The 69,701-nt window shown below is 39.4% G+C and overlaps 7 protein-coding genes across 17 annotated transcripts; 4 read left to right on the plus strand and 3 right to left on the minus strand.

Moving 5' to 3' along the window:
• The first annotated feature begins 833 nt into the window (after positions 1-833).
• Positions 834-3,518, plus strand: LOC120294621. Its single transcript, XM_039314913.1, has 2 exons — positions 834-960; positions 2,954-3,518. The coding sequence occupies exon 2, from the start codon at positions 2,975-2,977 to the stop codon at positions 3,353-3,355; it is 381 nt and encodes a 126-aa protein (XP_039170847.1). The 5' UTR covers positions 834-960; positions 2,954-2,974; the 3' UTR covers positions 3,356-3,518.
• A 116-nt stretch (positions 3,519-3,634) lies between these two features.
• Positions 3,635-4,765, plus strand: LOC120294321. The gene is made up of 2 exons (XM_039314365.1): positions 3,635-4,267; positions 4,358-4,765. Exons 1-2 carry the CDS (start codon positions 4,127-4,129, stop codon positions 4,763-4,765), a joined length of 549 nt encoding a protein of 182 aa, XP_039170299.1. The 5' UTR covers positions 3,635-4,126.
• Positions 4,766-11,370: 6,605 nt separating this feature from the next.
• On the plus strand, positions 11,371-22,512 carry LOC104448473 (germinal center kinase 1). Of its 11 annotated transcripts, none has more exons than XM_010062300.3 (21): positions 11,371-11,656; positions 12,289-12,508; positions 14,305-14,361; positions 15,502-15,529; positions 15,601-15,723; positions 15,924-16,035; positions 16,228-16,265; positions 16,393-16,446; positions 16,968-17,036; positions 17,150-17,266; positions 17,394-17,462; positions 18,322-18,401; positions 18,668-18,793; positions 18,861-19,122; positions 19,845-19,937; positions 20,039-20,206; positions 20,621-20,751; positions 20,827-20,959; positions 21,426-21,550; positions 21,639-21,821; positions 22,167-22,512. In XM_010062300.3, exons 2-21 carry the CDS (start codon positions 12,414-12,416, stop codon positions 22,204-22,206), a joined length of 2,103 nt encoding a protein of 700 aa, XP_010060602.2. In that variant the 5' UTR covers positions 11,371-11,656; positions 12,289-12,413; the 3' UTR covers positions 22,207-22,512. The 11 variants fall into 11 exon arrangements, 10 of the variants coding, with proteins under 10 accessions (XP_010060602.2, XP_010060605.2, XP_039170983.1 ...); XM_010062303.3 differs by having other exon boundaries at positions 12,310-12,508; XM_039315049.1 differs by having other exon boundaries at positions 12,377-12,508.
• A 265-nt stretch (positions 22,513-22,777) lies between these two features.
• On the minus strand, positions 22,778-27,342 carry LOC104448475 (PRA1 family protein H). The gene is made up of 4 exons (XM_010062309.3): positions 26,789-27,342; positions 25,748-25,884; positions 23,437-23,508; positions 22,778-23,359 (listed from the first exon to the last, which is right to left on the minus strand). Exons 1-4 carry the CDS (start codon positions 27,217-27,219, stop codon positions 23,292-23,294), a joined length of 708 nt encoding a protein of 235 aa, XP_010060611.2. The 5' UTR covers positions 27,220-27,342; the 3' UTR covers positions 22,778-23,291.
• A 1,870-nt stretch (positions 27,343-29,212) lies between these two features.
• Positions 29,213-32,413, plus strand: LOC104448477 (ribosomal protein L11 methyltransferase). The gene is made up of 7 exons (XM_010062313.2): positions 29,213-29,572; positions 29,733-29,816; positions 30,200-30,340; positions 30,641-30,706; positions 30,943-31,110; positions 31,473-31,799; positions 32,035-32,413. The coding sequence occupies exons 1-7, from the start codon at positions 29,300-29,302 to the stop codon at positions 32,146-32,148; spliced, it is 1,173 nt and encodes a 390-aa protein (XP_010060615.1). The 5' UTR covers positions 29,213-29,299; the 3' UTR covers positions 32,149-32,413.
• Positions 32,283-35,442, minus strand: LOC104448476 (G patch domain-containing protein 8). Its single transcript, XM_010062312.3, has 3 exons — positions 35,193-35,442; positions 32,840-34,570; positions 32,283-32,699 (listed from the first exon to the last, which is right to left on the minus strand). Exons 1-3 carry the CDS (start codon positions 35,256-35,258, stop codon positions 32,634-32,636), a joined length of 1,863 nt encoding a protein of 620 aa, XP_010060614.2. The 5' UTR covers positions 35,259-35,442; the 3' UTR covers positions 32,283-32,633.
• Positions 35,443-57,641: 22,199 nt separating this feature from the next.
• LOC104448479 (protein yippee-like At5g53940) lies at positions 57,642-60,516 on the minus strand. Its single transcript, XM_010062315.3, has 5 exons — positions 60,213-60,516; positions 59,835-59,878; positions 58,672-58,780; positions 58,093-58,148; positions 57,642-57,978 (listed from the first exon to the last, which is right to left on the minus strand). Exons 1-5 carry the CDS (start codon positions 60,306-60,308, stop codon positions 57,888-57,890), a joined length of 396 nt encoding a protein of 131 aa, XP_010060617.1. The 5' UTR covers positions 60,309-60,516; the 3' UTR covers positions 57,642-57,887.
• Positions 60,517-69,701: the final 9,185 nt, after the last annotated feature.

Here is a 69,701-nt window from a genome sequence, read left to right on the forward strand (position 1 = left end):
TTAAGTATAATCTATTTCATTAGTTGAATACATTTCACTTTAAAAAGGCATATGGAAAAATGCGATAAAGATGATAATAAAATAATCAAAAAGATATATCTTGTCAAAAAAAAAAGGAAAATAAAAAAAAATGATATAAATATATATATATATTAAAAAATACGAATTATTATTATGTGAATAAAATACATTGTATAAGAACATGTCGCTTAAATTTAAGACAAAAATCAAATTAATACAAAAGTATTAGAAAGATATTATCTTATTTCACATGGGACTTTGTAGTTTTTAGCTTATCAAAATAATTTATTTATAAAATAACGAAATTGAGAAAATTCAGCATTTACTTTATAAATAAATCTTTATAGTAACATTAAGATAAATAAATCATAGTGAAGAAAGAAAGGAATTCTTGTTAGTGGATATGTTATTCCGCATGAAAAAAAGGAAAAAAGAACGATTAATCCCATAATCGAATACCCAATTTCAAAATTCAGAGTTTTTTTTTTTTTTGTCGGTATCTATTCCTACTCTAACTAAATTTACTATTAATTTTTATTAAATTTTATTGGATTTGAATGACACACTAATAATTGACAGGTTATAAATTCGAGGTTTTATTCTTCGTTTATTACATGTGTACTAATATGTATATTTTCGTGGTATTAATCCAATTTTACGGAAACTAACGAAAATAAAATTTTTAGCACACAAGTATACTAGTTCAAGAATTTTGATGGTCAAAAATTTAATTTATGATAAATTTATCACAGATAACCCAAAAACAAAAGAAAATAATTGTTGGGCTACAATTATAATTAAGCAGAGATTGGGGACCATCCTAGCAAGAGCCCAAAGTTCAGGGCAAATGAAAAGTTCGCTCCAGCCTGCTTCTGATTTCAAGTCGATCGAGAGACGGCGCAGCGAAAGCGGTCGTGAAACCCTCCGAACATCTCTCAGGTACAATCATCTCTTCGATCGCGAACATCGCTTGCGCTTTCCGCTATTTCCATCGTCGCCGTGTTGTCAGGTTCGAGGAGCGAGCAGCTCTTCGTTGCGCCTGGCTGCGATCTTTTTGCCGGTGCGATTTTGGGTATTACGTTCGTACTGTTGCGGATGATGGGACCGAGCTGGGGTGGAGTCGTGAGCAATGACGTGTTAAGTGCTGGTAGTCATTTGTTGAGTGAGGGTGAGTTAGCAATGCGGTGAGTGTGAGCTGGGGGCGCGGGTTTCTTGATGTGAATGGCGAGTGCTGGAAAATTTGAGTGTGGCACAGCAAGTGTTTGGTTTAATGTCTGATAGAAACTTGGTTACACGGGCTGTCGATGTGATTTTTTTATGAACAGATAAACTGCGAGGTAATGTAGTTGCTCTACCGAATGTACTACTCTGATGAAGTATGATCTTGGTTCTAGATCACGCCGGAATTTCATTTAGGACACACCCATTTGCTACCGCTACTCCTACCCATTTAGAATTGAGGGTTCGGAGATGGCAGGTAAGGTTCAGACGTTGTCTGAATGTTTGGCTGGGAGGTTGATGTCCCAACCTAGGTTGATGTCCCAACCTGCCATTGTAAGGATATGTCATTCTTTAGTCGATGGCGGTCATTGGCAGCGGAGTAAGCCTTGAGCTGGCCAATTGTGCATATACCATTTCATACATTTAGTGTAGCTATGAACACCTATGAGGCTATGACAGTTTCGTTGGAGATCAAATCGAAGAGTCGAAAGAATACTGATCAAAGAGTGTTGATAATTTACTCCAGTGCTTCCCCTGGCCAGTGGCATGCAGAAGCTTAGTCATGTGAAATTGTGTTTGCCAATTGTTCTTGTCACTATTTTCTTTGCCATGTTGTTCTCTCTACTTTATTTTGAGGATATGCTGTACGATTCTTTTCTTCAGAAGGGCACAAGGTATAAATACTATGCTTTTTTTTCTTGGAAGAATTATTGAGCAAGTGATAATTCTAGTGTATGTTCTGCTACACTGTGTTTCAAGTGTCTTCACGTTAGTGAGAAGTCTCTACTGAAGCATTGTCAAAGCATTCATTGATTCATAGAATGCGCGATATGAGACCATGATATTTGGTTGGTGATTTTTCTTTTATTGGCCAAGCTCTAACTGGATACATAACAGAGTTCCCACATTTTTTTTGGGAATGTCCAGTAAAAGTTTTAGAAAAGGGATCAATCTCCCTCTAGGACCCGACACCAGGAGCTTCATCAAGAACTGAAAGACAAAATGTACTAATGAGAGTGTCTACTTAGCATCTGATTCGATAGCAATAGTAAATGGCTCCTAGGAGGTCAGAAGGGGCCTTTACTCAGTCTATATTCAAATTTTCTTAGTGATTTTCCAATAATTTCCAGCTTCTAGCTCCAATGTATTCCAATCCTGGAGAATATTGAGCCTTTCGTGGTATTATCAGAGTGGCCTGAGGTTAATTGGGGTGAAATCTAAAATAAACAGGCTGAAGCAATTTGAAAATTGAACATACTATGTTATTCTTCCTCAGATTGATGCTCTTTATTGGAGATGTTTTACTCATACCAATCATGAGTGGTAATTTGGCATCAATTGTAGACAGAATAACATTTAACTGCCCTAATTGGATAACATTTACTTTCTTGAACTGCTTTCTGCATGCAAGCCATGTTTAAATGATCAATGGCACTGCTTTGGAATAGCAAATTCATATTGTGGGCATGTTCATATCAATCCAATAATTCTAGAACCCTCAAAAGGGTTGAAGCAGTTCTTTCATCTCAAAATTTTCTATTGTTTTCTTTAATTTTCGAAGTCATGTTGGAAAAGCTTTGATTTTGTGACTCCATCTGTGCATAGTTTGATACTTAGGTTCAAATTCCTTGTGGATTATCACTTGAAAGGCTAATTTACCGTGCTTTTGAGGAAAAATAATTTTTTTAAAATTTTTTGTTATGGTCCATAGAGAAGCTCAACACTTGGGCTGATGGCTGGTAAAGCTGCCCAATCTGTGGTGAAGACGATTGCAGAGTACCAATACCCGTGGCGGGAGAAGTTGGTGAAATACAGGAGTGAGCTATCCAAGGGCGTGTGGGGGTATTGGGAGTTGGGAGCATGGAAGCCACTGGGAATCAGCGCACGTCGCCGAGCTAGGCTACGCAAGGAAGTCCTACTTGCAGGTGAAGATTGGCCATATGACCCTGAGAGGAAAGAGATGAGAACCAAGAGGAAAGGGCACAAGTGCGATAGGATAGCCGCCGAGAAACGGGAGAACACCGCAAGACTGATGGAGAAAATGCCGGATTTGTTGCAGGCGTACAAGAAGCGGAGATGGGAGAAGAAGATGAAGGAAGAAGACAAGAAATAGTCACAATTTCGTTCAGTCTCCTCGCTTCCCGGCTCTTGTGATGTTAGCTGTATGGTAAAAATCTTTGGTGATAATAATCCTTGCTCACTCGGACCCAATTTTGGCCTTTTATCTTGTGTTTTCAGATCTATAGATCAAAAATTAACTGAATGGATTAGGCGTAGGCTTCTTGTCATTCGAACGAAATGTTCACCTTTTTCTTAATCAAAATGAAGTTTTTAATTCGGATTCGCGATTTTAACTTGATTTTGTGCTTTTGGTTTTCAAAACTGTACGTATACCCAGCATTCTGCAGCATGCTTACTGTGTGATGTGTAAGGCATAGCATTGTCTTGATGGTGTTCCTAAAACGCACGAGACATTGGATCCATGTTCTTGCCTCGGCCTAAGGCCTTTCTAGAGGGCACTGAACTAGGATCGGGAGACTGCCAAAAGGACCGGGCCGTTGTCCTGTCTCACTCATTTTCAGCTTAATCCCTGCTACGAGACAAAAAGTAAACGGGACAAATCGTTTGAAGTGAAGAATAAACATGTGTCGAGCGCATGAAAATCCACCACCATGGCATTAAAAGTCCATGCATACTCAGGCATGTCCCAGGAGAAAGCGCCACGTGTCCGATTCTTGCCATCGTCCGCTCACTAGACCTTGCCACCTTTCACTCCCTGTGCTTCCTGCGGGCGGTGGCTACAGGCTGACGTTATATTTCCAGGACGTGGGGAGGAACAAGATGGGGAAGGCAAAGGGAAAGCGGACAGACGAGCTGAAGAGAGATGGCCAATATGTTCAGGGCAAATAGAGCTCTCCTCAACAACAGCTTCAGGGCTTCGTCCAGAGACCCATCTTTCTATGTCCAACGCACTGTCCGGCCGTCTAGGGCTTGCTTTCTCTCCTCTGCTTTTGAACGTGCAGAAGTATACTTATATTTCTTTTCTATCCTCCTAGGATTTTATTTCAATTAGGATATCCTGAGTGATGTGGTGAGTTTATCCTTTGAATCTCAGGGCAGCAATGCTGTGGCCGAAACGAGCCCCGGAGATCGTGGGACAGGGATCCCGGAAACGGGGTCTGACCCGGTGAGGGACGGGATGTACGAAGCCAAGCAAGAGGCCCTCGACCCCGATGAGGGCCGGGCCAGTGCTGTGACAGGATATATGGCCGACAGAGCGAGGGACGGGCCCGAGAAGGCGAAGGAGATGTCCAACCGGGTGGGCGAGACGGCCAAGAAGACGATGGACGGCGCCTGGAAGGCAGCCAGGGAGACCACCGAGGAGATTAAGGAGGCGGTGGCGGCGGGCGGCCGCAGTCACAGCGAGGAGGAGAAGAGAGGGCCGAATCATGAGAACTCGGAGGGTGACGAGAACGTGGACGATTTGAGGAGGCGTGCAGGAGGATACGATAAAGCGGAGTGAGATTATAAAGAAGCTCTGAATGCTGATTCTCTTGTTTAAATGTAACTGAACAAACTTTTGTAATTTCGAGTCTTGAATTAGACATGGAAAAAACGTCACTTCTGATCTAATATTTGTTGAAACCATAAAGAAAGAGGGATCCTCGTGATTAATGACGGTGCTTATGTTGCGCTATGTAATTGACAAAATTTCTGGTCATTTCTCTACCATCAAAATCATGAGAAGCCCTGACGATCTTAAAGTTGTAATACAGGCCCGGTCCGGCCCAACATTGACTGGGCCTCAGTAAAGATTCCAGGCCCTCCTCCCTTGACGGGCCAAATTTTCGGTTCAACCCCGCCCAATGAGGAGGTCTACCCTGCAATTATATAACTAATTTATATAGTTTTAGGAATCTGAAAAAAACTAAGTGCTAAAAGTAAGGGAGAATATATGAAAATTGTCGAGGATCGTGACAATTAAAGAAAATGATTAATACCACAAAAAATCTAAATAAATATACTTGTGATACTCTAAACTAATTTTTTAATTACTAAAAACCTTAAACCGGTACACATGTGATAAATTTACTTTTCGTTAGTTATTGTCAAATTAATGAGTTAGATGGGTATATTAACTTGGGATTTTACCATATTTTCCTTTCTTTCTTCTAGAAGAATGCTTTTGAAAATGCTTCTTTTTCTTGTTTGGAAAATCACAAGAAAAATCTCTATGGCCACATTTGATTTGGAGGCCTTGCCAAGCATCCTGTTGCTTTATGATAATTCCTAGAATGCTTTTTTCCTTAGGCATAATTCATCAATGGCTTTGTGAATCTCTTGTTGGATTTCTCCAAGGGAAACATCTAGGATTATCCAATTCTTTGATTGGAAATATTTGTCAACCATATTGCCAATTTATTTTGGCACAGATGACAAGAAAATTGATTTGAGAGTTGGATCTCAACCGAGGGCATAGTAGAGCTTCATCATTTCTTGGAAATGTCGATCAAGATCTTTTCGCTCATAAGGATAATATTTTCTCTCAAAGAATTATTTCCCTTTTTGCTCTATGATGTCCTTCAGCCTCCCGAAAAAGAAATGGTGGAGAATATGAATCATCTAGTCAAAATCTTATGCCAAGAAAGTATCTAATTTGTTGGAGCAAGAGCCAATCACCAATCTAACAAATTGCCTATAAATCTGGCAGTGAACTCGAGGAGAATATGCAACTAGTCATTTTCTAGATTAATAGCTTTGGTGTTCATCTAGGTATAGAACTCTTGTAGTCTAGCATGTCACTTGTGATATGGGATATCATCAAGTGTGAAGGTGAGATTGAAGGTCTTATTCCCATAATCGATATTCTAGAAGGGAAAATATATCATATTTTCTTCATTTTCTTCTTTAGGTTGCATCATGAAGCTAATGGGGGCTTGTTCAAGAACATGTTGAGCCTACTCATCGTCCATGGAAGCAGATGACAAAGTGTTTAACTTAGACCCAAAAGCTTCAAAGTATGAATCTTGTATAGATTGGATTTTGTCACAACCTATCATGGTGATACTCGTCTTAACATGTTCTCTTAGAATTGACTCAAGGGGGTTGGAGATTATGTGTGAAGATGGAGGGTGAGTTGGTGGAGGCTCAGACTGTTTTGATTTTGTCGGTTCTTTTGCCAGTTTGGCTGCAGATTTCAGTTTTTATTTTGCTAAGAACCTTTCTTTGATGGCCCTCATGTCATGTCTACGAGTAGGAGTGGTCCAATTTAAACTAGAAAGTATAAACGGAAGGGATGGATTAGTGGTGAAACTTAAAGGAAGAAATGAAGATTTTTCCCATGAAGAGGAAAATAATTGATCAAAGATAGAAGTAGAAGAAGAGGGGTTGTGATTCCTCTCTCGGCTTGTTTCGAGTTCCTTGATCTATTTCTAAAGTCTTTTTACTTCAACTAACCATCAAGGAATGTTTTGGTCTTACTAACCCAACTTTTATTTTTTGTAGTTTCATCCGGTAAAATTGAAGAAGCTTGTTTTGGATCACTGAGGTCTAATCTAGCTGTTGATGGACATGATCTAGTCAAGTTTTGACTTCTTCCACTTCGGTCTGGACTTTAGCCGCTCAAGTTTTGAGAGCATTAAAGCCTGCTTGTTGTTCGCACCTCAATATGGTAAGGGCCTTGTTTTGGACTAAGCATTTTCCATTTGCCAATTTAGGGCAGATTCCAAGGGACCAAGATCTTTGGTAGTTCCATTAGAATTAATTCCGATGGGATTTGGGAATCTTGGGTTGATTGATGTACCCAATTGGACTTGTGAATTTTTCCGAAGATGAAAAATCATACTCATTAAACATGCAAATGCAAGAAGGGGTAAATGGCTTAAGGGGATTTGTTTTTGTTAATTTGCAGAATTGAAAGATGTCTGGATCACAGGTTGGATTTTTCTTGGCCAATTTGAGGATAGGTTTGTAGCATAGTTTAATAGGAGAAAGAGGTTGTGGTCTTCTCTTCAGAGGGTTTTTTGAAACCAATGATTCTGATTTTTGGGAAAAGCCATGATACACAAAAAACTAATATATTCCTTCATCCTCTCTAAGTGGCCCAATAAAAGGGTCCTTCTCCTAACATTTATGGAAGAATGGATCTTTAGATTTCCATTTTTTTTTTTCGAAAGGACTATCATCAACATTCGGATTTGGTATCATACAGACTTGACACTAGTAATCTACATCCCATGGATAATGCCCCGAAATAGGGTCTTTGAAATAAACTATAGGACGTCCTTTAGAATCAAAATCTTGTATTTCAAGCTTGTCTCCTTCTGAGCTTTCTAGTTTGTCTATAACATATGGGCTCATGGTAAGGATGGTTGGAAAGATAGAACTTTCTGGCTTCTCATGAGAGTGGTCTAGTTTGATGACTATAGAGCCATCTTTGTTTTTAGCGAACTTCAATTCTATAGCTTAAATGAGTCTGGAATTTTAATGGAGCTTTTCATGGTTAGTCACCTAGGTATTAAGAGCTTCACTAACTCGAAGCAAGATATTTGTCTAGGCACATGGATGTAGGATGATGTTTGATTATTGTTGACAGAAATAAATAAAGCTTCTTACGTGGAAGATAGCTTTAGATCCAAGGTGTGATTTTGGACTCGGTATGAAGGGCTATAGCAATAGTATTAACATTTTAGAGTGCTCAAGTTATTTGCAATTGGACCTTTAAGGCATCAAGGACTTGAGGATTAGACAATGCCATATTGAAGTTAGGAAAAAGGGTAACAACTATGCTAACATTGAGGGTAATCTCAACTGTATCTATGCAAGCATGTTGGTATTCAAGGAACCAAGTGTCAAGGAGTGTCATTCTAGCAACTACTAGAAGGTCTTTTCATCCTTGAAAGATTAAAACAAGACGAATTGCTCAAGTGGAGACGTGTATACCCTTGGGAATGCCTTTGTTGGAATAGTTCATGAGGAAAATGGAGATCAACAAAATGTTCTTCTTGAGTAGTGGGAATAAGATGTTGATCAAAACGGATAGATTGGATATACTCCTTGATATCTTTTGGAGTATGTTGGATGAGTTTTTTGATGGAACGGATGGAGAAAAAGGAGTGGGGTTTTGAAAATGTAGAATAGGGATTTATTAGAGGGAGTTAAGTGCTATAAATCTTGTCATCCTCATTGAGGTAAGTAACCTCATAAAGATAATCAAATTTTGAGGAAGTAGACTTTCTGAAAATAGAAAAATCTAAGGAGAAGGATGCATCTATCATAGTAGGTTATTGATTGGTCATGATGATGATAAATTCTTTCCCCTCGTTATCATACATTATCAAAGAAGAATGATGTTAACACGGTATCAATGGTAATATGACTTTGATAGCAAAGGTAGAGTCTCAAGAACAAAAGGTCGAAACAAGTATGCATTCCCAACTGACGGGCACCACAGGCCATTCCTCAAGAGACCACCTCTTAATTTCTTGACCCTCGAAACATGTATGCATTTCCAACTAATAGGCATTGTAGGACATTCCTTATGGGACTATCTCTTAGTTTCCTATTCCTTTACTCTTGAATTTGGACCTTAGAGTCTTAGATTTTTTGATCTACAGAATCCACAAAGTGGCAAATTGAGAGCATACTTAGAATTATATCATCTAACCAAGTTAACAACAAAGTTCTTAATAAGAAGAAGCCATTCTAGGGGAGGAAGAAAAAGGACTTAGAAAGCCATGAGAGATATCACTATATGAGTTTATTTAGGGAAGGCTAATGTGCATTTTTAATACACAATACATTACCTTATGTAAGTATGAACTACATCAAACATCATGAGGCATCTAGAGGACAAGTCCCTCTAATGATGTTACAGACAAAAGTTACAGAGCACGAAAGATGCTTAAAGTACTACAAACAAAGCACACTACACGCCAAGCTTGCTAAAGCATGTGGTAAGGCATAAATCACACAAAGCACACTATCCTATCTTATTACCGAATCCCTTTACAGTGTTGTATGCCGAGTTGTCTGAGCTGTCTCCATCTTTTGCTTTTCAAAATGTGCGAATAAAGTTGTCGATCTCCTACTGTGACAAAAGTAGATCAACAATAGGGTTGTGAGAGAATCTCGATGATGATCGACCATCTGTTCTTCTTTTCTTAGAGAGAGAGACTAATCTGCCTAGGGCTGTGGCTAGTGGGACCAATCTTCAAAAGTAGTAGAAGCCAACTGTAAATCGGTAGATATGGATTCAGATGAGTATGAGTTTTGGGCTAGTGGCCCTTCTTATGGTCGGAGCTAAGATCCTCTTCATGATATTCTTTTAAGGCTTGACAAATTTGGTGGCTTACTTCAAGGAACTCCAAATTAGTGTGTTGCTAGGATGTATTTCCTTCTCACTAGATCTCTAGAGGAATCACCTTGTTGTGTTGGTCTAAAGTTCCTTGTATTCTTGTGGGATTTGTCTGATTTTTGCTAGACGGTTTTGAAAATTTCATTTGTTCTCGGTTGAGACTTGAAAGCAAAGACATCAACCTTTGTTGGAGTGTGGTGGAGATCTCCACTTGGCCTAAGAAATATCCACGGCCAGTGAAAGATGATTAAGGTGTGAAGTTCAAGATTTGGCCGACAAACTTTCAATTAATCTTTGAAAACTAATCTCTAGATTCCTAAAGGCTTAAATCATGACAAGAATTCTCCCAAATGTGCAAAATTTGACCGTCCTTGGATAATTTGGCTAATGATACAAGACATTTGAGTTGTAGAAAATTTGACAGCTACTGTATGTAGATTGAGTAGAAACCAAAGGAGCCATTTAAGGTCTTCAAGAAATGGTTCTATAGGCGAGATGGTTAAAAGATATATGAATGGATACTTAGGATGTAATCCCAAAGGTCTTAAACATAATAGACCATATATGCTAAAAATTCTTAGCTAACAAATCCATAATAGATCAATTAAGTTTTCAAAGATAACATTACCATGAATGAGTCATGGGATTTTAGGAGGATATTCCTTGCTTGGCCACTTTGGTAATATTGGTTGAGCTCAAATTTGGCCACTCGTTGTTGTACATGCAAACATGTTGATGGAACTCACTAGGACTTGATCTAGCCCGGATAGAAAATTTGCAAGCATGTTCTTTTTTCCTTCAATGTATTTGATTTCAAATGAGTATTGGGAAAATCATTTTGGCCATTTCAAAAGCTGTGGGTGTGGAATTGTCTTCTGCTTGAATTTCAACATCTAGGGAAAGGAAGACATGTCCCATTCAACAAGAAAATGGTAACTTATGAGACGGAATTCGAATTTTTTAGTTACATACTTTAACAACCAAGATTTATTTGAATGTAATAAGGTAATAAATTTATGCTTGGGAGAATTTTCCACTCTTGTATCCATAAATTCTCCTCTTATGTTAGACTGTTCTTCAAAAAAAATAGTGCCCACTATTTGTCATTAGCACCGGTCTAAGAGAATTCCTCAATGTAGAGAATGTAGCTTTTGCTTGAGTGATTGGACTACCTTAGTTTGTGAAAGTCCCCAAGAAGTATACCGGTTTATGATTTTCTGTTGAGTAAATTTGCTACAAATGTACTATGTTTTTATTTTTTGTTATTAAAAAATTAGTTTTAAGTGAATTCATCATATATGTACCAATTTTGGGTTTTAATATGGTCAAAAAATTAGTTTAAGGTAAATTTATTATAGGTGTGCCGGTTTGGGATTTTTAGTCGTATTAATCCTAACAAAAACAAACTTTTCTTGCTAAGCTTCGGCAGACTTTATAGTATCATTGGATAAGACTTGACTTAATGGGGAAAAAAGACAAAGGTGGCGCTGAGATATCAAGAAAGGGAACTTGTTGGACAGAAAATGAACAAGAATTAAATGCAAATAAATGGAAAAGTAGATGCTTAGGCTTCCATCAAAGCGAAAGCTGTCAAGATTGTCAAAAATTAATCGGCTCCAGCTCGCTTTCCTTACTTCATCTCTTCCCTAGCATGACGACCGCCCTAATATTGAGAATTCCAGACACTAAAAAAGAAAAGAAATTGCTTTTCTTTTTCTTTTTTTTCAGACAAATTTCATGTTTTTACCGGACGGGGCATCTGAAATCCGAGAAAAATTAAACCGCGACAATTCCATTGTCCCCCGCGAGAAAATTTTAATTTTCTTTTAAGGGAAAGAAAGGAAGCAAAAATCCGGCAAAACCTCCATTGACATAGCAACAGGCACTCTCTCTCTCTCTCTCTCTCTCTTCTTTCTCTCTCTTCCTTCTTCTCCTTCCTCGATCCATTGAGCCGTCCGGAGCTTCTGCAAGGCGAGGACCTCCAATGGCGGACGAGGCGCGGTGAACGAGATCCCGTCGCCCCGAGCCTTCGAGAAGCGCGCCGTCTCCCTTCGATAGGTAAGGGGGCCTCTCCTCGTCTTCTCTCTCTCGCCCTCCGAAATCTCCTGTGTTCGCGACGCGAATGTCGAAGCGGACGAGTCGAATCGTCGGGTCCCGCGTGGCGGGCGCCCAGCGGGGAGGAAGCCTCGGCCCGAAGGCACTCGCGCGAGTTGCTCCCTCGCTTTCACTGGCAATTGGACTTTCTCGTTCAGCGCTGAATCTCCAATCCCTCGGTGGTTTTTTTTTTTTTTTTTTCGGTTGGGCCGTCGCTTTTTTTTTTGGGGGGGCACTGTTTCCACTTTACCTAACGTAATCTACGGGGGAAATTATGTGGGCCGCCAGCTATTATCCTTTGCTTCCAAGTGCTTCTCCGTCGTACTTGGCGTGTATAAGTCGAATCTCGCCTGAATTTGCTGATGTTTCTCTAGATCCTTAGATTAAGGTTTGATCTGTGTATATGCTGTGTCGTTGCCTGAGAATGGTTCTGGGTTTGATGATGGCGATATTGGTCGAGGTGGCTGTGCTGTGAGATTCTTTGTCGAGATCGCCGGTTGAGCTTTTCGGGAGTTTGTGTATTGTTTGGAGGTAGTTTTGCGAGAAATGTAGGACATTGATGTCGTCGTTGAGTTTAATAACTTAGTTCTGTTCAGTTTCTTGGTTTTCCGTGGCAGAACGGCGAGTGTGGAAATGGCTGATGTAGCGGGTCGTCATTGAGTTTATTAACTTAGTTCTGTTCAGTTTCTTGGTTTTCCGTGGCAGAACGGCGAGTGTGGAAATGGCTGATGTAGCGGGTCTGACTGAAGCGGCGGGGTCCAGATTCAGTTCGCTCGAGTTGATTGGGAGAGGATCTTTTGGAGATGTCTATAAAGCGTAAGTGTCTTTTCCGAATGTGTTTTTGCATCTTCTGCTCTATGCAGAAGGTGCTCTTCTTACCCTGTTTGATCAGGAGAATGCCATTGCGCAGTGCTAGAGATGTATTATGAGACAACTGGATAGATATACTGCCGTTAGATGTGATTTCTTGGGGCATTGCTAATGGCTGGGTGGCGTTTGTTCTGAGCAATTATTGTTTAGTCCTTGCTTTTAGACATCATTTTATTTTGGAATCTTTCAGTGGGTTGGTGAGGATATTGGATACTGGAAATCTCTTGAAATTTGCAAGTATATGTAATTGATTACTACTGCAGGATATTGGGGATCGGTTACCCCATGACATCCTCATCTATACTGGATCACTTGATCTGAAATCATGAAAAGGGGATCATAAGCTATTAACTCTTTCTTTAACTTTTAGGTAGATCTTAATGCGAACAGAAGGCATTTACCAATGCTTCTAGGTGTCTGTCTGTTGTTTGACTTTTGAACATAAACTAGTCTTAGTATCTGGTTTGGGATTGGGACTTCAATGTTTTCTATCCAATAGAAGAAGTTAACTTTGAATATAATATGAATATTGTAGGAAGATTATATCAGAAATTTAAAATGTGGCATTACTTGATCTATGGACATTACTAAGTCTTGAAGGAATAAGGTGAGAATGGAAGGAAGGAAGAAAAGTTGAGGATGGCAAAAACTTTTGGTCAGGTTTATTTTATATACACTAGCTATGTACCAGCTTTTGAGAAAAGAACTATATTCTCTTTTGGCAAGCAGAATATTGATGACAGTTTAGGCGCCATTTGATTCCCTAGAATTCCCACAATTTTCTATCTTCATTTCCCTTTAATTCTGAAAACGGTTTAGTAAATGCTTTGGCAACTGTTTGAGACATTTGAGAAAATAAGTGAAACTATTTTCAAAATTGAAGCTATAAATGAAAAATAGCTATTGTGGTGTTTTCAGTATTTTCTTTCCTTTAAGAGTAGAAGAGAGGGATACAGATATAAGGCCTATTTTGTTCTTCTGATAGGATGCAAGCATAATCTTGCAATTTTTTGTTTGTAAGAAAATTCTAATGACCCAAACGTGTTTCCAAGAGAACGAAAACTGAAAATAGAAAACTCTTTTTTTTTCAATTTCTATGATAGTGAAAATCAAAAATGTTTTTTGAAATCAAATAGCCTCTTAATTTTTCTTATAACCCGTGGTCATATAATTCTTCAAAGTAGACCTGCTTTACTAGTTTTTGCAAAGTTGTTTCCTTTAGTTGCGTTATGATTGGACCACGTGATGTACTTTATTGAAATTTTTAGTGATATGATACAGTTGGAGAATGATTACAGTTGCTATGAATTATAAATTGCCAGTCAGTTGCCTTTCCTGCCCTTACATTATTAACGCACTTGTGGAATTTGTTTCTTTTCCATGTGAACTGTCTTCAAATTATTATTGTGAGAAGTTTGTCATGAAGCTTGTTGTGGCTTTGTTTGAATTTTCTGTTATCAGTAGTCAAGTGCATAATGTCTTATGGGTAAGGCAGGGCGACCTTTCATCTGATCTACAGAAGCCATCTGTTAGTCCATGTGTATATGTCTGAATAATTTCCTCAGTGTCCCTGGATGATGGCATATTTAGGAAAAAAAGAAAAGATAGGGTAGGACAAGAAAGACAGCATCAGAACTGCAGAAGTATTCTTACTCTTTAAGTTGTTTTGACATTCACTTTGTGGTGATGTGAGATGGATTGCACTTCTATGCATTGTTGTGATGTCTGTCTGGTTTCTGCAGATTTGATAAGGAGCTCAACAAAGAAGTTGCTATCAAAGTTATTGATCTGGAGGAGTCGTAAGCATCTCTCTCATTTTGGGTCCATTGGTTGATATTCAGATTCTTCTATCATCATCATCATCATCATTATTGTTTTTCTTTTTCATTTTCTGTTGGAGGAGGATGCTGGACACATTTTTTTCCATATGCACCTCATAAAGGAGTTGTTATGTACTCCTATCTTTTTTCCTGTAGAATATCTTCAGTTGAACAGTTAAAGTAATTCCATTATATTCTTTGGGACATGGTGTTTTTGCTTTTCGGCCCAATTTTGGACATGGAGTTTGCCTGTCCATATATTTCCGCTTGGTTGATGATTTTTACAATGCACCGGATGCTCATGTTGATCTCTGTAATCCCTTGTATTGCGTGTTTGGTGTTACTGTTCGTTCGTAGACCCTCATCAGTTCCCCTTTGTTTTGCATGTACATCACTCAAAGGAGGCTTAGAACAAACTTTATTAGGATGAGCTTGCAAAGTTTATTTCCTCAGGGGCTAATACTGTGTCGAAGAAAACTTTTGCTTAGCTCCAGATTTCCTCTCTTCTTTCTACTACTTGAGCTGTCAGCAGTGTTTTCTTAGAGTTGCTTACCTAAAGCTGACCAAATTGACGATAGATAGGCAAATGACAGGTCCTTAGATCAGATTCAGATACAGTAAGCAATATGACTCCCATGGTTGGCTAAGTAGTTCACAGAGTGGCCTTGTGCGTGGAGTTTACATGAATGGAGCAAAGTTTGATTTCTCACACCACCAACTGCAAACAATCCCTTGTTTAGGTCATCTACCTGGGCTTAAGCTTGAATCTAACCTAGTTCATGAATTTGGTAGGTTTCTCGTTGGCATGGATCTTGTCCTCCCCCCCTTTCTTTTTCCCCTCTCCCGGTGTTTTGAGTCAACAATAGAAAGTCTAAAATTGGTAGTTTTTGGGGTGATCTCCATTTACTTGATGCAAATATGTCTTTTGAGTCCATGTAAGGAGCTTGCACAATTCATTTGAAACTACTTATCATGCATCTATACATGTAATAGACCTAGGCATATCCTTCCTGGCATTTTGTTTCCAAGTTCGCCTGCCTATGTTACAAGCTTCTCTCACTTGCTCCAAGTTCATGGATTCAGCTTTAAGACTTACTTTTGTGCCTTTTCCTTCTACAGAGAGGATGAAATTGAAGACATTCAGAAGGTACTGTCTCTGTTGACTAGTACCAAAGGTGCTATGCAGATCAGCTTTTTATAGCTCTCATTCTTTTCCAGGAAATTTCTGTTCTATCACAATGTCGATCTCCATATATTACGGAATATTATGGTTCCTATCTCCACCAGACCAAGCTATGGATAATAATGGAGTACATGGCCGGTGGCTCCGTTGCTGATCTAGTAGGTCACCATAATGCTTTTTATGTCACTTTAATTCTCACGTACTACAGTTAGCAGTATTGCGGTGCATTTATCTTCACTTGGATGTGTGTTGATGGCCATCGACCTTTTTGGTTGTTCATATGGTCAAGAGTGCTTGTTTCTTTAATGAAGTTCAATCATGGAATTTTCATCTGGAGAAGCTAATGAAATTCCTGCAGCTTCAATCAGGTCCACCTCTTGATGAGATGTCCATAGCCTGTATTTTACGTGACTTGCTGCATGCAATCGAATATTTGCACACTGAAGGGAAAATTCACAGGGATATTAAAGGTTTCTCTCTTTGTGCACCTACTTTTTTATTTCGTCAGGCCATCTTCAATGTCCTCTGTGGGGTCAGAGATCTTGGTCTCATTGCTATTCGGATTGCCTTGTTGAGCAATACATATTTTGGCTTCACATACGAAATTGAACCTTACATTAAGATTGGTGCAGTGACTTAACACTCTGTTGTGCTTTATGCAGCGGCCAACATTTTATTGAGCGAGAACGGTGATGTTAAGGTAAGTTCATGCCCTTTGTTAAGTTTATTTAGAGGTAATGTTGGTCACATGGGGTTGCTTTATGATGAATTATAACAACACGAGACAATTATTTTTTGTAATTTGCACTCTGGGTAACATTGTGCAGGTTGCAGATTTTGGTGTTTCTGCTCAATTAACTAGAACTATATCAAGGAGAAAGGTAATTATTACCTGATTTTATCCTGTAAAGGTTGCTTGATTTCATCTGAGTGTATTTTAACCCCTCAATGACTTGCACATTTTTTGAAGTAGAAAGAGGGCATCGCTTGGAAGTAAAATTACTATAGGTAGTGGCTCTGTTCATATTATGGGAGAATGATTGTGCTCGTGGTTTTTATTTATTGATGCTCATCTATGTGCTTGTCATCCGCTTTGCCATTGGACTTCACTGTTTTTTTTTTTCCTGGCTTAGACACTGTACTTCTTTTTTTGAATGCATTTGATAGATTGTTCTTATAGCTCGAGGTGGCTTTCTGTGATAAACCAGTTTAAAAGTCTTTGCCTAGCATGCTTTAGCTCTTTTGCAGCCCTTGTCATTTAGGAGGTGAACTTGAAGCTCAGCAGTTAGCACTGTAGACAAATAACACCAAATGCCAATGTCATGAAATTGTGATGCTTGATCATTGAGACCATGTTCTGGGTCACCAGGGTAAAGGCATGCTAATACTATTTTGATGACAGACATTTGTCGGAACCCCATTCTGGATGGCTCCGGAGGTAATTCAGAATTCGGATGGGTACAACGAGAAGGTACTTTTTTTCAAAGCTATCTGTTACTTTTCCATGTTTCTATTTTCTGCTGATGCACATTCCTCACCCTCGTGCTCATGATTCTCTTGATCTCATGGTCTTTCTTGGTGCAGGCAGATATCTGGTCTCTAGGGATCACTGCGATTGAGATGGCAAAAGGTGAACCTCCGCTTGCAGATCTTCACCCAATGAGAGTTCTTTTTATCATACCTCGAGAAAATCCCCCACAGGTTTTATCAGAATCTCTTGGTCACTGTGATTAAATCAAATATGATATTGTATACACGTTGAACAGTGTCTACTCTGAGGCTCCGTATCTTACAGTCTATAAGAGCCATCTCCCTGTCTTCTGCGCAGCTGGATGAGCATTTTTCTCGTTCCATTAAAGAATTTGTTTCCCTGTGCCTGAAGAAAGTACCGGCAGAGGTAAATTGTCCTACGCAAGCTGCTGTAATTATCATCTGTTTTTTTTCTAGAAACAGAGTACCGAGCTTTTGTAATGCTTTCACAATATGTGCGTTCAAGCATGCTAGTTCTTGAATTACCTTTCTAATGGATGATGGAATCTCTTCTGCAATTGCTATGCCTTTGTTGAAGATTGCCTAATTTTATTCATTAAAAGCAGTGAATTCAAATTTACTCTCCGTCCTATAAGAAAGAAATCTCGTTGTGGTCTGACAGCCACTCAAGAAGTTCAGCTGAGGGATCTTCCCTACTTACAAAAAATTAGCAAGTGTGTGTGTCTATAGGATAAGTAATATAATGCTTCATCATTTTTATCCAAAAATTCTGTTCTCTTGATATTAGTTAGGGTTAGCCCAGGAAAGGCGTCTTTTGTAGAAAAGCCAATGAAGAAAAAAAATACTTCTTCATGGTGTTTTTGGAGACTCCAGTTTCCTTTTTTATTTTTAGCTCTACATCCTGCCTCTGGACCTTACGAGAACTGTTTTGAGCCCTTGTAAAGCCAATTAGAACTGTTAGCAAAGTTAATATATGCATAAGAATCACGCTATCTGCAGGGGTCAGACATTATTTGCTTTCCATCTTTGTGAAGAAAAGGTGAAGAGCAGATCTCCTGTATCTGCAATATGTCTTGAGATTGCATTTTTCCATAATTGTGTTTGGTTCTTCGTTCTGTTTGCATGATTCTGTGAGTTGGTGAAGATCAAGCAATGGATCTTTGACACTTAACTGAGTGAAGTTCAGTTTTACGAGTCTGTGCAGTAGTGATTTTCCTCCAAGATTGAATAATTTTCTAACATTACTGACTCTGACTCAATTACAGCGGCCCAGTGCCAAGGAACTTCTGAAGCACCGTTTCATAAGAAATGCCAGGAAGAGTCCAAGGCTTCTAGAGCGAATAAGGTGTAATTTCTTGCCAATGCCATCTCATGCAATTTTTTTATTTTTTTTTAGTTTTTTAGTTTTTTGCGAATTGCTTGCATGTCAGCAGTATAGAGATGCTATTTTATCTACATAATAATAATTTAAGAGCAATTATGAGTTAGTTAACTGCCTACAAGACTTGACAAAAGGTAGCAACTAAATTCATTTGTCTATGATCCTCTTTCCCATGGTAAGAGAATTTTGGTATAAGAGTGTCTTTCATGGTGTCTAATGCTTCTTGACAGAGAGCGTCCAAAATATCCGACAGTGGAAGATGGAGAAACACCTATGATTGGTAAAGGTGTAGTGGAGGGATCAGACACTGTGAAGATTAGAAGAGACATAAAAGGAGAAGAAACAGTAAGAGCCAGGTGGGTATATTGTTGTTGTCTTTTTTGTTATACAATTGAATTCTGATTCTCTCGAATTTATCTGCAGTAATCAAGGGCGAGGAGGGAAGAATACTGGATGGGATTTCAGCATTGGTGGAGTGCAGGGAACAGGGACTGTTAGGACCAATCTATTGCCACCTCAAGTCAGAGAGAGGAAATCAGAGAATTCCCACAATCAGGCTACCCCTAGAAGAGTGGCGGATGGTGGTAACTCATGGTTGTCTGCATCTGGAAATTCACCTCAGGCTGCAGAAATATCACTTCGGAAAGATGCTAGAGATTTGCATTATAATAATCACCACGATGACGTAATCTCTCTCTCTCTCTCTCTCTCTCTCTCTCTCTCTCTCTCTCATGTGCATATGTGCAAGTAAATTTTTGTTCTCCATGGAGTTTTATGCTTGAATTTGTGATGTTACCCTTGGATTACTTTGCATGTGTTCTTGTCATGGATGCTAGAATAAAACTTTAGAACCTGGTAGTGCTGAAACTGGATTATGGAAATGGTATGAGATGCCAAATTATTAGGAAACTTCAGAATTTGGTCGGAGATTTATCCAGCCAACGGATGATCTTAGATTGGCTTTTGATGTTTTTTAATTCGAAAACTAACTAAAAATCAAATCAATCGTTCCAAACAAATGTGGCACCAACTTATGTAAGTATAGTGAGATGATTGTTTCCTTTACCTTGAAAAAACAATGAACCTTTCCCTTTAAACGTTAACAATAAACAGATGTATTCATCTTTGGGCAAGTGATGCAGCAGCAGGGACGGAGGGGTGGGGATGAGAGATTAGTGTTTTCAAAAAAATCTTAAAATGAATTGGAAGATAAAGAAAGAAAGAGCAATAACTTCTTAACCTTGGACTTTCGACCGAAAAAAAAAAAAGAAAAAAAAAGACTGATTAGAATGATTTTTTTTTAATCCACATTCTTTATTTTTGTTTATTTTTCCATACTATTTCTATGGTATATTGGGAGTTCTATGAGATTTTCTTTACCTTATATACCTGAACACTTGATTATAGGAAGATTCATCTTTGAGCGGATCGGGTACGGTCGTGGTACGAACTCTTAGAGAATCTCAACCATCACCCTTGCTTCGCGATCAAAGCACTCTGGTAAGTCTTATATAAGTATGATAGCATTATAGATTGGTGAAGTCTCTTCATTATAGTGCTGTGTTGGCCATTCGTCTGATGGATCTTCATGCAACATGTAGTCTAGCAGCTCGTACGGTTCTGTTGAAGATGCTTCTACAACAGGAACTGTAGTTTTCCGCGGTCAACATGATGAGTCTGATTCTCCTCGGACACCAAAATCGAGACTCGGGATTCAGGAGAGAAGTTCCAGTGCTTCACTGGAAGACAGTGCAGCAAACCTTGCAGAGGTTATTTTGGTTCTTTCTGTCCATTTCATTTTCAATATAGCATTTTAAGAAAAATTGGCCTTAAATGAACAGAAATTAAATGCATACCTTTTCCCCATTTTCTGTTTGTCTCTGTGTGTCTACCTTGCAAGATGATAAATGATGATATTTCAGAAGCATCTATAGTCTATAGTTATCATCACTGTCCATGGATTCACGGGAACAATTAGTATCAAAATTTAAGAAACATTTGCTATATATTACCTGATCTTTTGATTCATCAAGTTCCCATTTCCTAGTCAAACTTGATCTTTATTTTCGGGTTGTAAGCTCAGAAGTTGATTTTGAACTTCAGCTCAGAACAAGTTAATTAATCTATGAAAGATTGATATTTTCCAGTGAAGAGTAGCCTTTTTCTTTTGGTTCATTATGCAGGCTAAGGCGGCTATGCAAGGCGCTTTTAAAAGAGGAAATGCAAGAGAAAAGAGATCTGTACTAGGTAAGTTTAATGACGGGCAGGAAAATGGGAATAGAGAACAACTTACAAAAAGCCCTGATTCGTCGAGGTAAATTTTGTTAGATGTTCAGAAATCCTACTACTGAGAGAAAGCATAATATATGATCTTGGAGCCATTCTTCAGGAATTCCTATGAGTATTTTGATGCTCATAAAGTTCTCCCGAGGTCCCGCCAAGCAAGTGATGATGAGGACATTGCAAAAATTTTATCTTCATCTGCTCCATTATCGGTTCTGCTCATCCCTTCCTTGAAAGAGGTGGGCACTCTTGCCAGGTGACATGTGGGTTTACTTGATAGATGTGACAAGTTTGAAAGTTCATAGATGTTTCTACTGTGATTTTTGTCTTGTGAGCTGAGAATTCAATCAAAATGTCTCCCCTACAAGGGGCTGAGAAACTATAGAAGCCAGGTCCATCTCATTTTCTTATATTTGCTAAAATCGTGCTTAGGGCCAGGTGTAAATTAGTCAATTTGCAGGGAGTTTACTTGCTGATAATTACTATTACCTCTTGCATATATTTGGAAACTTTAAACAAGGGTTTGTTTCTTTTATTTAAATAAAAACGTGCATTTATTTCTTTTATTTAAATAAAAACGTGCATGCTAAGGCTTAGGTGTTTCTGTGTTTGAGGTCACTGACATGATACTTTTGTTTTCCCTGCTTCATGAAGTGGACTTTGTTTTATGGAATTTGATATGGTTGTTTTGCCGACTTCTATTAGACAACTGGTGATGATTCTGATGGGCCAGTTGTCCATGCTGTTTCAACCTCACTCACTAACTTAGAGCGCATGAAGCCAGGATCATGTGAGGTTCTTATAAGCAAGTTGCTACAGAGATTGGCAAGGTTTTATCTCTTTTATACTCTTATTACTTAGACATTATTAGAGCTAGTTTTATCATAAGGAGCTCACATGGAATTACTGTTCGTGCAGTTCAAAAGAATCCTCGTTGAAAGACTTGCAGGATCTGGCAACTCACACCTTTTCCAAGGGCAAGATATCCCCAGAAAAGTCGGGAAATGCGAACACTGAAGCTGATAATCGCAAGAAACAACAGAACAAAGAATTCAATTCTAATGCTAATTTAAGCCCACTAGCAAGATTTTTGCTCTCAAGGTTTGTCCAACAACCCCCTTACCACCAATAATGCCCTATAGGATACTGCATATGCTGAAATTTAAATTTGGAGGGTTACCCGCTTAAAGTTACATTAACCCGATAGAATTGTTATTCCAAGATAATGTCCAGAATAAATGGTTCAATAAGGTATAGGCCTAAAAGATAGGGTATTTGGATTATCTGCACCCCATACCCCTCCATAATAAATGGGGGGGAAAGTCGCATCGCACTTAGCTCATGGACAGGCACACACCTCCTGAGTTTGAGTTTATGCTTTCTTTCTTAGATGATTTCGTATGATTATAAGCTCCAAAAGGGTTTATTCGGTTGCTTCTTGTGCAGATGGCAAGGCCAAGTATCCCGAGATCTTAACCCAACTTGAGAGAGAAGAAGAGAATAGTATCTATTTGTTTGTATTGTGCTTCGTGTCGATGCATTTATTCTGATTCACTGTACATAGAAATGATAGTGTATTTATTAGCAACCAACCTTTGTCTGAGTAAATTGCCTCTGATGGTAAGAGTTGCTGCGCGACTAGGAGGTTTGTTGTTGGTGCACTAACAATGTAAAAAAAGACAAAATGGACCATCATTCTTATTTATCGATGGTTGAATTTTGGCTTTTATTTTCTCGCCAGAGCTTTCCCGCCGTTTTCGATCAATACAAAGAAGAGCAGTACCATGGATTTGACAGAGTAGCCCTCTCTCAGTCTCTCTCTCTCTCTCTCTCTCTCTCTCTCTGTGCACGTGTGCCTGTTGGTATGGGTCACCACTCAGTTTTTGTGTGTTAAGAGAGAGCAGGCTTCTCGGCCTCCCGTCGACCACAGCTAAGGTACTGCTCCTAGCCACTTTTATATGGAATGACATGGACATAATCTGGCTGATGACACTTTCCTCTATGTTCAGGCCTCGGGCCCTTTATCTCCTAGTGAAAGACTTCACAATGACTTGCTGTAAGAATTTAAATGGCCCTCGTTCGCTCATGTGACGGGACGAATATCAAGCTCATGAATCCATACACAAATTACTAACTCTCACTTAACAGAATATCAATTACCTCGGCTTAAAAACAATTAACTCTCACCTAACTGAATATCCATTACCTCAGGCTAAAATACAATTTACAGCTGATATTCGTAGTACAAAACTGCCCAAGCAAAGCTCAAGACGACTTATTCAATATGATTACCCTGTAAAACCATCAGACAAATCAGCGGAGCAAAATCCCACATTTCGCAGCATTCCATGAGGGAAAATTATTTTCACCATCTTTATTGTGGCATATGGCATGTACCATGCAAAGAAGCACTCAGTTCTGTCACGTCTTCACCTTCCGCACTACTGCGATTATGGGAAGCATTAGTTTGTGTAGAAGGTAAGTATGAGTCCGCATAGAAGAGCTCATTAATCCTGGGCAAAATCCGCATCCAGTCAGACAGCAAGTTTCTCCTTGTTTGACTCAGGGTTTCTACTTCCTCTTTTTATGAGGAGGTTTGGATAGAGTCAGGTTCCGGAATGTTGCATGCAGCATCAAGGCTACAGGGGTGTTCAGAGTTATTAGAAGGCTCACAACTAAGGAACAGAAATGACTGAGAAAAACGAAATTTACTCACCAGCATAACTGACACAGAGCGCACAGAAAATTGCCATTTGCACGTTGCACCATATCAAAATAACAGCAGTTACTGCAAAATTTCAGATAATCCTATTATGATTTGTAGATGTAAATACATAGAGATTAGCTTTAATAATCCCGGTGAGTGAGAAGCAAACATCAAGAAAACATGAAGCAAAGACAACAGCAATGTAAATTAGTCAGATGCTTGATCCATAGAACCACACGTATGAAGAGAATGTATGGCGAGACTTGAAGGAAGAGCTGCATATGCATTCGGGGTAAAAAGGGGAGGAGGTCTAAATAAATTCTAAAGCATGAAAAACAGCCCTACAAAAAAGGAAGGTGCATTCACAAGTCACTGGACAGCACAGAGTACATCAGACTTTAGGATAAATATAAGCATCACTAGGGGCCTCAATATAACTTAACCTATGGAAAGACATTTTCCCCTTGAATTCATTTTAGCAACAAGATAATAAAAGCATCAGCGGATAACATAGAGAAAACCTTGGGGATTCAACCAAAAATAAAGCCAATTCAAATAAGAGTGTGGGATATGGATATAACACCTAAAATTCTAGAAAGACAGACCCCATTATTTTCAAGTGCCAGACACAAACTTGAACTGGCAAATGTGATAATCAAGGTCTGTAGTCACATACTCCGAACATAAGCAAGTTCCCACTTAAAAACATAACAAATCCAATCAGCCTGGGTCGCTAGCCAATTACTCCATGACAGTAGAATGATGGTACTTAAACAACCCAAAAGGTAACCATCTGACACCACTTTAATAAACAGGACAAATGAATTGAGATCTCAAAAAGATTCAAGACTACTTCTCCTGCAGATTGTATCAGAAAAAGGTGTCCAAATAAAGAAATTGCATAGTAAAATACTCATTCATAAGCAAACCTCTTAATGCTTAAGAAGGTAAAGTTAAGTTGCTACGATAAGTTTGATCAATCTGGCAGGCAGAAGTCTAAAAGTCCTCTAAGATTAATAGCACATCATACTCCTATAGGACCAATACAGCTCATTCTTTTTATCATCTGTAACTTTATTATTCAACAATTTCAATCCTAGTAGCACAACAAAGTGACCCCATGTAACAGGAGGGGGCTTAATATCTTGGAAATCACTGTCTGGAAATCAGGTATCTTATTAATTGCTAATACATAGAATTAAATTTCTTAGTCTCAAGGTCCACAGCCCTTAAGATTAATCACATGTCATAATCCTCATTGAATCCTCATTGCTTTTATCCTCTAGAAGATTATTTGTCCACACTTTCAATCCTAGAAGCACAGAAAAATAATCTGATGTAACTAGAGAACACTTTTGACAATTTTAAGCATCACATCTCTAGAAATTTGCACCATTTGAATTCCTCAAAAAGTGAAGATATTGGACATGTTTTCCAGTACATGGCCATATGTGCATATCTGCATCCGTCCATCACCACCACAACTCTTACTCCCATTTTGCAATTTAATCGTCCCCTCTTGAAGGTGACCATCATGGTAGTGATGGGAGGCACAGCCCAACCCAAGTGCATTGATTGTAAATCAGATCTCAAAACTGGGGCTAAGAAAAACTTATTACATTTGACAAGATCCTAAGCCTTGAGCAACTCGAATCCAAGTTGGACATTCTAACCCAACATAAGAGTCCCAATAAATAGACAGCATTTCCTTGGAGTCCAAATCCAACATGAAGCAGGCTAACCCTCTAAATCTCAAAGTCCATTAGATTAAGATTTATCACCTAAATTTACCATTCATGAGCACCACTGATGACACTTGAAAAGCAACTTTTTATCCAATCATTCTACTAAAACAGGCCCAATCATTTTGTCTCTCTCCAAGACAGTCTAATCGCCAAGTCCAATAGCATGGAACATGATACGTAATTGTTTAGCATTCTTGTCATATAACGAATGTGAGGTTGGCCAAATTTTAATATTAACAACCTCACAGGAAACCAGCCAAATAGAAAACAAATGAAAATAGATCATGTGTAACAAAACTGAGAGGTTTTGACTGGTGAGACATGAAGCCTCTAAAACCCAGCTTCAGAATCACATAAAGTGACTGCCCAAGAGTGAAGCATAATTGCCTTTTCATCTACACTTCCAGTAGGGAAAAGACACGATTCAAACAGAAGAGAAATCAACCTTTTGCCATGGAGCAGAGAACAAGTGTGGTTTAATCTATTCCTATATGATAATGAAAAGATGCAGTTCAAATAGAAGAGAGCTTTAGCCTTTCCCTCCAAATGTTCATTGAAGGGAGCGAACAACTTACCAATCTGGGCAATGTGAACCAAACATTGGCGGATTACAGGCCGTTGATCCAATCCCCACTTATGACTACTGAACTTGAAAAAATCCCAGAGCGCCAAACTTGACAGCAGTCCAATAAGAGCAAATGGCATCTGGTACCTACAGCCCCCAAAATCATAAGAAAAGAAGGAACATATCAGCTCTTGGAACATCTTATTTAGCAAAACCAAGCTCAAGAGAGAGACAAACAAGTTCGTTAAAAAAAAAAAAAAGACACTGATAGGGAGATATAGTGTGCTTCACTACAACATGTGACTGGAAAAACTCAATCCAGTATGAAGCTAAAAAGCATATAGAAAAAGTTCAATCGTCTTTCCTTTCAAGAAGAAAATTTTGTCTGTCGTCTGCACCATAGTGAAATCACTCAACAAGACAATGAGGTAGCTGAGGCTGTTCCACATGTTAAGAGCAAAAGTCATGCCATCAAATTGATACCTCCACTTCGATATTAATCAAGTGGTTGTGTTCGTGGTATAAATTTTGGGGGGAGCGAGTAATTATCCTCATGAACCAGTGATTTGCCATCAGTAATCTTCCCCAACTTCTTTTCTGACACGATAACTTTCCTAGCCAAACCAAGGTCAAGAGAGAAACAAAAAAGTTCATTTTTTGCATAATAGACCCAAGAAGAGGAAGAAATTACGTGCTCAACTGAGGCATGTCACCTAAAAATTTTGATTCAGAACGAAGCTTTCGAGCATCTAAAACGAGTTCAATCATCTTTCCATTCAGGAAAAAAGAATCATCAGCAATCTCTAAAGAGCCAAATTGAAATGACTAGACAGGAGCGCATAGGTGGCTGACAGAGGCTGTTCTACATTCCAAAAGCAACAATCATGATATCAAACTGTTCTTTCTTGGATTCATTATCCTTATGAATCGGTGATTTTTGCCATATTTCATCAGCAATTCTCCAAAGAAGAAGTTCTGGCAGGCGCAAACTATCGCCATGGGCACTCGTACAGCACGAGCACGCGATCAAGGAGAGAGAGATGCCACTTACAGAGCGCAAGCGAAGAAGAGGATGAACAGAGTGGCGTAGTTGCGAGCGAAGCGCCTGACGTTCTCGTGGACCCGAAGCCGAGCCTGAGCGGGCGAGGACGGGAACGAGTACGAGTCGCAGGAGCCGATGAAGGCGGCGGTCCAGGACGGCGTCTCGCCGGAGAAATCGTCGGTGGTGAGCTTCGACAGCGGGTTGAGAGTCACGAGGGACACCAGGGTCCCCAGGCCAGAGAAGACGGAGGCGAAGAACCCGGAGGCATAGGGGTCGGAGGCGGCGGCAGCATCGCCGGAAGCGGCGGCGGCGGCGCCGGGGGCGGCGGCCGAGGAGGAGGAACGCTGGTCGAGGAGCTCGAGGTAGCCGGAGTCTCGGAGCCAGGACTCGAAGGCGGGTTCGGGTACGGTTAGGGATAAGGGATTCGGTCGGAATGCCATGGACGGAGAATTTTCGGGTCGGCGGGCGGGTCGTTGGCGCGAGAGGGAGGGGCCAGAATCGGCGGGCTTATTATTTGGTCGTTCTTTGCTTCGTCCGAGGTGTCATATATGCTTGGAATTTATGGAGGAGATGTCCTAACGTACGTACGTCCACCCATTAACTTGCCCAAGAAGTTGCAAATCTATGGACCCATATCGACGGCCCTTGAAATTTGATGTTTCGTGTCGCTTTCGAGCCGCGAAATCATTCTCGTTTGCATGAGTGTGTCGATTGAATGCTTGGAATTTGAGGAAAAGATATACTAAGATATTTTCTCGCGGTAACTTCTTCAGGAAGTTGCAAATTGGGAAAAAAAATGAAAACAGACAAACACAAAATCAAGAGGAAGGCTATCGTGGTGGCTATCTCTATCAGTTTTGCTCTTTTTGGATTTTAGTCTTTGGGCCTGATCATTCTTGAACAGTGCCAGATTCTGATTTTTGTCCTAACCGCCGGGACGAGAATCGCGTTTGGTAAATTTTTTGTTAAAACAATTTTGGACAAGATTTGAGAATCAAAAAAAATTTGATTCTCGTCCGAGAATCGAAAAGAATTAAAACTTAAAACCTTGTTCTTCTCTTTATCATCTCTGTTGCCATTCGCCATCGCCCGCCGCCGTCCGCCGCCACCGCCGCCGCCCGCCGCCGCCGCCGGGTCCGGTCCGGCGAGATCGCCGGAGGCTCGCCGTGCCGGGGCGAGGTCCGGCGAGCTCGCGGAGGCAAGCCCACCCACCCGCGAGGCTCGGCCTCGCAGATCCGGGCGAGGCCCGGCCTCGCCGTGGGCCAGCGAGCCTCGCCGGCAAACTGGCGAGGCTCGGCCTCGCCAGACGGCGAGGTCGAGCCTCGCCGGTGGGCGGGCGAGCCTCGCCCGGCCGCCGGTGAGGCTCGCCCGCCATCGGCGAGGCTCGCCCGGCCCGCCGGTGGCTGCCGGCTCGCCGAGGCCGGGCGAGGCCCGGCCACGGCGAGGCTCGCCGACGAAGGCCGACCTCGCCGAGGGCCGGCGCGCTCCGGTGAGCGTCGCCAGGCCCTTCATCTGGCCGCGCCGTCCCGCGACCTACCAAATGAAGAAGAAGAAGAATAGGAAAAAAGGGGAAAAAAAGAAAAAAAAAAAAAGAAAAAAAGAAAAAAAAAGAAAAAGTAAAAAGTAAAGAAATTATTTAAAATTTATTTAAAAATCAAAAGAAATTATTTAAAATTTATTTAAAAATCAAAAGAAATTAATTTGGAACGTAATCAATTAATACGGTACCAAACGCACTTATTCCGAATAAAAATTTTGAACAGCTTACCAAACACGTGTTTTTACTCGTAATCGCTTCCTAATGTAATAAAAAGAATCGTTCTTATCGAATCAGCCTCCTGAACGTAATCGTTACCAAACGCACCCTTTGAAACTCTAGATCATTCTTGAATAAGACAAGGCAATGTTTCTCCCAAAAATGTTTTTTATAGTACTTACTAGCATAAGGATTGATGCTCCACAAGAATTTTAAATCGATACATCCGTGTCACATTAATCGATACACCAGTGCCACAATTACCCCCATTAATTTTGTATAACAAAAAGTTCCATATCACCAAAATTTTTGAAAAGTCCCAAGCTAAATTAGGTATGGTTAGAGATATGAGATTCAATTTGAAAGACTTTTTGGTGATGGCTGGTCAATTGTGGAACAATGTAACCCATCATTTGGTGTAAGAGCTAGAATAAGAAGGCATGTGGTTGCTCTTAGCCTAGGCTTAGTTACTATTTACCTTCAAATTTGCTATGATTTGCATGAAATATCTTTGACTGGATGCTAGACATGAGAGATGTCAAACGAGTGACTCAAGACATTTATTTGGGCAACCGGTAAGCTCGGGTCCTCATTTGAAATAAAATCTACTTTTAACCTTTTCTTGAAAAAAAAATCCAATTGACAAGTTCTTATTTGAAACTTTTCTGTTGTGTATTATCCTATCGCAAAATGAACAAGAATATGTCGTTGCCCAACGCCTGTGCCATCAGTGGAGACTAGAGACAGTCGTTCAGCTTGCGAAAATGTCGGTGAGTCGATTCGTCAAACACCTGATGAGCTCCGGCCCGCGGCTTCTCCTCCGACCACCTGTATCTCCATCTCCATCGCCGCTCCTGTACTGCCTCTCGGCTCTCTCCGTGACCCAAACCACGCGCACTCCCGATCTCACCGCCGCCGCCTTCTCGTTCTCCACCGCTTCTTCCAGTCCATCGGTTTCCTCGTCGGACGGTCCCGCGGTGGAGCCCTCCTCGCCTTCTTATCTCTCCGTCCGTATTCGATGCCCGAAGGACGTCGCGGTGAGTTTTGAACTCTCTCGGAACTCTAGACTTCTTTGAAGATCGAAAAAGACGAAACTTTCAAGTTGAATTTTACTGCGCCTCTGTTTTTCATTTTCTGGTTCTTCTTTTGTCGCTGAAAAGCAACGGTCTGACGTTTCTCGCTTCTGAACTGGGCCAGGATGAGCTTTCAGAAGCTCTTTTATGCTTTGGTGCGAGCTCGGCAAGCATGGATGAGGAAGATGGCTCTGACAGTTCTGATGAGGTAGCACCACTACCAAGTACTAAGAAACAAGTATCAAACGCTTGTCGAATCAAGAAAAATACATTCTCTGAAGTACTAGTTTCCATTCCAGTTTGCTGCATTGGGTTTCTAATTGTGCAGATGCTGTTTGGTGATATTGTGCCTGGTGAGATTGTTTTTGTTAGCTGTCTATTCGAAAAGTTACAACCTCTTGTGTGAACATTTTGCGTGTTATCGCAAGGGTGTAGGCTCTTTGAATTCTGAAACTTTCATACTTCTGATCCGCATAAAACATCCTGTGCCTGCGTGACAAGACTGCTTGAAGAAGAAAAGATAAGGAAATGGAGCACGTAAGAGTATCGACCTCATTGTTTCCAAGTTAACAACCGCTCTGGTGGTTGCAGATTTCCATCAATTCCATATTTCTTCCCAGTGAAGATGTGGATGCATCTGTTTCAAGTGCTGCTGATTCGATAGGCTTGAAGGACGTACCTGAATATGATATCAAAGAGTGTGAGCAAGAAGATTGGGTAAAGAAAAATCAGGTTTGGTCACTTCTCTTCTAAACTTCCTGTTGAACTTCTGCATAAACTGATTTTTGCCTTCTATGAGACCACAATGAGAAGGTGACAAATAAATTTAGGGCCTTCTGGATTTTTGTCAAATCGTTTTCTAGTGTTGTTCATCATTTACAAGCTACTAAGTGATTTAGTCCAGTAAAATCTCCGGTTTCCAAGCGCTTGCAAAATGACCACTGTGATCATACCCTTTCCTTTTCTTTCTGTTGGACCGGTACACTCATGTTCAAAGATGTGGTTTTTTAAACTTCTCTCTCTCTGTTGCAGGAATCATTTCATCCTGTTGAAGTCACTGAAGGACTTTGGATTACCCCCGAGTGGCAAACTCCTCCGGTATGACTTCCCCAACAAAGTATACAGAAGTGTAGATACTACAGCATCTAATAAACCTATTCCTATTCAAGGCTGAGCATCCCACTCCTTTCCAAATGATACTTGAAGTCAATAATAAACTAGGATGGAAGATCCACCAAATTCAACACTGCTATTTGAGTTGTTGGAATAGCCAGCTACAATATTAGATTGCATCTTTATTCACGGCCTAACTAATTATTCTGTTGCTTCCATAGAATGCTGAAGCTACAAATATAATTCTGAATCCTGGATTGGCATTTGGAACTGGGGAACATCCCACTACAAGATTATGTCTATTGCTCCTACATGACCTGATAAAGGGAGGAGAACACTTGTTGGATTATGGAACCGGTTCTGGCATTCTTGCAATAGCAGCGCTTAAGGTACCTGAAATTTTAAGTGATGTTGCGGCTTTATATCCATATTGATATGACCTGTGGGATAACAAGCCTAAAGCAATAGACAAGTTTGGTTAGGACTGATTTAGGTGTCTCCAGTTACCCAATGTTTACTGTTTATAAAATTATTTGGTGACAGAATTTTTTTACTGGCGGTCTACTGCTGCAATATAATGAGTCTCTATGAGATGGGTCATCTAGCCTGATAAATTTGATCCTGCAAAAGTAACAGCAGCTTCCCATCCCATCGAATTTGCAACATATTATATAGAGTCATAGTTAGTTACATAAAGCCAGGAAAAGCTGATGTTTGATTCATATTTTTTAAATGCTTATTGTGGACATAGTTAGGTGCTGCATCTGCAGTGGGATTCGATGTAGATCCTCAAGCGGTATCATCTGCTCGTCACAATGCTGCTCTAAACAACATTGGATCGGATAAGATGAAGCTAGAACTGGTTCCCAGCAACTTCTGCCCTCAAACAAACAATGAAGGGACACATCAAGATTCAGGACAGCCCTTGGATAAACAGGGACTCATCTCAGAAACAGAGAAATATGATGTTGTGGTAGCAAATATTCTCTTGAATCCTCTGCTAGAGTTGGCGGATCATATAGTATCTTACGCCAAGCCAGGAGCAACCGTTGCTGTCTCTGGTATTCTGTCTGACCAGGTATTCTCTGGATTCTGAATACAGTTGGTTCTTGCTTAAACAATAATTATAAGGTAATTTAAGCATGAATAAGGGAGTGCTCATTGCAGCCTAGATTCATTCCCATGTGGAAAGAGTCCCTAGATTCATTGCTAAACGTTAGATGATTAACAGTAAAATTTAGATTAACCATTTGTAACCTTTTTTTAGTTTTTGAATGAAGTCATCATTCTCATATAATAGTGTCTTCATGCAGCTCCCTTTAATTAGGAGCCGATATTCTCGTTTCTTAGAAGACATATCAGTCTCGGAGCTAGATGATTGGGCATGCTTGAGTGGCAGGAAGAAGATTAACTTTAACGCAGATTGAAGACTATTGTAGCTTTTAGTAACCGGATATGCAGGAGTGCAACTAGCTCGAATGTCCTTGGCCATAGCACGCTCACGGGGCATTCGGCAGGCCCGCACAGCAGCAGATTTGAGTGGCCGTTTCAGTCCGAAACGCAATGTCACGTTTTCTTTTTATTCCATTGTAATGCCCCACATTGTACATGGATCACAGTCACTTATGGGCGTGGCTCGAGCAACTTGCCCCTAGGTTTCCCATAAAATGAGATCAGGACAAACCTTTTCCACTGGAGCGGCTCTATCAGATAACATATAACAAAATTATCAAGAAAAGGTTTAGTCCTTGTACATTGCGACAATACTCTAAACTTGCCGCAGAAATCAAGTGATATACTCCAGTCAACTGGTACGGTACGTCCACCAGCCTTTTTCACCTTCGATGTTGGTTAACTGAAAAGGAAAAAACCAAAAGCAGGATCCTTACAGAGCGAAAGCAAAGATCCTGTATCATCGCTTAAGTTGCCTCCTCGCCAGAGCAGGGGCTCTCTTGGGGATGTAAACCTGGTAGTTTACCTGTGCATACACCAATGACATTGGATTATTAGATATATCAAACATACAAAATTTTACAAACAAGTATCTCCATTCAGATTTTCACAGGATGTGGACTTGAGGATAAATAAGTACAATAACATTTCACATTTGCTCCTCACCCGTATTGTTTCACCACCCCGGGTAACAGACATTGTCTTTTGTTCATATTGGGGACCATCCTTAGCATCATTGCCATCTTTGTCTGAGCTCGCAGCTCCTGCCACAGGTTCAGTATGAGAAGGCAGCTCTAGAGCAGGAGATGCATGCTTCTCATGGACTTCATTATCCTCGACTTTGTTCTCAGTTCCAACATTTTCGATAGCAGTTTCGCCACCAATACCCTTTCTCACCATCAGCTTTGTCTGAGGAGGTCCTGAGGAAGGATGCAATTCCTTGGACGATGCTTGACCCTTGGCCGACTCTCGCCTCCATGTATATGAAGTCACCCTCGGATTACTAGTATTGGAAGCAAAGGTTGGTATGACCTCTTGTTTGACATTAGCAGCGGTAGTCCCCTCATGCAATCGTTTCACCACAGATTGCCTAGTAAAACCACTTTCTTTGAAACCACTCCGCCCACGATCTGGCCCAACCTCAGAGGACTGACTCGTTATGGCAGGCGCAATTTTACTGCCTTTATCACCTAGGCTTGCATCATTCGACTTTATACTAATAAAATCTCTCTTCACAGAAGAATCAGAATTAGCACCATTGCCTTCAACAGGAGGTGCATTGGCTACATTGTCATCAGGAAACTTATGGTGAGACGATTCTGAAGTAGCAACTAAAGATTGCTTCTTATCATCATCAACATTTTCTTTCTGAGCAGACAAAGCTACTGTATTTTTATTAACACCTCTGAACTTTTTGAGATTTTCCAGTGCCCTCTGTCTCAACATTGACTCCAAATCATTACCATCTGGCCCATCAGAAACATTACTTTCATCGTCCCTTACAGCATGGATGGTTCCAACTATAACAGAGCTTATATTGTTTCTACTCTTCTGACCATCTTCAGTTATTGCAGTAGGATTCATATCTGAAACAACAGCCTCTTCATCTATTTCGTTATCTACCTGCCTCTTCAACTCAGATTCAACAAGCAGATGATGGTTCAATTCCCGCTTGCCCCCAGAATCATTACTATCGTTACTTTTGCAAGAAGGATAATCATCGTTTTCATAAGTAATTTCTTCCTTATGTCCATAAGCATGCAATTCTCCGTCCTCATTGTTAACCATTATAACAGACCTTAATCGCATCGAATTGTTCCCGCCCCTCATTACCTCAGCACTCTCATCACCGCTGCTTATGCTGTGATGACTAATGGGAGAATAACTCCTCGGACTATATCCACGCCCTTTCGATTCAGTTTTACCCTTCTCTACAGTCCATCTATCCTTATCTTTTCTCTCAGAACTGGCCCTATAACTTTGAGATTCACTCTGTCCACTGTCACTACTCGATTCCGCACAGGTTGAGCAGTACGAACCACTGCTTGCTGAACTCACACTCACAGGTCTCTTAGATTTCTTTCTACTTCTCTTCATCCTCAGACTGAGCTTACCATCTCTCTTGGACCCTTTTCTCTTCTTACGAGAAGGCAGGTCCTCGCTGCTTTCAGCACTATACGACTGTCCTCGAGACCTCTTCTTGCTTCGTCGAATGGTCTTCTTAGAAGGGGATCTTGCCCGTCTTTTACTTCGTCTCCTGTAATCCTCCTCAGAACTCATGGTCGATGAAGTCAGAGAAGCATAATCGCTGGAATAAGAATCCGAATCATAACGGCGGCGAGAACTCTTCTTCGACTTGCTTCTCCTTTTAGTCTTGCTCGTCTTCTTGACTCGAACCTAAACAATCAAACCTCACAGAGCATTAAAACCACATCGAATGTTCAACTAAAAACCGACACTTTCAAATTGAAAATTCATCTCATTCAACTTCAAGACAAAGACCAAATAATATCATAACCCATCCCACCATTAACTAATCAAATTCCCTAACAAAGTACTGGACTTCTAAATCTCCTTTACAGCAACAAATTTTCACCATCCCCAGACACCGAATTGCAAGCATTAATCATGTGACTATCAGTGACTTGACCGTCGTGCGGGGTCAAATTGTGTTAAAAACAACTAGGCTAGCTCAGTCGGGTAGCGATTTCAGCGCGAAGATGGTGAAGAGAGCACCAAACCGATTACGAATTCCAGTTCTACACACTGAGAATGGCAGACCAGCGACCGGCAAAGCCGCCGGAGAAGTTCGTCCCTACAGTTCACACGATAAATCGCGAAACTTCCGATTACCTTCTCCCGAACCGCGCGCGCGCGCGTGCGGACCGCACTCGATATCGTAAAACATTGCGAAAAACCGACATTCAATTCGAATCGTAAAACGGATCGAAGAGCGAACAAATCAAAGCGAACCCTAAAAACGCGCGCGGGGCCCCCCAACGCCGGAAGAGACGGTTACCTTGGACGAAGCCTTGGACCGCTTCTTCTTCAGCGAAGCGGAGGAAGACGGAGGCTTCTTCCCCATCGCCGAGGATCGATCGCGACCTGCAACGGCCGATCGACGAGACGAGAAGGAGGAAGAACCCCGCACGAAGAGAGCGGTCAGAAATCGAGGAATCGGGGGCAGTGGAAGTGGAAGATCGCCGCCGCGGATCGCCGGAATTAAAAAAGGAGCGACCTTTGTTTGTGGTTGGGGGATGAGAGGAGGAAGAAGAACTCTCCGGGCTTTATTTCCGAACCGGGGGCCCACCTTCGTGGATCCGTATGATAGGGACGACGTGGCAACCCACTGCGTTACGCTTCTTCATAACCTTTCTCCCTCCTCCGCTTTTTATTTTTCCTTAGGTAATACTTTGAAAAATCTCAAATTATACACCTGTGATAAATTTATTTCAAATTAATTTTTTGATAACTAAAAACATTAAACCGATACGCTTTTGATAAATTTATTCAAAATCGTATATTTATAACAAATTTACTTTCTATTAATTTTCGTTAAATTTTACCAAAATTATTAAATTTGATGATATATAACAAAGGATTAGTGTACTAGTTTAGATTTTACTATATGTTTATCACAGTCGTATCATTTTTTATAATTTTTTGTATTATTAATCTAATTTAACATATGGTATATTTATCACGAATATACAAGTTTGGGATTTGTAACGATTGAACTAATTAGTTTGAGGTAAATTTGTTATAAGTATATCGTTAAGGAATTTTTGTGATTATTTGTGATAAATTTGTCACAAATATACTAATTTGGAGTTTTTTGTGATCAAAAAAATTAATTCAAGATAAATTTGTTATGTGTAGCAATTTGGAGGATTTTTTAAGATATTAACCCTTTTTCTTTTGGTCTTTTTCTTTAGAGATTTCATTTTCTTAATATCCTAATAAAACATGACACAATTTGATACCCTAGCAATACATAAAGGAACCTATTTTTTAGTGGCCTATCTAATACATAATTATCACTCATATTGTCGTTATGGCATACTCAATTTGCTAACTAATCCATAAATGCATTTCCTTTCCTAAAATTATGAAGATTCTTAATATTTTGAAAAAACTTGAGCATGGTTCCAATTTGATAAATGAGCATGTCACTAGAAGGAAGCGAAATCGCTACTTATGAGTCCACCTTCAAAATAAATATGCTAGTGCCCAAAAAATTGCCTTTTTTTTGGAGGGGGGTTCAATAGATAGTTGCCATTGCTAATATGTTGGCGGAGCTGCAACTAAGTTCGAAATCATTACATAATAAGAAATTGCCACTTTAAGGCACAACAAAATGCTTCGTAGTTCCAGTAAGGCAATCGCTCGAGTCATCACGACTAAGTCCATTTACTGAGTTTTTAGAGGGCTCATCGGAATTGAGTTTTTTTTTTCTTTTGTCGAAATCATAATTGAGTTTGACCCAGCCAGAAGAAGGGGTCGAATCCACAAACTTATCTATTTTCTCCATTTCGAACAATCTATATTCTATTAATCGAGGAGACAGAATAACGTCAACATATCCTAAGATCGAATTCATAGGTGTACCTCATTAGCTTCGAAATTTGAGCGGATGAGGAGTCATCTCATCATGTCCAAGACGATTTAATGGTCTTTCTTTCATTAAGATTTACAAATAAGCACGAAAAGCTAAGCTGTTTTTGCAGATCATGCATAGATTTAGAACTCTCTTGGATCGAGACTGCAGACAACTTACATGCACAAGGCAGGACCGGTGCTCGACACTGTCGGGCCACGGTTATACATGCGCTGGTTTTCTTCCTGGTGCTCTGTCAAAAACCTGTCGGGTAGCGCTGGCGTAAGTTCCACCACATTTCCCATCCTCAGTTTGCAGGTCGGATCGCCAATGGGCTGGCGATTCAGCCTCGGCCTCAGTTCTTCCTTCAGAGGGAAACCGTAGGGCATCCATCTGGCGCTTCCACGCCCTGCTCTTTCTAACAAGTCCATCATTGTAGAGTCCGCTTGGTATTCTTGAACAGACATCTGCATTGACCATATAAAAGTATTCTCAATAAAGCACACATTGATCATGGCCCAACTTAATCAAGAACCACCAAGGCATGCCCAACAGGAAATGGACTGTTTGCCAGTTAAAAGGAAAAAAAAAGAGCAATCTGAACCAACCTTATCATTCTCAATCACAATAACAAAGATAGGTCCACTGTGGTCATTGTGAGGCGTGTAAGAGTATGGACAATCATCAGAATGACAGGGGAACTTGCATGGAGGCTTGGAGGAGTGGGAATATCCAAGAGATGAATAGTCTTTGCTCATTGTCTCACAAGATGACCGCATGGAACAAAAACGGATCTCCTCCTCCTAATCAGACAAATTACACATAAGTGTCCATCTGGTACATCTCCCAATTCATCATCTACAAGATTGTTGGGCTCGTCGACTTCAGCATGGCTCTGCTGCTGCTGCTGCTGCTCCTCCTGCTCATCCCGTCTATGGTGCCTCCACCTTTTCAATCTGTTCCATTTTATGAGGAAAGAAGATTCAGAATAAGCCCAGTAAAGTCAAAAATTATAATGTCTTGAATTCAATGGAATACAGAATATGGTTACAGGTCGACTCGGTTGATAGCTATCAACCTCACGAAAGCAAATCCAAGGACACCGATTGACACCTTTCCAAGAAGAATACTACTCCAGAAGAATATCTTTGTCCGGAAGGCAAGATCAATGACCATCTGATCTTTTGTCACCTTGGTACTGGAAAATGTCAAATCAGTCAATTCAATAGTAGATGAGTACTCTCAAAATAGGGCTGCCTGCCTAAGATCTAAGTAGTAGACCCCAAAACATAATCATGTCAACTACCCTAGAAGGAAGTATGAGATGGTCGATTCTCAATGACTTTAGTTATCTGAAGCAGACTGTTTTCTTACAGATCATCACATAAACAAACGACAACCATCAAAGGAAGAGGAGCCACAATATCTTTTGACAAGTAAGGGGAAAAAATTACTAAAATAATAGGAGGTCGTTTAGATCACCCAAAAATTCATGAAATCACACAACTGTGGAAATCTCTGTGTAATGCTAAATGCAAAAACACAAACTTCCAAACGGGCAATTCACTGCACATTCACATCCTACTATAAACCATGATCAAGATTAGAGTGAATAAATTTGTATACATGTCCATGTATAGTAAAAGAAAATAGGGTACATGGGCATAAGTCCATATATGAAAAAAGAATCTCCTCAAGCAAGCATCAAGATTAATCGAATGTCCACCCATCACCATTAAAATGTAGATGAGAGGAAAACTTACAAAAAATAAGGAAAATCTTTGCATGACCTGATCTCTGGAATTTATTTTCAAAAGCAAAGGCCAACGGCACTGACATACTTTCCTAATGGAAGAATTTTCTCTCCTCATCAAATAGTCCAACCTTCAAAAATAGAGGAACAAGAGCATCGGATCATATACTTGTATCAAAGTAAATGCATCATTACAAAATCAAAGAAACCGCAAGGTCTAGATAATCAGAAAAATCTCAAGGCGCAAGAACATTGCAGTTAACCATATGCATCAAGTTTACACGTCACAAACTTACAGGGTATTCGTGACCAAAAAGTGCCTGAAGGAATGTGTAAGGAGAAGAATTAATCAGCTGCAGTTGGTGACATAATGTGGTAAGAGGTAGATGATGCCTGGAACCATCCTTGTTCACAACTACATAATCCGCTGCTGGTCACTGACTGCCATCAATGACTGCAAGAGGACTTGCAGTCATGCTAACAGATGTAAGCAAGTCCAACAACTAAAGTGTAAGCTAATAATTGACTTCTCTCTTCTAACACATCAAAGCAAAGTTTCTCGTCGTGCATAGTTATGACCATTGACACTGGGAAAAAGTGTTATAGAAATTAATTTATAGAGACAATCTCAACAAGATGATCGTATGAAAACTTTTTCAGCCAAAGAAAGAGGGAGCTTTGACTTCAAAAATCATAAATCTCCAACACACAATGCAAGTAAAGAAGCATAATAATTGAATGCTCAAGACTGAAAAGTGAAGCCTTGTAAAGTTGTCTCATATCTCTCAATATCATTAGATTCACCAACTCTACATATATTTATATGTGAGGAAAGCAATAGATTCCCTTCTACCATGATAAAACACCTTCACCTGCTATCAAGAAACTCGATTCTTCTGAAAGAATAGAACTTTCCCTGCCCCTTACTTTGGATAAAGTACAGACTCTATCATGCACCATCTGGTGATCAGGACATGAACACCATGTGATGTCCCATGGCAACACCAATTTTGACATGCCTACCATCACAATTCTATGTACAGTCTCCCAGACATTTCCAGTGTCAAAGGCAAAAATAAAATGTAAATTACACCAAAAAACCAGAAGGAGGCACATGGATGCTAGCTGAAGACAAACAATATGTGATGTAATCCCACTCAAAGAACAAGTAACATAAGCTTTAAGAGCAGCTTTCTAGTGAAATATAGCTTAAAAATAAGAACCAACTTCTGGAACAGATCTGCTTACCGTTCTTAGCGATGAGGATTTTTGTTCACACAATAATCTGACAAGACAGCCCCTAGATCCAAACTCCATCCGAAAAATCCCTTCCACTCATTGTATATGCACTTCATAATGAAAACAGGAAGATCAAGCTTATCAAATCATGCAAGCCTGAGGCAAATAGGAACAAATCCATTTTAGAAAGGCCACGATCAACAAGAGTAAGTAACATTTTAACGTATGAACTGCAATTTGCTCCATTATACAGATTTTGCAAACTAAGAGCAACCGGTCCGTCCGATCACTGATGTTATGGTTTTCCAAAGAAAGAAAAAGTACAAAAGAGAAATTACCGTATAGTTACAATGAGATCCATAGAGCAGATGACAGGATATGTGGACCCACTCAATTGGAACTCACAATTAGGTGAGATAAAGGTATAGGCACCTGGTGCACGTGTAAAAGCCCCTCAAATACGAGAGGACACTTAACAGCAAGGAGACCCCGAAACCTAGATTTCTTTCTCTACTTTCTAAACATTGATCTTTTCCTTGGTTCAAACACTTTCTTCTTGTTTATTCTCTAGGTATGTATACCAAATCAACCTTGTGATCGTGTCTTCCCAAACCGGACTAGCATATCCTTCTTAAGGCCCAAAGGCACTAGTGCATCCATCTCCAATGCAATTTAATTTCCCAAATAAGAATATCTCTAGAAGAAAGATGAAAGTGGCACGTCTATCCTACTGCAACAAGTTACTCTGGTAAGTTTCTTTTTTTTATATTTCCTCATTTCATCGAGACCAAAATTCAACTAAGTACGCTATCGTAAAACACAACGCACCTACGTAAGAAGGAATTCACGTGCTAAACCAACACTTTTTGCTATAAGCTAGAAAGCTCTCGACTTTCAAAATGTTAGGTTTACTTCACATCACAAAAGAAGACTTGAAGTAACACAACTATACCAGCAAATGCACTTATGCCAGATGATGCAGCTAACTCATCAACGCAACCTCCCTACAAATCATAAAATCCTCCATTGTCTAGACAGCCACTCATATCGAGACTAACCATTCAAAAAAGAAGCAGCAACGACTATGACATTTCCAAGACTAATTACGCCAAATTCACAAGGGCTCCTCGATACTTCAACGATCAAATTCGCTTGCCCTTCCGCAATCTTGTGGTATTGAAGACGCAACATCCATTGACTGAAGTTTGCAAGACATGACTTGCTTACACTAATGCAAAGCACACAGATAGAACATCCGAAACACGAGACATACATACAATTGCGTGTACACACACCTACAGTTTGAGTCCTTTGTACGATCACTGCCCTATCGCCGGAGTCCTGTGAGGCCAAGAGATTCTACCTGAAGTGCTTCCCCGTCCCCCCCTTGAGCGGAGCGCGGTGGTGGCGACTGCGATCGGAGTTTAACGCGGTGGCTCGTGGAGGCGGATGGAGCTGCTCTTGGCGGTGCGGAAAAAAGGACTTGCCGCGACACGTTGAAAGTATCTGGCTCTCGACGATGACGGTTCATAACTGGGAGACTGAAATTGATATTTGGGCTGATGGGCCGATCCTGGGCCAAGCCCAATTTTGGACAACCGGTACGACAGCTAATTAAGCTATTGGTGGTTCATCTTGTTCACTTAAACCCAATGCAAAGAGTTTCTTTCTAATCCGGTGCAGTTGATTTACAACTTCATTGATGCTCATCCGTCTTTCCGGTACTTGATACAAACAAGTAACTCCAATGTTATACACCATAACCAAACACTCTTGAAATATGTTATCCCTTTCGGAAGACTAACGCCTCGGCAACTATAAGGGCCTAAATGGCTATCTCTTTCTTGAAGCATAAAGCTGTCCATGATTTCTAGCACTCGTTCAAGTAAAGCTTCTGCGACAAAACTATGAAGAGTCAAATTGTCTCTGAATTTGTTATCGGTGGGACTCAACCCTGTGAATATCTCCAGTAAGAGAATGCCGAAACTATAGACATCGCCTTCTCTTGAAACATCACATCCCATTGCATACTCTGCCACACATTTTGAGCATAGTCCAATTCAAATTAAAGCGCAGATTACCAAATCAAAATGTAATGCGTGTAAGACCATAAGAGTTATCATTAGCTACCAAACTTTCCACAAGAAGACCGATCAATAATTTTTACGTATATAAACTTTCTTCATTTGAGAGAGAGAGGGGGGGGCAGTACCTGGTGGAGCATAACCCATTGTCCCTCTAAGACCCATGGAGCTCATTTGATTATCTATAGTATCAAGGGATGATTCAAGAAGGAATTTCGCCAGTCCAAAGTCACCAACATGTGCAACCATCTCAGCATCTAAGAGGATATTGCTTGGCTTTAAATCGCAATGAACTATAGGGATGCGGCACTGGTGGTGAAGATAACTTAGGGCAGAAGCAACATCAATTGCAATATTTATTCTCCAAATGAAATTCAACTTTTTCGGAAGCATATTCTCATGAGATGATGTTGCATATGAGTGTAGCCATTGTTCCAAGCTTCCATTGTCCATAAATTCGTAGACTAAGGCCTTAAAATCATTTCCTTGATAATCACTCCCAGAGCAAATTGTTAGTATCTTCAAAAGATTTCGATGCTTGACATTCTTTAATGCCTCGCACTCGATTGTAAAGCTCTTCAAAGCACCATGACGGACTAAATGTAGCACCTTCACGGCAACAACCGTTCCATTGTCCGCGAGTATTCCCTTGTAAACCGAACCAAAGCTTCCAACACCAACCAAATTTGCCGAAGAAAAACCTTTCGTTGCTTTCAAGAGTGTCCCGTAAGATACATTCAAACGCGAATCATCCATTGAACTTGAAATCGGTTCATTTACTTTCTTCTTCACCCAACAAAGATATATAAAAGCTGCAATAAGAGCCATTCCAACAACTCCAAAAATGACAGAAGCAACAACCATCACTATATTGATCTTTCTGCTTTTGTGGCTTTTGAAAATGCAATTGGGGAGATGAAATTCTGGCAATCCGCCACAGAGCTCATCGTTCCCAACAATGGAAGTACCGATAGCATTCTTAAAGACTCCTTCACATGGTACCATGCCTTCAAACTTATTGTATGACAAATTCAACCATTGTAAGGATCGAAATACTACTAAGAATTCTGGAATCTGACCTGACAAATTGTTGTGTGAAAGATCTATTTCTTCAATGCCTCCTAACGATCTGATTGATTGTGGAATCGACCCGTGGAAGAAGTTGCCCCCCATTATCAAAATTGCCAATGAAGTGCAATCACCTAAACTACTTGGGATTTCACCTACCAACAAATTGTCAAATATGTCCAACGCGGTCAAAGCTCTCAAGTTGCCAACTTCTATGGCTAGGACCCCAGTCAAATGGTTATGAGACAAATCCAAGACGATGGCTAATGATGAGAGACCGATAACCTAGGGTGGCATGTCACCGATTATTATCGATAGATCAAGTAAAATAAGGGACCGGTAGTTTGATAGATGTGAAGGAATTTGCCCATGAAAGTTGTTTCCTCGAAAGACCTAAGTGAATCATCTTGGTTAGATTTCCCAAAGAAGATGGGATAGTCCCTCCAAGGTTGTTAAAGTCTAAGTATAACAGCTTCACATTTTGTAGATTCCCCAAATTTGAGGGGATAACACCCGAAAACTAGTTGTGAGTCGAATTAATTTCTCCAAGTTGACAAGATTCCCAATTTCTTCTGGAAACTCCCAAATATTTTATTCAAGTTTGCAACTAACGCCTTCATATTGGTGGATAAATTACCTAGGCAATTAGGTAACGCCCCACCAAACTTGTTAGAGCCGATATCCACTACCTCTAATTCGGTGCTATTAGTTAACGAGCAAATGAAGCTCAAGTCTTCAAGATGTCCACGTCCAAACTTATTTTTATGCAGTGACAACCAATTAAGCTTATACAAATTTTCCAAAGATGGTACTTTCCCAGAAAATCTGTTAGCTGAAATTAGAAGTCGCTCTAGCTTTGTGCAATTCAATATTGAGGGAGGAATTGGCCCCTCAAGTTGGTTCCGCGCAACAACAAATACTTCAAGATCTGGGAGTTTAAGGCCCATACCTGCTGGAAGAGTCCCATGTATTTGGTTGAGTCCAACCTGAAATACAACTAGCGAAGAGATATTGAATAGGGAAGATGGAATTGTACCCAACAATCTGTTAATTTGTAAGGCCAATGAATTGCAAGTTTTTTAGGTGGCCTAGACCTTGGGGAATGCTTCCGCCCAAGTTGTTTTGATTTAAAGAAAAAAACTCTAGGGAAGATAAGTTGCCAATGGAGGAAGGAAGGCTCCCGGTTAAATTATTACAATCCAAATCGATCAACCATAGCTTGTTCAATGAGCCAAGCTCCACAAGAATTTCCCTAGTTAGTTCATTATTCCCAAGTGCGAGTCCAACCAAGTTCATGCAACCTGATATGTTTTTGGGAATTTCACCAATCAATAAATTGTTCCCTAGTACTAAGACATGAAGGTGACGCAACTGGCCAACTTGCGAAGGGATTTCATGACCAAAATTGTTCGTTGGGAGCCACATTTTTCTTAAGAAGCTGAGATTCCCAACATGAGGAGAGATGGATCCGGAGAGTCCTTGTGATGACAATTCAAGGACCGTGACCCTCCTGTGCCTCCTACCACACGTAACGCCATACCATTGGCAAAACCCAATGCTACCGTTCCATGAGTTGAGCACGCCGAAAGGATCTTCAATTATGCCAGCCTTAAATGCAAGGAGCACGAGTTTGTCTGTTTCATTGGTGGTGGAAGAGACTTGGCTAAAGCACAATAGAAGAGCAATACAAAGAAGTCTGGAGCATGATGGAAACTCTCCAAAACTAATGCCCACGAGTTTCATGACTCGAAGCCCTAGGAAACGGGTAGATTTGAGAAACAAAGGGTGGGATGAAGGCTACTAGAAACTCTGAAGAGCTTTATAAGAGCGGGGGTGTCATTTTTGAAGCGCTATTCTTATCTTTTTATAAGATGGTGTCGATTCTTCTCTTACTTTTTTTAGGATAGCTGTTTGAAGCATTTTTCTTCTTTTTTTCTTTTTGACTTGGCAGCAATTGAAGCGCTTTTCTTTTTCTCTTTTTTGAAGGGTTTTTCTGCCTCTGGAGAAGACTTTGCTTGACCATCTGCGCGTGTTGTGGGGGCTAGAGTGAATGGAAGAAGGGAATGTTGAAAACTCACTTTGGTTGGGGGACATGGACGGGACAATTGGAGGCAACTTAAATGAAGGTGAGAAATGGATTGCGAGTTTGAGGGCCATTTTCTTTTTTCTAAAATGTGATGAGTCAGCTTTTGCTTGGCATGGTTTTCTCTTTGAGAATAAAGACTCCGCAAGATGACCTTGAAAATGTGAATTTTTATGTAGGGGAATGAAAATCATTCCCATTAAAATGGCACTAGAGGCACATTATTTTTTCTTTCGCCTTTTTTTTATTGTAAATAATTTTATTATTAGCTACTCACCTTGAAATCTAAACTCATTTCATCCATGCTCATTTTTCCTTTAGGAAGAAAGTAGTAAGTATAGTCCATGCATTTTGTCCATTTAATACTTTTTTGGACGATAATTGATTTCGATAGAATTGCTTGAAAAGAATATTTATTGTTATGGTCAATGGATTTTTGTTATTATAGCAAAATTTTGCGTAATTTTTGGGAGCAAAATGTTACTCTCGCAAGACATTGCATTCATATAATTTTCTCTCTCTTTTGGATGCAGATGTTGTTCCTTGTCACTTTAATCCTCAACCATCAATATCAATGAATTAAGGGAAAATGAAAATAAAGATGCAGAATCAAACTCGATTTAATTGTAAATTATAGTGCCCATATGTAATCTACAATATTCTATGAAAGATGACTTTACTGTAAGGACACTAATGATGAAATGACGCTTCTCCATAGCATCAACGACATTAGATCCAAATGTAAAAATTAAAACCCGATTGGATGTTAAGATCAACATCGACTTGTTCTTTCCAAATTACTCTTAGTTGTCCGTCACCCATCTACTTATTAATTTGGTCAAAATATGTAGCATGCAAAAAAGTCGATATAAATCGATTGAAAATTACAAAATTATAGCATTGTAGAATTTGTCATTCTTAATTGTTAATTTCATTTTTCACTTGTTGAAACGAGTAAACCGCCGTTACAATTAGGAAAAAAAATTAACTTAAAAACAGAATATACTACCTTAACCTTGATCTTCACTTTAATCAGATTCCATGGAAAAAATAACGAAAATTCAGTTCTTTAGCCAATACGGATAAATAAATAAATAAAAAGTATTATGCACTTACGAGCCATGTGGATCTCCTAACAATTAGGGGCCGAGCACTTTGTACCTATTTTAATGAGGATTTTGTTAACAAGACACTATTAAACACCTCATAAATAAAAATTTGTCATTTTCAATGTAAATGTCTCGAAGTACTCGTTCACAAAATCATTTTGCTAAAACTCATTTTCTTTTGGGATAATCTTAATGGCGGCATTATATACCCCTCTAGCATAAAAAGAACAAAAAAAAAATCAAATGATAAAATTGTTTCCCTTCTTCCATGGACAATGAATCGAGAAATCTAATAGTTTGTAATTGGGAATTTCACTCTCAACAATTTTAAGGGAGGTCTAGAATTTTTCAGGCTATAAGATATTACAAGCATCTATATTCCTAGCCACAGACAAAACCTAACTAGCATTTTCCCTCTAATATTCATTAAGCATTCAGTAATCATATTTATTGGGAAAACTCTATTTGATGCATGTATTATAGAATTGATTATTTTTCATACTATAATAATGATTAATAATTAATTGATACAGTCAACTGCAATCATATATCATACCATATTCTTTATGTAAAAAGCCAAATAAAATTTCGCTAATGACCATCTGTTTTGTCGCAACATAGACATATGTGTCCAATGAATGACGCAACCACATGAATTCATGCTCAACCGCTAATAAATAAGAAATCACACTTTTTTACCAAAATATTTCAAAGTTTTTTTTTTATTGTTAGTTAACATAAAAAAACTATGTAATTACTTATTATTTGACCTATATAATAACTTGTAATGAACTTTTTATGTATCACATAGACAAGCGAGAGAATTCATATATTGCAATTTTTTTCAAAACGTGTAAGGAAGAGACTTCACATACATATAATATTTAGTCTGCAAAACTACCGCTTGCTAGGTCCAAGACCCCAAGCGGAAGTGGGTAGGTATGATTATGAGTGGAAAGTAAGAATAGACGAGACGGAATATTGGCTTATGCAAATTGTGGAGAGACTTATAAGAAGGTTCTCATTTTTTAGACAAGTTCTTGAAGGGCTTTTCTTCCATCCTTTCTTCTTCTTCTTCTTCTTTTTTGGGCAGACAAGTCACAACAATAAGTATCATTTTCATTTAGTGAATGAGAAACTATCAACCATCAATGGAGTCTCAAATGGTCACGACACTTCCAAATGACAAGTAAAAATTACGCTCTGAATTGTAGTCAAGTCGTGTGCAAAAATTGACTCTTGCATGAGATATGTTTTGTCATGATCAATGACTATGATTGTGCGTGATTCATCATGGACCATGATCAGTATAAGCATGTCCCTTAATTTGGGGTGGAAATTTGACAAAAGCTTGGTTGTCGAGGTGTTTATTTTTAAGTCAATCAGTGCTTTGACCACTCCACTACTTTAGTACTCCATATAATAAAGTGAAGTCTTAAACGGTCACAACTTTTATACTCCCAAATGACAAGTAAAATTTATGCTCCAAATTATAGCCAAGTCATGTGCAAAAATTAACTCCTACGTGAGATATATTTTGCCATGATCAATGGTTGTGATTGTGCTTAATTCATCATGGGCCATGATCAATATAAGCATGTGCCTTGATTAGGGGTGGAAATTTGAGAAAAGCCTGGCTATTAGGACTTTTATTTATAAATTAATAAGTGCTTTGCCCACACCACTACTTAGTACTCCATAAAATAATGTGGAGTCGCAAACGATTACCACTTTGATACTCCTAAATGACAAGTAAAAATTACGCTCTGAATTGCAGCCAAGTAGTCTACAAAAATTAACTCTTGCATGAGATAAGTTTTGCCATGATCAATGGCTATGATTGTGCGTGATTCATCATAGGCCATGATCTATAAAGCATGTCCCTTAATTTAGGTGGAAATTTGAGAGAAGCCCGGCTATCGGGACGTTTATTTCTAAGTCAATTAGCGCTTTGCCTACGCCACTACTTTAGTACTCCATAAAATAAAATGGAGTCTCAAATGGTCAACACTTTGATACTCTCAAATGACAAGTGAGAATTACGCTGTAAATTGTGCAAAAGTTAATTCTTGCATGAGATATGTTTTGCCAATGAAACTCCCTACTCCATTAATAGCGCACAAAAGAAAGAAAAGAAAAATGGGAGAATAAGAGCCAAAGGCAAAATCCTTGTATTGAAAAGTTGTTCATTGTGGTCCATTCACGCTACAATCTCCAATACTAGGACAAAATTGTCCAAGAAATTTTAAACACATTGCACTTTTGTCAATTTAGTATAAACCTTTCAATTTCGCCATTTAAGTCTTGAAACCTTTCTATATATTGCCAAGTGAGTCCATCTAACTTATTTTGAACAAAAATCGCTAGCGTGGACATTAGCCATTCTATGTAATATGGCAGACGATGAGGTAGACAATTTTTAATAATATTTTTAATATGTTTTGATTATTTATTTATTCTTTTCTTTTTTTCCTTTTCTTTTTTTTCTTTTTTTCTTCTTTCTTTTTTGCCTTTTTTTCCTTTACCAGCCATCACTAGGCCTTGTTGATGGCCAATGGAGGTCGCCGCCCTTGCCAACCTTGGTTGAAGGACACCCGAGCCTAGAGCAGCAAGGGGCTACCCTCGCTTGGGCGGCCAAGGGAGGCAAGCGAGCATGGGCTGCCTTGCCTGGGCGGGCAAGTGCCACCCTCGCTAAGGCAAAGGCTGCCCTCGCCAACCTAGGCTTAGGCGTCCCTTACCCAAGGCCGATGAAGGTGGCCCTCACCTAAGGTCGGTGGCCGGCAACCTTTGCCGGCCATCGATGAGGCTTGACAATGATTGACAGAGAGAAAAGGGGGAAGACAAAGAAGAAAAGGAAATGAAAACAAAAGGAGAAAATGGAGAAAAACGAAAAAGGAAATAAATAAATAATGAAAAATCGTCCATGTAAGCGTTCATTGTGCCACATAGGACATTTAGTGTCTATTTTAGCGATTTTCAGCAAAATTAGTTAGTACACTTAATTGGCAAAACATGGAAAGTTTTTAGGACTCAATTGGCAAAATCGAAAGATTTAAAATTAAATTGACAAAAGTGCAATAGGTTTATGATTTTTTGGACAATTTTCTCTTTATGCGTTGTCAGTGAAGTAGGGAGTTTCACTGACAAAATATATCTCATGCAAGAGTTAATTTTTGCACCCGACTTGACTGCAATTCAAAGCGTAATTTTTACTTGTCATTTGGGAGTATCAAAGTCATGACCATTTGAAACTCTATTTTATTTTATGGAGTACTAAAGTAGTAGTGTGGGCACCGAACTAATTGACTTAAAGATAAACATCCTGACAGTAAGGCTTCTCTCAAATTTCCACCCCAAAGTAAGGGACATACTTATACTGACCATGGCCCATGATGAACCACGTGGAGTCATAGCCATTGAAATTTGTGGAATCTAAGTGAAAATCACATGACTGACAACTTTGGTTGGTTGTAGTCTATGCGGGATTGTGATTGGATCATGTCTAAGATAAGAATTTCCTCCCCAAATACACGCCACATCAACATTAGTGGTGGCTCCCGCATTGTTATCAATAAATAATTAAGAGAAGAGATGGACATGAAAAGAAGTTATTGTTTTATATGAAAAGAAGTGATTATTAAGCATGAAGAGTGGTGATGGTTCTGATAAGGCACTTATTTTTAAGAGATGTGTTATTTATCTATTATCACATATTGTTATAAAATAAAATAAAAACTTTCTCTTCTTCATAATATTCTCTTGCTCATAATTCTCTCTTCTTATCTTTTATCACAAAAGTTTGATAACACATTCAAGGTGAAATTCTAAAAGGAAATTAGAAGATAAAGAAGATAAAGGAAGAGAAAAGGACCAAAAAAAAAAAAAAAAAATGAAATGAAGAAATGAAAATTATTAAAATTGTCCACGTTCGGCGCTAGCCGTACCGTAAAGAACAGTCGGCGTCCACGTCAACGATTTTTGGCCAAAATTAGCTAGATAAACTCAATTGGCAAAATTGAAAGATTTAAAACTGAATTGGTAAAAGTACAATATGTTTATAGCTTTATTGACAATTTTTCCTTAGTAACGGTCCAAAATACCTCACATATATAAAAGACTTGCAAGAAGTACGGAAAATTAGATGATAAATGGAGTTTCATCTAGCTTGCTAGCATACAATAGAGGGAACCACTGCTAGTCTATTGATGCATTAAACAATAAGCATCACGGAAGCCCCCTGAACGCTGTGTCAAAGCTCTTCCAATTGCAATAGCATCGATAATGAAAGTGTTGATGTTCTCAATTGCTCGAGCATATCATTCCTTCTCGATGCTCCCGGCTATACTTGGTCCTCCAACAAATCTTCGAAATTTCGAACCGTTTTAGGATGATATCCACTGATAGTGTCCAAAGAACCGAAAAGTACATACATTAAATCAGTTGCATAGGTAAAATATAAAAACAAAACAGATTACAGAAACGAGTTTGCGTTTAACATTTTCGAAATGGAACTTAAAGGGGTGAGTTTCGAAAAGGAACTTAAAGGGCCCTCTCACCTTGTCACTTTGATGTTGCAGCGGACGAAGGCAGATTCTCCATCTCCAAAGACAATATCTGAAACCATGGCTTGAAAGGCGAATTGGTCAGTAACTTTTTGAGGCGATGCAGGAACATGGGCATGGCCTTTCATTTTTCGGTGCCAATATTTGACCCAAGTAGTCATCAAAGGAACATAATTTGAATTTCCGTTTTCATCTGGGAAAGTGGCTGCCGACCAAGATTCAGCCCTTAATTCAAGCATCTATGCAATATTGGAAGCACAGCGGGGCCAATGACTAAGTATGCTAACATTGGTTGTACTACTAAGATTATGAAGTTTGTCAATTTACTCGTCCTTACAAAGAAAAAACTTGAGTCAGAATCTGTCTCGAACCATTTGCTTCCATCCCTAATTTCTCCTGTATTGTTTTCTTCCCTACTGATTTTGGAATTGGTTTCTCCTCCAAGTATTTCTTGACCGATGGTGCTCGAGATGCATTTTGGGGATAGATTTTCTTATGAATTTTGTCCTCAAAAGCTGCACCACGAAAAAGAAGATTCAGCTAATCAATTTGACTTCATTCACAGTAACAATTCGTACTGAGAAAGCACCAGATAAACATGACAATAAAATAAGTTCAAGAATAAACGAAGGCCATCTCATTCTCATCTGAAGGGACAAGACAAGGCTCTTAACATATCTCTAACTAAATGTTACATCTGGAAGCCAACCTAAGCTGCAACTTAGACAAACATGACATTGGATCCTAAGTTGGCGAGGCTACGTTTTGGTAGGTAAACACACCGATTCGTGTGCCAAGTTATGGTGTAGACTAAACAGTGTTACAATTTCCTTAATCCATGAATTTCTAATGACACGTGAAGGGCAACGCGAATACCTAACACTTTAAATTATATAAATCGATTTTTACTTTTAAGATCTTTAGAGTGTACTTAGTAATAGTACATTCTTAATGTCAGGATCTCATAAAATATAGGAAGAATGACTGTGGGAGTATTGTTATAATAAAGCACAAGCTACTGTGCTGGCATCCTGTAATTTTGTTAGGGACAAAAAAAAAAGATATAGATATGAAATTTGGTAAACGTTGGCTGTATTATCTTGTAATTACTGTTATAATAACTTTCCCTTTCATGTTTGTGGAATGTTTTTGTAGATTCAAAATTGGGTGGCTGTGCTAATGTTGAGAGTATTATTCAAGGGATTTGCTTTTTCGTGTTTACTCTTGTCATTTGTGCATGAGGTTTAAGGAATCTCCGTCGGTAGTCCTCTATGACTTGTGAGTTTTACTGGGCGAAGTATTGCATTTAAAAACATTTTTCAAGCTGAGGTCCCAAAAGCCTTGGAACCAAATTTGGCATTTTTATAGTCCCTTGGCCCAATATAACTTTCACCTGACATTTGCATTTCCAGATTTTCGGAATGCCATTGGGGGCAATGATTTTTTTCCCAACTTTACCCTCACTGATACTTTTGTTTTCATATTTTGCCCTTATCCTATATTTCATAATCTCTCTAAACCAAACACATCCATTGCCGCTCCAAATTTTGGTTGATTCAATCCCAGAGTCGATGATCGCTGATGGTTGGTCATTGAATTATCGCAAGTCTATTGAGTTAGATCTAGAGGGTCAAGAGTTGCACAAGACTTGCCCACCCTCGACCTATATAATCTTTTACAATTTCTTTCATAAAGCATTTCTCAAGTTATTTCACAATTAATCAATTCACAACCTATTTTTAAGATGGCAATAAATGCTCGGTCCAAATTTATGTAACAAAGATGCTCTAAATATCTTTTTTTCTTTCTCATATGGTGCCATGCTATGCATTTCATAACTAGTAATGCATACAATCTCGGTCACTCTCCAAAGACAAAAATGGAGCTTACAAATTCAAAGAAAAGATGAGCATTAACAATGATACTCAATTTACTGAACAACACAATTTTAACAGTAGGAGAGACCTATGAAGCATCCTTACTGACATGAAATAATCACTGTCAATTGTGGACTCTCCATTAAAGGATGGGCATGCTCTTTTCCGAGGATACATTAAAGAAGAAAAGACAACAATTTCGAGTTCCCACTCTTGAACTAACAGAAATAAAATCACTACTATACTCAAGAGTCTAGACTAAATCAGAGATCAGCTGCCTACAAATAGAGCATTTTGGTGAAACCTCCCATTCCACCGATAACACGTATCGCTGACAACACACAACATAACCACATGGAACAAAAACGGATCTCCTCCTCCTCATTAGACAAATTACACGTAACTATCCATCTGGTACATCTCTCGATTCATCGTCTGCAAGAGTGTTGGCTCGTCAACTGCAACATGGCTCTGTTGCTGCTGCTGCTGCTCTTGCTCATCCCATCTATGCTGGCTCCATTTTTCAATCTGTTCCATTTTATGAGGAAAGAAGATTCGGCATAAGCTCAGTAAAGTCAAAAATTATAATGTCTTGAATTCAACAAGATACAAAATATGGTTACAAGTTAACTCAGTTGATAGCTATCAACCTCACAAAAGCAAATCCAAGGATACCAATTGACACCTTTCCAAGAAGATTACTACTCCAGAAGAATATCTTTGTCCATAAGGCAAGGTCAATGACAATCTGATCTTTCGTCATCTTGATACTAGAAAATGTTAAATCAATCAATTCAACAGTAGACGAGCACTATCAAAATGGAGCTACCTGCCCAAGATCTAACATCTAAGTAGTAGACCCCAAAGCATAATCATGTCAACTATCCTAGAAGGAAGTATGAGATGGTCGATTCTCAATGACTTGATTCATGTGAAGCAGACCGCTTGCTTACAGATCATCACATAAACAAACGACAAGCATCAAAGGAAGATTAGCTACAATACCTTTTGACGGATAAAGGGAAAAATACTAAAATAATAGGAGGTTGTGCAGATCACCCAAAAATTCATGAAATCATAGAACTATGGAATTCTCCATGTCATGCTAAATGCAAAAACACAGACTTCCAAACAGGCAAGCCACTTTATATTCACATCCTTCTATAAACCATGATCAAGATTAGAGTGAATAAATTTGTACACATGTCCATTTATAGTAAAAGAAAATAGTGTACATGGGCATAAGTCTGCAAATGGAAAAAGAATCTCCTCAAGCAAGCATCAAGATTAATCAAATGTCCATCCATCACCATTAAAGTGTAGATGAGAGGAAAACTTACAAAAAATAAGGAAAATTTTTGCATGACCTGATCTCTGTACATGGGCACTGACGTACTTTCCTAATGGAAGAATTTTCTCTCCTCACCAAACAGTCCAACCTTCAAAAATAGAGGAACAAGAGCGTCGGATCAGATACTTGTATCAAAGTATCTTGGGGAATGCTCCCATTCAAGTTGTTCCCACTTAAAGAAAGTAACGCTAGGGAAGATAAGTTGCCATTGGAGGAAGGTATGGTCCCGATTAAATTATTAACATACAAAATGGATTCCCAGAGCTTTGGCAATAAACCAAGCTCCCCAGGAATTTCCCCAGTTAGTTCATTATACACAACATAAAGTGCAAACAAGTCTAAGCGACCTAATATATTTTTGGGAATTTCACCGACCAATGAATTGTTTTGTACTTGTAAGACACAAAGGCCATGCAATTGGCTGACTTGTGGAGAAATTTAATGATCGAGAATGTTGTTTTCGAGCCACATTTACCTTAAGAAGTTGAGATTCCCAATATGGGGAAAGATTGATCCAGAGAGTCCTTGTGATTGTGATGAGAAGTCCAGGATCGTGACCCTCTTATGCCTTCGGCCACACGTAACGCCGTACCACTGGCGAAACCCAATGATATTGTTCCATGAGTTGAGCACGCTCAAAAGATCTCCGATTATGTCTTTGTCTATTTCATTGGTGATGGAAGAGATTTAGTTAAAGCACAATACAAGAGTTGTACAAAGAAGCAAGGGGCATGATGGAAACTCTCCAAAACTAATGCCCACGAGTTTTATGACTCAAAGCCTCAGCAAGCAGATAGATTTGAGAAACAACGGGTAGGATGAGTGTTACTGGAAATTTTGAAGAGCTTTATAAGAGTAGAGTGTCAATTTTGAAGCGCTATTCTTATCTTTTCATAAGAATGTGTCAATTCTTCTTCTCTTTTTCTTTTTAGGAAAGCTTTTTGAAGTGCTTTTCTTCTTTTTTCTTTTTGACTCGGCAGCAATTGAAGCGCTTTTCTGCCTCCGAATAAGACTTTGCTTGGCCATCTGCGTGTGCTGTGGGGGCTGGAGTGAATGGAAAGAAGGGAATGTTGAGAACTCACTTTGGTTGAAGGACATGGAGGTGGCAATTGGAGGCAACTCAAATGAAGGTGAGAAACAGACTGGGAGTTTGAGGGCCATTTTCTTTTTTCTGATATGTGATGAGTAGCTTTTTGCTTGGCATGATTTTCTCTTTGAGAATGAAGACTCCGCAAGATGATCTTGAAAATGTAAATTCTTTACGTAGGGGAATGTAAATTGTTCCCATTAAATTGGCACTAGAGGCACATTATTTTTTCTTTTTCGTTTTTTTATTGTAAATAATTTTATTGTTATATTCTAAACTCATTTCATTCATACTCATTTTTCCTTTAGGAGGAAAGTAGTTAGTATAGTCAATGAATTGTGTCCATTTAATACTTTTTTGGAGGATGATTGGTTTCGATGAAATCGTTTGAAAGGAATTTTTATTGTTATGGTCAGTGGCTTTTTGTTGTAATTTTTGGAAGCAAAATGTTAACTCTCCGGACATTGCAATCATATAATCTTCTCTCTCGGATGCAGATGTTGTTCATTGCCACTTTAATCCTCAACCGTCACATCAATGGATTAAGGGAAAATGAAAATAAAGATGCAGAAACAAACTTGATTTAATTGTAAATTATAGTACGCATATGTAATCTACAGTGTTCTATGAAAGATGACTTTATTGTGAGGACACTGACAATGAAATGACACTACTCCATAGCATCAACGACGTTAGATCCAAATGTAAAAATAAACACCTAATCGGATGCTAAAGTAAGAAATATGTCTGTCCTTGTTGTCCATATAGGTAGTTCTATTCATTTCCGGTATCTTACTAAGATCAACATTGACTTGTTCTTTCCAAATTACTCTTAGTTGTCCGTCACCTGTCATCTTATTAATTGGTCAAAATTGGTAGCATGTGAGAAGTTCGATATGAATTTATTGAAAACTATAAAATTATGGCATTGTAGGATTTGTCATTTTTAATTGTCAATTTCATTTTTCACTTGTTGAAACGAGTAAACCGCCATTACATCTAGGGAAAAAAAAAACAACTTAAAAACAGAATATACATACCTCAAATCTTAATCTTCACTTTCCTCATATTCCATGGAAAAAGTAGCAAAAATTCAGTTATTTAGCAAGTACAAAAACCAAAAAAAAATGTATTATGCGCTAATGAGCCATGTGGATCTCCCGACAATCAGGGCCAAGCATTTCTATACCTATTTTAATTAGAATTTTGTTAATAGGACACTCTTACACCCCTCATAAATAGAAGTTTGTCATTTTTAGTATAAGTATCTCAAAGGACACGTTAACAAAACCATTTTGATAACAGTCATTTTCTTTTTGGATAATCGTAATGGCGGCATTACATATTCCTTTAGCATAAATAGACCAAAAAAAGTTAAATGATAAAATAGTTTCTCTTCATTCCCTAACAATGAATCGAGAAATGCAATAGGCTTGTAATTGGGACTTTTACTCTCAACAATTTTTTAGGGAGGTGAAGAATTCTTCTGGCTATAAGATATTACAAGCATCTATATTCTTAGCCACGACAAAACCTAGCTAGCATTTTCCCTCATTCATTAAGCATTCAGTATCATATTTATTGGCAAAACTCTATCTGATGCACGTATATAGAATTGATTATTTTCTATGCTATAATAATGATTAATAATTAATTGATACAATCAACACAAAATACTTATATGTAATCATATATTATACCGTATTCTTTATGTAATGAACCAAATAAAATTTCACTAATGATCATCTATTTTGTGGCAACATAGACAAAATGTCACGCCGTGACTCAACCACATGAATTCATGCTCAACCACCTAAACATAGAAATCACGCTTTTTTTTTACCAAAAGATTTCAGAGTTCTTATCATTAGTTAACATAACAAATTATGTAAGTACTTATTATTTATCATATATAATTAATCTGTAATGACCTCTTTATATATCATAGATAAGTGAGAGAATTTATACATATTGCAAATCTTTTTCAAAACATGTAAGGAAGAGACTTCATATGCATAAAGATTAAAGATAAATTCGGGATCGAGAGGGATCGCTAGAATAAGTTTAAAAAAAAAAGAAAAAAAGTGACTTTATTTGCCATCTGCAATGTCTGAATCTACTTTCTAAGACCATTATCGCAAATATAAAAGAGCATGCTTCCTTTGATTTGCCGTTTGACTCGATTCCTATTACCTTTTCAGGCCAAAAAAGAACCTCAGCTCTACAGAGCTTTCCTTTATTCAAAGAGAGAAAGTAACTGAACACTCTTTCCATCTTGCTCTGCCTCTGCCTTTACTTTACCTTGACTCAAAATCTTGTACACAAGCTTCCCTTCGTAATGCATATGAGTTAATTCACATTCTAGTGTAAACGCAAGCGTGCCGATTCAAAGGGAGAATCCACAGCAATGTTCATGCAATCAGTCCATGTGGTCTGATAACTTAGTAATTGTTATTACGGTCTTTCCGGCTGCATTCGACTCTTGCCTATAAGGGGTTTGGGGAATGAGACACAAATGCTTGCCAGGACAAGAAGAAAAAAACCAAGAGGGACATCGGAAATATGTCATCCATCTGCTGCTACCTACCAAGCCGCAGCAAGATACATTGAGAAAAATGGATCTTCCTATCACTTATTTCAAAAAGTTAGGCATGTATAAATCTGCACTAACAAGAAATCATCATCAAACGCATGATATTCAGGCTTTCCTCGTAAAGTTATGACATTAAAGCTTTCTGAACACAAAAAGGAAGTTTATAATTGCTCTAGTGATGATAAGAAGCACAAACTTCACATGGATATATACATGTACCCTTATATGATACTGAGCATATACCAAAGAAGTATCCGTTATTTTTTAGGACCTCAACCCCGATGCAACTAAATGTAGAGATGGAAAACGGTCTATGCATCTTCACTGTCACTAACAGTGACAGTGGGGCATGTGTCGATGTAGAACTCGGAGCAGAAATCAGGTTCATCAACAATACATACCCTGTTTAAGTGGATAAAACAAGAAATGTTAAGAGAGACAGGTCTTGCACTTTCGAATGAAGAGCAAAAAATATCTAAAGAAGCATAGACTTGATGCCAAACAAAGGGACAGTACCTCTCAAGCACACACTTTCCTTCTTTGTACTGTTGGCTCTTTTCATGTGCCACCTCCTGCAGAGAAATGAAGTGTCCGGGAAAGCAGACAGCCATATAAATAATTAACTCTGCCAAAAATGTCTGTTCACCATGCCTATATAAATATCACTATCATCATATGGACATCATTGAAAGCATGTGTGGTGCGCTCATCCGCATAAGTGTGAATCTATGCCTCTGAAATGCAGTAAGGGATAAGCTTAATTATACCAATGGATATTGTGTCTAATGAAGGTGGGTGGAGAAGAGGACATCATTGCACTAAGAGCTATCTTGGAGTTTTGGTCTGTGCTTGTCCGTGCTTGAACCAATGTCAGATTTCAGGCGATATGCAACCAACTAGTATCAATTTAATGCAATTTCATGGAACTTCACATCTAACATACACCATAGGTCCTATCCTCATCTCTCATCAGGAAAGTTCATCATATAGATATATTTTGCACGACTCCTGACCAACCCATGAGCCACCTCAGAATCAGTGCTTGCGTGCTTGCGTGTTTATACAGAGAGAGAGAGAGAGGGAGGGAGATTATACATATTTCCACCCAACAATTTGGCCACAACAGCAACAGTATAAATCGCCCACAGTGTGCAGTCCTGAAAGCATCATCCTCTCTTCTAGAGTTCCCACATTGACATTCACCCTAAAGCACAAATCGACAGACAAATATGAAAAATACATGGCTCATTATTCAAGCATTATGCAGATGATAAAAAAAAAACAAAAAAACAAAAGTAATTGAATTTACAATGTCAATAAACACAAACATAACAACACTAAAAACTCAGTATAAGGGCCTCTATTTCTGCATTTCGCTTTTGCAAAGAAAGAATGATCTTCCTTTTCTCTGGACAAATGAACCCCAGTACTCTTGCATTGACAACCAATAAATACTAAAATGAAGATTCCTTATAAGGTAAACTAAAAATGAGGGCCTATTTACAATGGTAGCAAGAAGTTAAATGAGACTCTTTTAAAGCTTTTGCATCTTCAAATGAAAAACCCTATCATACTTGCAATCATAAGAGAGCTAAGAGAAGTCGTTTTCGAAGTCATTAGGCAATGCAATCTGTGCTGATATACAAAGCAATATGCCGTGAGAATCTCCAGAATGTAATCTCATCCCTCTCATCCTCCATAAACTATGACTTCTACAGCTTGATTCTCTTACTAAAATGCTCCAACAAGCATCAGTTGAACCTGTACCATTCTCCACTTCCTCTCCCTCTCACTACTATCTTTGGAAGAGGAGAGAAAGGGAAAGAAGTGAAATAGTGTAAAGACCTAAGCGCGCATAATGTGCACTGTCATCTGCCTAGATCTCGATTCTCAGCTGATCTAGGAAAACATCCTAACGCAAAAGCTCCTGGAAAAGTTGGTGAGGATATCTAGAGCTATCGACACAATGAAAATTTCGTGTATAGGAAGAAACAATCTTGTCAGTACTAGTGAAGCTATCAAATGGACATGATATTGCTGTCACACTTGCAGAAACCAGCAAGAAGAGTGTTCCTCTTTCTAGTATCATAACAGAAAAGCAGAACAACGAGATCATAGAGGCAGCAATCAGTCGGCATAAGTTTATAAGCCAGCATGCAATCTTGGTCCTGAAGCCTCGTGAATTTAAGTTCCGACAGCCAAAAACATTCCCACCACTATAAGGAAGCAAAATACTAAATTGTTGATGCAGAACTCACGCCTTGTTGAAGAGGTACGCTTTTCCTCGGCGACTATGAAACGCCTGACCAAAATTACAGAAGAAAAAAAAAATCATATCAGGGCTCAACATATCCTTGAGATAACAACTCGACATAACGCGCTGTTCTACTCGAATCAATACTTGCACAAACAACTGCCGCACGTGACAAAGTTCTGTGCTTTTCTCACGATTCAGCAAGAAAGCAGTACACCCGAAAGTAGTCTCCTCCAAACAAAGCGATATACATCAGATAAAATACCCCCCAGCGCAATTCACCAACAGAGGCTCGAATAAAGGACCGACTTTTACCCAATCAAACGACGCGAGAAACGAATCTGCCCCCCTGGGCGAGCGATTACAGAGAGCAGTAGCGTACCTTAGAGAAGACATCCGAGACGAGGGCCAGGTGGGTCTTGCAGAACCTGCACCTGTAAGATCGCCCTTCCAGCTCCACCACGAATATCCTCCCCATCGCGGTTTCTTTCACGCCTCCCTCTTCTTCCAACTCCACTGTTCACTCGCCACCCACAAAAACTTTTCGTAGGTGCCGCACGATGGCGTTGGATAAGAAGGAGGGGAACCCAAAACCCGCCGTCCTCGCAACTGGGTTCTCTCGAAGCTCGGAAAGTAACGACACGAGGTGCACACAGCGATTCCCCCGACCGCGCATCGCACGGCTGGTAAGAAGAGCGCGTGAGCAACAACGTAGGAGACGGTTCGGGGTCTTCGAGGCCGGCACGGAATCGTTCGGCTGACCGGTTCGGGCCGGGCCGGGCCTGGCCGCTTGGGCCGTAACTTCCTTTTCGTTTGGGTCCAATCGCGCCAGCCCAGACGGAAGGCCGGAACGCTTCGCTCCCTTGAGACTCTCTTTTCCGGCCAATTTTAATTTCATTCCCAATTTGCGTCGAGCGACCGTCCAAATTGTAGGTTTCGGGGCCATGAAATCTGGACCGAGATCGTCGTTCCGGCTTTGGTTTTACGAACGGCGATCGAGTGTTCTAAAGGTCTATATCCGCCGTCGTGACTCGTCTCCACGGACAAAATCGGGACGAAAAAAAAAAAGGGATTAGCTCGGCTTTACTTTAATCGCAATGGGGACAGCGACAACAATGGGGGCATGCGGAAGGGCCTTTTTAAATTGTGCCTCGCCCAAAACTCACGTAATGGGTCGCTTTCGGATGTTTTAAAAACCCGGGAATAACGTCATGAGCATGGGACGTGCATGTACCTAACCCCCATATGATTTGATCACGCTTTACTCGATCGAAAACTGTCGTGGACACTGATACCGAGTCTTAGAGGGATTCGAATCCTGCGCCGCCCCGCTAGGGATGCAAACTGAGTTAAAGATCGTAGGACTGAGAATGGTTTCATGCTTTTCGCCTGGATTGGACATTGCCCAACCACTAATAAAAAATGAAAAATAACAAATACGTTTGGTGTTTACGATAAAAATCCAACGCACCCAGGGAACATTGGCTTCCGTCATCGCACAGAAGCATCAAAAATTCGGCGAAACTGGACACTAACTTTCAAATGAAATTGGACAATTCGAACCAAATAATTGAGGATGTCACACTTTCCACTTCCCACTTCACTGTCGCATGACCACCTATAGGCTATACCAACACTTCCGAGATTAAAAAAGAGGAGAATTCTTTATATTTTTTGTGTTGTCATTCCACGTCGCACTCTGTCAAATCAAATTCCTCTGATTTTTTTTTAATTTATTTAATCAAACGTCCTACTTTCACAATTTTATTAATAAATCCTCATGCGAAGTGCATCCGGGTGCGGTTGATATGGTCGTCGAAAGATCCCAAAGTATAATATATGGATGTCACACATGGATGTGTGCAGAAAAATCTAGCCAAATAAAATAATGTCAGAGTGTGGTGGAGAGATATGTCCGAATCAATGAAATTTTATCTACAACTCACTAAAACATTATCCAACAGTTACATCAGTTGAATTTAGCCGAATTCGATGTCGAAGGCTCTTCATTAGAAAAATGAAAGTAGGGTAACTCAATTAGACAAATTAAGTATACAGGTTTGACTTTAAAAAAAGAGAGCGTGAGAGTATATAAATGGAAATAAGAGAACTACACACTTTAAATCTTAACATAAAAAAGAATTGAAATTTTGTTAGTCTGTGGACACTCCTTCTCCATTTGTTTTTAAAACTACTAAAGAAGAACAAAAAAGGTAGGTGTATTAAGATTCCATTTATTTCACATAAAATAAATAATTTAAAATAATTATCCTAAAAATGATTATTTGTATTGCCTACAAAAACGAATGAAATGAAAATGTTCTATCGTCCACAAAATATTTTTCATTGAATAATTATTTTAAATGATCATTTTCAAGAAAATAAATTTTAAATTATTCATTTTTTGTGGAAAAAAGGGACTTTTAGGGATGTGATTTTAATATTGTTAAGTTTTAATCGCACCAAGGGAAAGTAAAGCAAAGAAAAGCAGGTCTCAGTCTTTATACGCTCTAGTCAAAACCGGACTGCCCGAGAAAAAAAAGAAGCATGAAAGCATTTAAATGGAAATCAGACAATTGCGCACTTTAGATTCTTAAAATAGAACACATTATTTTTCCAGTTTCTAGAGACTCTCCTCCATTAAGTTTTAGAACTATTAAAAAAGAACAAAAAGGCAAGTGTATTAAAACTTTATTAGTTTCGTAAAAATAAATAATTTAAATAATATATTTATAGAAATGATTATTCGTATCACTTTGAAGAAGAATGAATGAAATATTTTCACTGTTTGCATCAAATAATTATTTTAAGTGATATAAGCGGACGTTTTCGAAAAAGTAATTTTTAAAATATTATTTTTTTGCAAAATAAAGGCAACTTTTAGGGATGTGATCTTAATATTGTTTAGTTTTAACCGCACCAATGGAAAGTAAAGCAAACAAAAGCAGGTCCTTGTCTTTATACGCTCCAGTCAAAACCGGACTGCTTGGGAAAAAAAAGAAAAAGAATGAAAGCATTTAAATGGAAAACTGCGCAATTTAGATTCTTAAAATAAAAAAGAAAACATTATTTTTCCAGTTTCCAAAGACTCTCCTCCATTTAGTTTTAGAACTATTAAAAAAGAACAAAAAGGTAAGTGTATTAAAACTTTATTTGTTTAGTAAAAATTAAATAATTAAAAAAATATACTTCTAAAAATGATTATTCATATCACTTTGAACAAGAATGAAATATTTTCATTATTTGCATCAAATAATTATTTTAAGTGATACAGCGGACGTTTCGAAAAAGTAATCTGTAAAATATTATTTTTTGCGGAATAAACTTTCAGGGATGTGATTTTAATATCGTTAAGTTTTAACCGCACCGAGGGAAAAGTGAAGCAGAACAAAAGCGGGTCCCGGTCTTCCTACCCTCCAGTCAAAACCGGACCAACCCAAAAAAAAAAGAAAAAAAGAGGTCCAGAAGAAGAACCGATTCGACCGGGTCCAGAGACACCTGACAGCCCGACAAGCCGTTACGCAGCCAAGCCGCCGCCGCCGCCCCCCAAGCACCGAGCCACGTACGCCACGCAACCCAAAAAGAAAAAAGAAAAAAAAAAAGCAGCGACTTTTTCCTTCCCGACTTTGCGTTTCGTCTCATCCCAGTCGCCCCCACCGCATCCCCGACACGTGTCGTCGCATCCCCCAACTGCCCCCCGTCCCCCTCCCCCCTCCCCGCGGCGGGGCCCACGCTCCAAAACCGCCGACGCGCCGGCTTTTTAAAATCCGCCCCGTCCCCTTCACACCACACCCACGGCCCCACCACCACCACCACCACCACCACCACCCGCCGCTACGCGCCAAAAGAAGGGTCCGTACGGGGCTCACGTGGGGGCGCCCCCCCTTGCGTGGCGCGCCGCGGCTGGCCGGCCCTCGCTTTCGCCGGGTACAGGTGCGTGCAGCATAGCGTGACCTCACCTCCACCCCCCTCGCCCTCAGAGAAGAAAATCTGTGCGGTGGATTCCAAGCGAAATGATGGCGGTGGGCCCCCGCACCTCAAAAGCGGCCGCCGCTAACAATGCCATTTTGTTCACACGTGGACCCACTCGTCCCATTGCCCGATAAGATTCTCGAAAGAAAAGGAAAAAAAGAAGGAATTCTCTGGAACGGGAAGGAATATAGAATAATCAAAAATAATCTTCATAAGTTAAAGCTTTTCCCCTCTTGTATCATTTTATATTTATTTTGTAAAAATATTCAAACCCCACTTCTCTATTTTTTATTATTCATTTCCTTTTTTTGAGGTTATATGTAGTTGTATTATAATGGTTACAGTAGGTAGGTTGGTACGTTGAGTAAGTACGAATTGGTGGGTGGTCAAATTAAAGGAACCGCCTCCATGGTAGGGGGGAAAGCTGGTGTGCGACCTTTCGACATCAGCAACCGGAATTTTTGTGACTTGCTTCTCGCTTTTGCCCATCTCTCTCTCTCTCCCCCTTCTTCTTTTACCTTTTTGACCTTTTCAAGTTAATACTTTTGGGGAGACAAATGAGCTCTTGGATTTCTGCCCCGGTTTCTCTTAATCAGTCTGTATAATATTCTCAACTTTTATCGTACTACTTCTTCTCTTTTTACGTTTGATCCCATACCCAAGTCCAATACGCAAATTATTGGGTCTGACCATTTCCCACTCACCCTTTTTCGTATTAGAATTGATAGGAAAAATACCAAAAACATATATCACTTTATCTCCAGATGTGGCCGTTGATTGTTAAAACGTGTGCTTGGTGCCTCTTGGAGGAGGTTTTTTTTTTTTTTAAAGGACGGAATTGCCCTTTAAAGCTAATCACTTAAACTCTCTAGCAAACCCCAGCCCCCATCACTAATGGACCCCATCTCCCATCGCCACGCACCATTGCCCGATGCGCCCGTCTACTTCCCACCCCACCATGGCCTTCGCTGCAATCAACTCCCCTCTCATCCGTCGGCGTCAATCTCTCCCCTCGCTCTCGAGACGTCATATTTGGGCCGTTCTCGTGACCTCAAATATGGCGTGCCAGAGAGAGAGCTTGAGCGGCCATGGCTGCTGATGCTAGATTTGGCATGGCAATGGCGCTAGCTCGAGCTTGACGGAGATAAAAAGGACGCCTAAATCCACCACTTAGAGTCGTGTTATTTTTTTAACAAAAAAAGAAAAGAAAAGAAAAGTGATGTTGTTTCGATTCAATGGGTTATGCATATCTAATTTAAAATGATTCAATAGACAAAGCACTGATGTCGCCTAAATTGCAGGGAATGTTTGCTAAACCAATCACCCGACAAGGACTCCGGAGTACTCGTTACCAAAATTCACGTCATTTTGAGACAGCCGGACTAGCTTCATTAAGGGTATGGGCAAAAAGTTCAAAAAGGACATCTTAAATGGGGTATCAAATACATTTGCAGCTACCTATGAAACCGAACTTTCTCGAAGTTAAAACCATTTAATGCTAAAACGCAGCATATTTCCATCCGATGCACCAAATACACATATACACACATATACATATAAATATCGAGAACAGCTTGAAGATTAAACCTCCCTAATATAATCCCAATAGACTAACGAGCCAACAAGCCACTTAAATAATCCACGAGTGACGAAAACTAAATCACATTAATAATGTGAACCCGATTGCAACTGATCCATCAATAAATTAGGCAAAAAAAAAAAAAAAGACGAGATTTATCATCACGCCACAAGGTTATTGTTTTCAACATGACATGCAAATTTCGATCCTGAAATTAAGAATGCAGGACAAGGAAAGAGTAAAATGAACCAAAAGTTGGATTTTTTTTCGTTAATTTTGATCTACTTTAGTTTTTTTTTGGTCGAAAGAGTGATCTACTTTAGTTGAAAGGCACTTTTTCCTTTGGATCATAAATTTCGGCCTAGAAAGGGCAGACAGAGACGAGGGTCGCATTGAATTTGCAATGGAAAAGTTTTCCTTTCACAGGTAGGGCCCTTGTATGTATCATATTTACAATTCCGTCCGTCCAGTAAATTAATGATGGAGCCAGGCGTTCGCACCAATTCAACTTTCTGTCCCTTCTTTTTTTCTTCTTCATTTTCGTCCTTTTCAATGCTTCTTCTCTTTTTTGGTGTTTTCCTTCCACATTTTTTCGTGATACTTTCAAGGTCAAATCGGTGCCAATTGCTGGGTCCAACGACATAAGCAAATACAAAATCTCAAAATCCAACTTCAGTGTGTAAGGTAATCCAATGTGATATTTTCATGATCACATGAATCAATATGAAATTAATAGTACGAGTTGTGACTTAATAATGCCAATCGTTGTCGACAAACATATTCCTGAATACATAAAGGTTGCAATAAGTCATAACAAGCGTGTTCCAATATCGAGGCTACAATTGGTTTACAAGATCAATTGAAAAACTTGTACTATGATTTAGTGTCAATCGACCATTTTAATAGGCAGATCCTTATAACGAAAAGTTCTCCTTTTACAAATAGAGCCCTTGTATATATCATATTTCCAATTCCATCCGTCTAGCGAAATTAATGAGAAGCTATGTGTTCACACCAATTCAACTTTCTTTCCCTTTTTTTCTTCTTCTTCATTCTCGTCCTTTTTAAGGCTTCCTCTCCATTTTTTGCATTTTCCTTCCACATTTTGATGATAATTTCAAGGTCAAATCGATGCCAATTGCTGGGTCCAACAACATAAAGCAATACAAAATCTCGAAATCCAACTTCAGCGTGTAAGGTAATTCGATGCGATGTTTTCATGACCATATGAATCGACACCAAATTAATAGCACGAGTTGCGACTTAATAATGCCAATCGTTGTTTGAAAACGTATTCCTAAATACGTAAAGGTTTTAATAAGTCATAACAAGTGTGTTCCAGTACCTAAACTACGATTGATTTACAAGATCAATTTAAAACTTTGGACGATGATTCAATGTTAGTTGATCATTTGAACAGGCTTGGTGAGCCATATTCTTCAATATCAAAGGAATGCTCGGGACGTCACTTGATAAATTAATTTTTGCACCGTGCCGTCAGTCTCGGACATGCATTTTTCGTTAGAACCTCCATTATTTACGGGGGCGTTTCTAAATTTGACTTCAGCCTCGGCATATATGGCAGGATTGATTTCATTTTTCCTCGGTCCATATGGTTGAAATCTGATAAAAAAAAAACTAACGTGTTGAGCACGGGTTAAAAGTGAAAATCCAAACCCGACTCTCTACACGCCTTCTGAAAAGTCCTCCTCCATTCAAGAATTCAAAATTAACAATTTTGACGTGAGAATTTCTCGATGCTCTTGTTTTTTTATTAATTAATTAATTCCCAAGGTTAGCAAAACTAATGAAGATTCTATTTAGTAAACCGCAGCGGTACTCGGCGACAAATTCCAGTCGGGAGAAAAGGCGAATCCACTTCTTCGTAATCATCGCGAATTGAAGTTCGCGAATTTCTTCGTTCGTAGGTCGAAGGGTCTACGAATTGAACCCCCCTCGTGGGCGACCAAACCGCTGACTTTACGTAGACATGTGCCCGCCCGACATAATGCCGGAGGTTTTCGTTATACGTATATTTTCTTTTGTCGTTTTGAAAGATACTGATTAAAATAATAGGAAAAAATCAACACGTTAAAAATTCGTGCGCAACCTAAACGACTAGTAGATGAAAGGGACCAATTAAAACGTGCCACCGTGACTTTTGTTGGACACAAATATAGTGGGCAATAATTTTTACTTGAAAGGGCAATCTCGTGAATAAGTTCAATTTTCTCCTATTGAGATAATTGTAGCAGTCGAGATCAAAGAATAGTATGGTGCTCGTCAAGAAAATTTTGAGAAAATGATTCGACTACGAAGTCAGGCGTATGGGTGTATCGGAGACTTAGATGTGGGTGTCGTCGATGTCATCAGTGTCATAGGTCATGGCATCGAGACACCTGATTTGAGCTACAGGGGCTCGGGTCCGACCTCAGGATGGAGATACTCTATGGGTATGGAGATCCGTATTCATCCTATAGAATAACTTTTTTTTTCCCTCGTATTTTGTAAATTTGTTAAATGGCCATCTTTCTCCCTCTTCTCGACGGGTAACCAAAGAGTTGGAAACCCAAAACATCGTATACGGTTAAAAAAAGAAAAGAAAAGGGGCCCCGAAAATAAAGGCCCTTTTCTTCCCTTCCAAAATTTATTAAAAAAAAAATACCATAGATTTTATCCAGAACCTAAGTTGTCGTGAAACATAGGAAAACCGAAAAAGATAGAGGGTCGTATTTTAAATTTCACAATTAAAAAAATAAAAAAGGAGAGAGAGAGAGAGAGAGAGAGAGAGAGAAGGATGGAGGACGGAAGTAGAGAGGGGCGGGGAGCCGCGTGACGACAACCCGAAACCCGACACGGAAGTCGTCAACACGGAATTCGCCTCCCCTCCGCGGGCCCCACGCACCCCACTCCGCGGCCGCCTGTTTATACGCGCCTCCGCCTGATTCGGTCTTCTCCCTCTCTCTCTCTCTCTCTAAAACCGATGTTCCGGGTCTCGCCGTCGGTGCCGCCTCCTGCTAGAAAAAAGGGGGAATAATATCCCCCGAAAAAAAAATTAATACCCGCTCGGGGGGATTAAATTTTTCCCGATGCGGGCGTCCCCACGCTGCAGGCCTTATCCCCCCAGCCCCATCGTGCCCGTATCCACCGTCGGATCTGGGAGAGGGAAAAGCACGATGCGGACGGAAAGATTCCCGCTGCCAGAAGGAACAAAAAAACCCCAACGCGTATCACGAGGCCATCTCGAAGTATTTCGTTCTCACCTCCCCCCCCCCCTTTCCCTCTCATATTTCTCTATTTATTTTATTTTTACTTAGATTTAATTCTCACAGCTCGCCGACTTATTACGAATCCTTTTACAACGCTCGAGAATTAAACTCACGTATAATTTTTCATGATCCTTTAAAATCTGAAAATATTTTCATGATTCTTTAGAATCTGAATAATATTTTCAACAGGGATGGTAAAAAAGACACTTTTAATTTACTTTTAAACGTGAATTAATAGACACTAGGATATTTAGCAATGACACGTGATAGAAACAAGTCATTCAAATTTCTAGATTTATGGTGATACAATGATATTAAAATGTGTCCAATTGATCATATCACATCAATCATGTTTGTCATGCAACTCAATGAAAAAGTGGATCTAGTTATCAAATGCCTTGTCAATATTTATCACGTTTATTTCGATTTATTCAATTGATCAGTAAGTGATAAGAAGATTTGTCAGCTATTGTCCATTGAAAAACGCAGTATCAATCGAATGAATTCCATTGAATTAGTAATAAGTTCCGTGCACACACATGGGCTGTTTTTTTCCCCTGTACAGTATTATCATAAGCTAATAATAAATTAGAAGGACATTTTGCTCTCCACAGACATTTGGTTACAATTCAAAGAGGAAAAATGAGAGAAGCATAATAAATTGCTTGCGCGATTTAATAATGTCACCAAGAGCATTTTCGTAACTAAAAGCGATCTGTACATAATATTTCCTCATCTACTTTGCTCCCTCTCGGTTGAAAAAAAAAAAGAAAAAAAATTTGTACCCCTTTCTTTCTTTCCTGTGATATAAATTTAGAAAAGTGAATTTTACAAAAGTCTTTCATCAGAAATACAATACATAAACGAGATAAATTGCAAATTTTTTTTTTTATTTTTTACTGTTTTCATCATTACAGTCAAAGACAAAAAGCGCACACCCCCATGTCTCTCATCATGAAGCCGCTCTCATCGGCTCCCTCCCCTTGGCTCTCTGCTTTTAAGCGGCAAAGCAACGAACCAAACGCGAGCCATACTTTTTTTACTCGGGCGA

The sequence above is a fragment of the Eucalyptus grandis genome, chromosome 6 (assembly GCF_016545825.1).
Source record: "Eucalyptus grandis isolate ANBG69807.140 chromosome 6, ASM1654582v1, whole genome shotgun sequence".
Taxonomy (NCBI): domain Eukaryota; kingdom Viridiplantae; phylum Streptophyta; class Magnoliopsida; order Myrtales; family Myrtaceae; genus Eucalyptus; species Eucalyptus grandis.

Coding starts and splice junctions, on each gene's coding strand:
- LOC104448476 (XM_010062312.3), bottom strand. CDS start 35,258: ATGGGGAAGAAGCCTCCGTCTTCCTCCGCTTCGCTGAAGAAGAAGCGG. Junction 34,571..35,192: donor GGTCCAAGGCTTCGTCCAAG/GTAACCGTCTCT, acceptor TTGATTGTTTAG/GTTCGAGTCAAGAAGACGAG. Junction 32,700..32,839: donor GGGGTGGTGAAACAATACGG/GTGAGGAGCAAA, acceptor GTGTATGCACAG/GTAAACTACCAGGTTTACAT.
- LOC120294321 (XM_039314365.1), top strand. CDS start 4,127: ATGGCCAATATGTTCAGGGCAAATAGAGCTCTCCTCAACAACAGCTTC. Junction 4,268..4,357: donor CTGCTTTTGAACGTGCAGAA/GTATACTTATAT, acceptor TTTGAATCTCAG/GGCAGCAATGCTGTGGCCGA.
- LOC104448477 (XM_010062313.2), top strand. CDS start 29,300: ATGTCGGTGAGTCGATTCGTCAAACACCTGATGAGCTCCGGCCCGCGG. Junction 30,707..30,942: donor CCGAGTGGCAAACTCCTCCG/GTATGACTTCCC, acceptor TTGCTTCCATAG/AATGCTGAAGCTACAAATAT. Junction 31,800..32,034: donor CTGGTATTCTGTCTGACCAG/GTATTCTCTGGA, acceptor GTCTTCATGCAG/CTCCCTTTAATTAGGAGCCG.
- LOC104448473 (XM_010062300.3), top strand. CDS start 12,414: ATGGCTGATGTAGCGGGTCTGACTGAAGCGGCGGGGTCCAGATTCAGT. Junction 14,362..15,501: donor GTTATTGATCTGGAGGAGTC/GTAAGCATCTCT, acceptor TTCCTTCTACAG/AGAGGATGAAATTGAAGACA. Junction 15,530..15,600: donor AAATTGAAGACATTCAGAAG/GTACTGTCTCTG, acceptor ATTCTTTTCCAG/GAAATTTCTGTTCTATCACA.
- LOC104448479 (XM_010062315.3), bottom strand. CDS start 60,308: ATGGGGAGGATATTCGTGGTGGAGCTGGAAGGGCGATCTTACAGGTGC. Junction 58,149..58,671: donor AAATTGTTGGGTGGAAATAT/GTATAATCTCCC, acceptor ATTTCTCTGCAG/GAGGTGGCACATGAAAAGAG. Junction 57,979..58,092: donor GGAAAGTGTGTGCTTGAGAG/GTACTGTCCCTT, acceptor CCACTTAAACAG/GGTATGTATTGTTGATGAAC.
- LOC104448475 (XM_010062309.3), bottom strand. CDS start 27,219: ATGGCATTCCGACCGAATCCCTTATCCCTAACCGTACCCGAACCCGCC. Junction 25,885..26,788: donor CTCTTCTTCGCTTGCGCTCT/GTAAGTGGCATC, acceptor TGGGGGCTGTAG/GTACCAGATGCCATTTGCTC. Junction 23,360..23,436: donor GCTCTGTGTCAGTTATGCTG/GTGAGTAAATTT, acceptor ACACCCCTGTAG/CCTTGATGCTGCATGCAACA.
- LOC120294621 (XM_039314913.1), top strand. CDS start 2,975: ATGGCTGGTAAAGCTGCCCAATCTGTGGTGAAGACGATTGCAGAGTAC.